Genomic DNA, 72,089 nt, shown 5'->3' on the forward strand with positions numbered 1-72,089 from the left:
CAATATGTATGTAGAAATTTTTTCCTATTTTCGTTGCCCCTTTTGGCGTTAAATTCAACAATCAACATGTGTTTAGTAAAGTTTTATTTTTTCACTTTACTTTGCTGTTACTTTTGATTCACTACTATGTAATGCTTTATTATACTTTTTGTATATGATTCTTTCTTATTTGATTAGATAAACTATAATTTATATAAATTCTTTAAACTAACTATTGACCGTTCCATCCATCAAATATTAGAAGATAATTTTTATAAACCAGTCATATTCAAAATTTTTTATTTATGAAGATTACCCTACCATAACCTTATATATATTTATTATAGATGTATGTTCTTTGTGTAGTTGATAATTTTAGTTAGTAAACATTTATTAGATGTTTGAATGTTTAGTTTTACATGTCCAAACAACCTATGTCTCATCACAATATATCTTCTTTTTTACTGCGATATTTTCTGCTGTTATCTATCATCACTTTTATTTTTCAAAGTAGTTAGCTTCATTAAATATTATATATTTTAATATATAGCTTTCTTTAGCCTGTTAATGGTGCAAAGGTCTTCATAATGTAACATATGTTCATTATGAAAAAGAGACATTTGACAAAATTGCATGGATGATTAAAATATGAGCTATACTCATGTTTTTCTTCCCTTTCCTATTCTTAGCTACTTTGCATTACTAGCCACCATCTTTGTCTAATTAGAGTTTTGTTTATATTTTTCTTTACCTGAAAAATCATTCAAGAATATCACAGTCAATCAAATACATGAGTGTTTTCATGATCAAATTGCTTTTATGTAATTAATTTTAATTGTTGCTTCTAGGAGGCTTTTTGCTCAAGTTTTTGTAGTTTTCTTATTACGATGATTTATAAATATTTGTCTCAGTAGCACAAATCATTTCCAAGCCAAGTAAAGTTATTTTACTTTAAACATATGGATGCTTTTTCTTTTCTATTTTCTTTCAATGAACTCCCTCCTAATTGATGTTTATGTCTTTTCTATATTTCGTAGAGACTGATAAGAGTAGATTTCTTCCCGCTGATTTTGAAGACGATAGGACTTTTTTACTTTGTAGTTGATCCGAAGGAGGTTGTTTTTTTTTTAGTTATACTTGATGTTATGTTGATGTAGTTCTTATAGATTTTATTTATTTTAGTGGTTATTGAAATACTCACTGGATATCCTTTATTCAATTATTGTGTGTCATGTAGGTTCAACCTGAGTTTCCATCTATATTCTACAAGAGATATAAGCACCAATTTTTTGGGAGGGTTTTTTCATTGACCTAAATGAGAATTTGGTTGAGTTGATATTAGAATTATGTGAGTCTACTGGATATATTCTCTTTGGCTTTGATAATTTGGTAAAGTTGTATGGTTTGGATAATGGTGGCTGGCTTAAGATGATCTATGTAGGTGAGAATATATTCATAATCACCAAGGTTAAAGATGTTAACATGGTTAGGAAGCCACTTCCTTTTCCATTCCAGAAGTGTTTTCTTGATCCTATGTTCTATCCTCTTTTCAATACCATAAGCATTGATCATTCTCTTGAGGTTTTAACATTACAACCAAATCCTAATGTTGTGATTGATATCTCATCTGATTCTAGCTTTAACTCTGATGTCTTACCTATTGAGAAATTCTCTAATGGTTGTGTCATGTCACAGCCTAATATTTTGAGCTCTTTCCCATCTCATTGTACTAATCATAGTGGGATTGATACAAATCTTATGTCTTTGAATGATATAATGAACAATTATCTTCATCCACAGCAGCAATCATATTCTCAGGATCCAATAATTCATGGTTACCCTCAGATGAAATATTCTTGTGTTCAGCATCCAATAAATTCTCTATTCCCACTACAATATGGTGATCCTTTAGGTTTTAGTTTCAGTTCATTTGTTAACATGAATCATAATATTCCAAACCCCTAATAGTTGTTTGCAGAAAATTAATCATTGTTACATATCTAGCCCCTTTAAGCAGTCAGATAGCATCTCCATGAAGCCTTCTCCTGAAGTCATTAGTTGCCACAAGCAACTTTTCTCCAATCAGCTTGATATTTTGTCTTTGGTAGTTTTTTATACTTTATTTATTAGAATTTTATATTATTTAGTTTTTTATTTAACTTTATTGACATTTTTTTCCTTTATCATGTAGCTCATCCCTTCAAGATTTGCAGAAAAAGCTTTTCCTAGAAGGCGTCGTTCTGTCTTGGTTGTGTTTCAGAATGGACATTCATACAGAATGGGTTTAAGATGGGGTAAAGCTAAGAAGGCTTAGCTCTATTTGATAAGGGGATGGAAGGATTTTGCCATTATACATGGTTTCAAGAATGGCACCATGTTAAAGTTTTTTGTTAGTTCTTTAGACGAGTCTATAATGCATGAGAAGATTATTGAAGAATAAATAGTCAATATTTTGGCTTATTTAAGTTTGTTTATTTTTGAATTTTTCAGTTCAATTGCTTTAATTTAAGTGTATTAGTTCAATCTCCAGTTTGTTATGAATCCTGTATCAATTTACTTTTCTTATTGTTTTCTGTTTCTAATTTAGGTTTATGATATTTAGTGTTATGTTAAGTTTGTATTAATTTTTTATTTTAGTCAGTGTTCTTAAATCTGTTTCATGTGTTGGCATTATGTTTTCAGTTGTGCAATATGAGTTGCTTTATGTTTAATCAAATTCAAAATTACTACACCAGTTTTTAGGCTTTTTTTCCACCAAATTGATATTATCTGCTCTTTATTAACATTGCCTAATGTTCTTATTTTATTATGTTTAGATTATTTTTTAAGAGAAAATTTTTTTACTCGTGCTCTTTAACATTGAACCAATTGCATATGATATATTATCAGAAGTATTCCTTTCAGTTCTTTTAAATGTTTTTTAATAATTTTTTCTTGCTATTTAACAATTTAGTGACTTTAACATTGAACTAGTTGCATATGAGATATTATCAGAAGTATTCCTTTTAGTTCTTTTAAAGGTTTTAATTTTTAATAATTTATTCTTGCTATTTAACAATTTAGTGAGTTTGTTCGGTGTTCTTTCATTATAATGCATTATTATATGTCCTATGCTATTTAAAATTTGTTAATGTTTGTAGTTTCTTTAATTCGAATTGAATTGCCATTGTTAAGCTTTTCAATATTTGAATTGAGATTTAATAATTTTTTTTATTTTGTTCGAATATCATAATTTAATATGTAATCCATTTTGTTTGATGCAATGACTACGTTAGTTTTCATATAGTCATTCTTCATTAGTGTATCACATCTCAACTTTATCTAATGGTTTATTCTGTTCAGTATTTGTTCTAATGATTTCTTTCCATTATGAAATTATATTGAAAAAAAATTAAACTTGCATAGCAGGTTTTTTGAACAATTCCATAAATCATTGCAGATTCTGTAACATTTAATTCTTATACAATTATTATAATAGAAAGTATGAATAGAACATAAGCAGGTCTTTCTATTTATTGATTGTCTTCTCCATTTATTTAAATTCATTTATCTTAAAAAAAAATTATTTTTTCAATATAATTGTAATCATTGACCTGATATTACCCTTTATGGTGGACATCCCACCGTTTCAGATCAGAATGTATTTGCACTGCTCTATGCTAATCATGATATTTTTCTGCTCTTAAACTAACCAATCCAGATTTTGAACAGCACTAGGTTCTGAACTTAACTTATTGTATTCCTGCTGAAAAGCAGACAATCCACCAGTGGTTTTATTGAGTGCATTAAAGGAAAATATATTCTTGACTTTTAATCAATATAACACAACATTTTTGAAATCCATTAACAAGTTTAAAGCTGTCAATTCAGCATAATCATAATATCTAATAGGTAGGAAAGTGTAGAATATGCAGTGTCATGTACTCAACCTATTAAACTATTATAATATTTATTTATATTATCAGAGTTCTTTTTTTTTAGATAAAACCTTTTGTGTCTCATAAATTTCCAACAGTTGATTACTTTTTCTTAAGGTCTACAAATCAATTTTAGTTTGTTACAATTTAATATGTAACACTTTAAATGAACTTCCTCCAACTTACATTAAGTTATTCTTGAATGCATAATTTACTTATTGTTATCTTCATTGCTATTTTTTTACTTCATTTATTGTTCTGCATCAAGTATTCATCCTAACTACATTAGTCAGTTTCTTTCTTGATTGCATAGTCTATCAATGGCTAACACCAATATTTCACATATCAAAGATATGTAGGCTAGAGTATTCTACCTAAATATTGATCCCTTTTCGGTAGGTGGATTTTCTTTAATGACATGTTTCAATATTTTAGTTCTATGTATATATTAGTTATATCTATCATTAATACTTATCCTCTTTGTTGTTTACTCTTTCTTTATTGTGTTTGTTCTTTTGTAGTCACTGCATGGTATTCCACCTCTCTTTTATAGGAAGTACAATGACTTCTTTGGGGATATCATATTGCTATTTGATGAGAACGACAATCAAATTGAGTTGTGTATTATTAGAGGAGAATCAATTGCATATATTATTGATGGGATGCATAATATTATTGAATTATATGGTATTAAAAGGGGCGGTTCTTTGAAAATTGAATATATTACCCAAAAGTTCTTTTATGCTCTTAGGGTGAGGGATGACTTAGCCTTAAGAATGTTACCACTGAAATGTAGTTACAATTTTTCTTTGTATGTTATTGTATCTCGAAAGGTGAAAAAGTTCTTATTTTTTATGACGAAGAACAAGTTTTTAGGCAGAATGTTATAGTTGCTCAGAAGAGAAAAAAAATCTGACAAGGATGGTAGTTCTTCTCAAGTGGCAACTCCCTTTAAGGATAATGTATTGGAGCAGAACACACATTATATGCATGATCCGAATCATTCAAGTAACATTGGTAGCACTATGAAGCAAGCTTTTGAGTTCACTCCACTCTGCACTAATGATCCAGCTCATTATATGCATGATCCGAATCATTTAAGTAACATTGGTAGCACTATGAAGCAAGCTTTTGAGTTCACTCCACTATGCACTAATGATCCAGTTCATTCTATTGAGTCTTTGATTCCAATCAAATTTCATAATTTTTTTCCCAAAGATTCTAATGATCTAATGATCAGGTTGTTTATCTCCCTAACCATCCTATATCTCATGCTACATTGAACCGCCCTACATTTTTTGAGTTTCTCCCAAATCTCCAGCAATCTTAGTCGTTCTTTGTACAATTTGTTGCTGTACTTGATGTCAACGATATCTGTTCTGCATCACTGGTAAGTTTGCATGCATTTTGTATATCAATATTTTTTTTATCTCACTAAACAAGTTTTTTGGTTAACATGTATTATTCTTTTCATCAGGCTTTACCTTCTAATTTTACAAAGAATGCATTTCCTTCTCAATTTGATTATGTACATTTACTTCAGAAGGGTGGATATGCTGACAATATGGTGCTAAGATGGTTTAAGGAGAAGGCTTATTATGAAGTTTTAATGACAAGGGCTTGGCGTGCATTTGTTAGGAACAACTTACCTAGTATAGGTAGTGAAGTTAGGTTCATTATATCACCAGGGGATGAGAGAGTAATTTATGCAGAGATTTTAAAAAATTAAAATAGTAATAAGCATTAAGTCTTCTATTTAATTCCTAGATAGGTCTGTTGTATTTATGTATGGTTTGCTGTATTTAGTTTATGCACAAGTTTTTTGTTTTGATTAGATATGCAAGTACCATGTTAAGATGTTCATGGTACCTTAGTATCTAAAGATTGCTTTATTTTGTTATAATCTACGACAGCTATTTATCTCAACTTATGAATCCACCAGTTTAGTATTTATGCTCATCTTCAGTATTTTATGAGTTAAGATTGTGTAATTTATATCTTTTTTATGATTAGTTTAGCTTTGAATCATCAGGTCCAGCTTGCCCAAAAATAATAGTATTTAATTAAAAATATTTTAATTGCATATTTCCTTTGATAATTTGTTCTCTTAATTTAGTTAATAAAGCTGTGTCTTTCTTAATTTTTTTTTATGAAACCACACCTTAATTTGTTTTCGGGTTCCTAATATAATTCCTTATTTTGGTTGTATTTAAGTAATAAATAACTGCTACCATTTTTACTATGTGTCATACTTTGCAACTGCATAGCTTTAATATTCCTATATATCTTACTTCTCCTTTTTAATAATAGTTTATTCAATTTGTATTTAAAGTTAATTCCAATACTTTAAGCACTGGGTTAATCACATTTATGTTCATTGTATTAACGAAGCCATCATGGCTATACTTTTTTATTTCTATGCACTAATGATTAGGTGTGTGTTTGGATTTAAGTTTGCAAATGAGAGTTTGTATAAAATTGATTTTACAAACTTTATTTTGATAAAAAGTATGTTAGTGTTAACGTGATTTATATTTGATAATTTTATATCAAAATGGATTATAATAAAATGAATGTTGTTTGGATTACATTATTCAAAATTACGTTTAGACAAATTATTAAAAAAGACATGCATCACTACAAAAATAATCACTTTTAGCGGCTATTTATTTTACTTTTAGCGGCAATAAAAATAGCCGCTAATACATTTACTGGCAATTAGACATTAGTCATCTTATGCTTCGCCGCTAAAAGGTTTTAGTGGCCATTATAACATTTGCCGGTAAAGACCATTTTAATGGCCGCAAAAAGTATATAACTTTTAGGGACAATTTTCTTGGCAATTTATATGGCCACTAAAAGTAATTCTAAGATGGAAACATTGTTCACTTTTAGTTGCCATTACTATTGCCGCTAAAATCCATTTTACCGGCAATTTATATGGCCACTAAAAAAATTCTAAAATTATACTATTATTCACTTTTAGCTGTCATTACTATTGCTGCTAAAATCTTAAAGTTTTTTTTAGTTATGTTATACTCATTTTTTTAGAAGCAACAAATTATTATTATTATTATTATTATTATTATTATTATTATTATTATTATTATTATTATGGATAATATAAAAATGCTGAAATTAATTACTACAAAATGAGATATTTCATTAAATTCAAAATATTGATTCACAAATTTCTCTTGAAAAGTAATAAATCATGTTACAAATCTAAACAACAAAAAATCCTACAAGCCTATAACTATATTACATCAATGTAGCAATACAAGTGTTAGCAATGATCTAAAGTTGCACCTTGAAAAGTTGCCTAACTTTCATTTTTAGCAATTGATATAAGAATTTAAAAGTTGCCTAACTTTCATTTTTAGCCTAGATTTATTACTGCTATGATTAGAAGCTGATGTCTTTCCCATTCCTGTAACAACATCAAATATTGTTGGAAGATCAGTTATTATAGTAAATAGTCTCTTCCTGCATGTAAAATGAGAGCTGGATATTACTTAAACATGACCAAAAGGATAGCATCGCAAATCAATTACAAACTTGAGAGGGTACATGAAAACAAACTAAAGCATATTAGAAAACTTGGGGGGAAAATAAGCATCATGCAAATAGTATTAGGACTCATGACATCAAAAAACATTGAATACAATTAGAAAGTATATGTTTTGTTTGCTACAAAAAAAAGGAATGAATCTGATTGGTGATTAATTAAACTTATAAATTTGAACTTTCTGACGCTCAAAGATTATAGAGATAAAACCAAAAGGTTCTGGTAATGAAACTATGAAACAGAAAGTAGCTCAACTGACTATGATACCAACAATAATGGACAAAGTAATGAATTTATATTCTAATTAAACATTTAGTTACTGGTTACTAGTTGCAGCCATCAACATGGTCAACTCTACAAAAGCTAACTAAAGTGCATCATGTGCTATGGTTTTCTTAAGTTGCACTGCCTACTTCTGCTGTCTTTTACTATATAGACATGCGCCTCTTTTATGTCTAATTATTTCTTACAATTTAATTTTTGTTTACTTATTCCAAGAGCAAATAAAGCCAACTCTATAAATCTATTTACTTATATAAGAAAACAGTTATACATTTGTAAGGTAATTATTTACAATGATTATGAGAAATAATAAAAAAATATTTGAGGGAATTTGAATTAATTAAATTAATTAATGTGGTGAAGCTAATGTGTGTATACCTATAATTTTGAAGCATGGAAAGCTGGCTGAGATTATAAATATTATTTCTCTCTCCAATTTCTATTAGAAGCCTATGATGATTAGCCATTACTACTGTCATATATATACACACACATAATCAAATTCATTAGGTTTGCAATTAAGCACAAATATAACCATAATTACTCATTGATAATCTTGCAAAGAGTAATTAAAAATTAAACTAAATATTTTATATATATGTACCTTGATGATTTGTGTCCTCTACCTTCTTGCTCCTATACATTTGAAAAAAAAAAAAGAAATAGATAGATGGAAATAAAAGAAATTAACCAAATTAAAAGATTCAAATTCAGGTTGTGATAACAATTATGTAACTTCATATATATACCTGTAAATGACTCTTGACATGAGCAATACTTAAACCTTTGATATTCATCAATTGAAGAACCAATTTTGGTGTTGCTCCTATATATATACACATCCCAAATAAGCAAACATTATTTAAAAAAAAAGAAGCAAATATATGTAATAATAACATACAAATTAACTAAACTATGGAGTTAATTAATCATTACCCGAGCAAGATTAAACAAAATTGGAAAAGAAAATAGATCTATGTTAATGGAATAAAGTAACTTACTCTCTTGTCCTCCAAGTCTTTGAACAGCATGAACAAATCAAAGATGAAGATTAAGGTTCCAACGCATGAAAGTAAGCATCAGAGAAGGCACAGGTAATACATTTGACCCAAGCATATGCTGACCTGTTTCTCCCAAATATCTCCACTCCTTTCTCTAGCAGTCCTTTTTCAAGAGCTTTCCAAGGCACTTTCACTTTGGCTGCATTTTATTCGTCTTTTAGCAAAAGACTTCTTCCTAGATAAAGAACCACCTGAACATTTCTCTTCAACATCAACCTGGGCAGAAGAGGTAGCATTGAAAAACCTTCCTGATTTAAGTACCTAAAATAATTCAAGAACCTTAAGTAAACTATTTCAGAAAATTCTTCAGACAAATCAAAAGCAAAGACTGTATACCGATTTAAAACAATTCAGCCCACATGGTTCATTTTCAGTATCAAGAGGGTTCCAGAGGTTGCTTCTCAGCCTATTAAATTTATTGAGTCAAGAAATATGCAAGAAAATTCATGAAGATAATAACCTATCAATAAAACTTACGGGGAAGACAAGATCCTAGGAACATCCATGTAACCGGCAATCGAAAACCTGAAAAGGTGAAAATTGACATTAGGGCTGCTGGTGAGATATAAAGAGAAAAAGAAAATGAAGGCTATTCAGTACCCCCCATGGGATAAAAGGCTTACAAGACAGCGTCGGCAAAAAAGATTGTCAAAGGAGTCAAGAGCTGCTTCAAGATCTTTTTCCAGAAAAGACTTTTCACTTTGAGAAATATCTTTGGTATCCCCATTCTTGGAATCCCTAGCAGCATTGTCTTCGTTACTAAGAGTTTCATATCTGGCATGTATAAGACGTTTGATGGTGATTCATATCTCTGTAAAGCCAGCACAAAGAAAATGGGAAACGGCTGGACAAATGCTTACACTACGACCAGTTTTCATAATAATAATCTAGAAGGAGATGAAGTGTAAATACAATAGGGACAATACCAATGAATGACAAAAATAAACCTTAATTTCACTAGTATTTCTAGAAAAGTATTGAGCCAATGAGTCCAGAACAGTATCAGATAAACCCAATTCTCTAACGGTCATCCTGTAAAATTAAACCGCATAATATGAAATCCACAAAACTATTTCTCATGCACAAAAGAAAAATGAAAAGGTAAAGAAAATAGAAACTCATAATAGATGTGATGCATGGAAATGATAACTTTGAAAAAAGAGCACAAAGTCACTTCGAATTTTAGGTCATTTGATGTCATCAACATTAAGATAGAATATTCCAAAGATGACGGATGCTATTGAATTTTCTGTTTACAGTTAAAGAGATCAAGCCATAGTCACAGTTTATCAGACTATCAGAATTTCAAGCACATTAAAGCATCATTCCAAATGCTTGTTACCTATCCAAATCAAATAGGAACCAGTGCAGAACCAATGACACTAATTTGCATACCAACATTACAATACATTGAAACAGAAATCAGTCAAAACTCAAAGTAGAACTAAAAACTAAATAAATAGATCTTTATAATAGCAGAGTATGTTTTTTAAATACCCAGAAGATCTTCAAAAAAATTTTGAACTGAGATCAAGAATGAATTGACATAATAGAGAGTTTCAAACCATATAATAAAAGAGAATTGACATAATCAAACAGAAATTAGACTTACAAGTAACCGAAAACGTAATTAATCAAGCAGGGCTGGTGAAACAAACATTAATCGAAGAAAGATGAGTCTTGAAACCAATGTCATCGCCGCTGCTACCGAAGGAGAAAGACGTGCGTGATGCTGCTGGTGTTGTCTCGTCAGAGCCTACTTCACATGGCGGCCATGGAGAGCAAGCTGAGTGACGGCGACAACAACACCAAAATCCTGCAAAATTTTAGAATTAACAAAAATATAAAATGAAAAACAAAAATCTAAAAAATAAAGGAAGAATATCTACCGGCGGTGCAACCGGTGGCGGTGCAAGCGGCGGAGGTATGGTGTTGTGAAGGTGAGAGATCGGCAATGCCAGAGCAGAAAAGATAAATGACGAATGTAGCGACAAACCTCGTTTGCAAAGAAGGCGTTGCTACCAGATCTGGAGATGCGTTGGTGGAGGAGGCGCCTTGGCTTGATCTGAACTGCGGTGGCGAGGGTGGCAGCGCCGACTATGGCGGGCTTCCGCAGTGAGCTTAAGATCTCTCTAAATCTCTTTCTCTTAATCTCTTACACTACAAATTTGTTTTTTATATTTATTAATGGTAATAATGATAATTGTTAATATAGTATAATTTTAGTAATTTTAATAAGAATAATACTGGCTATAATACTATGGCCACTAAAATTTTTCATTAAAAAAAGCTTTTTTTTTTATATATTTAGTAGTGGCAATTATGACAATTTCCATTATAATATATAGTAACAATGGCAAATATATAATTGCCGTAAAAACATAACTTAAATTAAAGAATTAGTGACTATTATATTATTGCCACTAAAAATTTGTCGCTAAAACATATTTTTCTTGTAGTGTATTTATATCATTCAAAACTATATTATTTTAACACTATTTGATTATAATTTCTTTTGAAAAGAATTTAAATTTATGTATTAAAATTTAGTAATCTTTCGGTTATAATTTTTTAGTACTCTTCTTTAGTACTCTTTTTGTATTTAATTATATCTTTTTAATAGAATTTATATTATAAAAATTAACAATAGTAAATAAAATATATACTAATTTAATAACACAGTAAAAAATATACAAAGTCAAATAAAAAATAAGGTTCTATATATAAAAAAATATGTATTAATAAAAATGACTAAAAAAATTATATGAATAATGAGTACTAAAAATTATATTAAAATAATACAATAATATACATCAGTGGACATAAAAAAAAGACTCTAAAAAAATATTCATACTGTTAACAAGAAAAATAAATAAAAATTGATAAAAAAAATTTAACAAAGAATATTAACAATAATATTAAAAAATATTTATTTATAAAGCATAGCCATGAGAAAAAAGAGTTTTATTTGCTCTTATTTAATTTAACTTCATTAGCAAATACTCTGTTGCTTAGGCCGATGCAACGTCCTCATATTGGTGTTATTTTACTTCTTATTTTAATGAAATGATACACCATATATCTCTTTTTTTTAGCTCTATAGTCCAATAACATGTGTATTTTTCTTTTATTCACGTATCTTATGATTGTTGTTGATTTTAAGATTTTCAATTTATCATCTTCTTTAGTTGTCTTCCTGCTTAACTTTCCCAACTATATTGATATATAATGTTGAAGCTAGTTAAATTTATAATTCATAAGAGTTATCTGTATTAATTTACTTCTTCATGCATAAATCTACATTCAATCTCATTAGGAATGGAAGAAGGAGATTACCAGATATCACCAAAGGTTGCAAAGGCAAATAGAATTCTTATAAGAAGGTAGAAGAGGAGTTCAAATGTGGTATTTCAAGGTTATATAATCTACATCGTATGAAATGTATCACAAAACTGCATAGTAATTTGATATTTTATATATTGTCCAAATAATATATCCATTGAATGCTATTTTTTTAATGTATAGAAGTTTTAGATAGAGGTATGTTACCATTCAAGAGACCTTCTGTCAATAGAAATGGATCTATAATGTCCCAAAATGAAAATATTCTACAAATGAGTAATGTATGTGCCAATGCATCAAGTTCAAATTTTCAAAATGCAACAACATCTCATGGTCTTGTGGTTTCTGATCAATACTATAGAACACCACTATCTGATATATCTAATGGTCAGCCTCTTTAAACTTCCATTTAAGTGATTTTTAATTAAGGTCTCATTTTATTTTAGATCAAGTTTTTAATGCATTTAATTTTTATTACCTTTTTACATGTATACATTTTGCTAGCTCAACAAATTTATCTATCGAACAAGAGATCTGATGTTCAAGTTCATGAAAAGGAGAATACTATGTTGGACCAGATTGTTGTTTCTAATGATAGAGAAAAGACGAAGCTTATTTCAAAACCATCTAGCAGTGATCCAGTTTCAGAGATATGTTGTTTTAAATCTTCCTCTAAATTTAATTATGGAACCAATGCAGAACCATGTTATAGGTATTTTTATTAAATCTGGTTTGTTTTTTTCTTAGTTCTTTTATGCTTTTACTGCCACGTTCTTTTTTAAATTTGTATTTTTTTTTCTTGCATTTCATTCACAACGCTATTGATTTATGATTCATGTTTCTATTCATGCTTTAATTTAATAGGAACAAGCGTCCGTTGAACCCCTCGAGAGAAACTTTGAACTCTGTTGTGCGTAGTACAAGCAACATGTAAGATCCATAAATTTTTAAAAGTTATTAATAAATTATTATGATGTATTATATTTATTTAAGACTACAGTTTAGATATTTTTATATAAAAATTGAATAAACTCTTATTTATTACTTAGAATTTTCATAATTGAAAAATAATGAGCAATTCATATGCCTTAATTTTAATATGTAGATTTTAACCTTATTTTATAAACAAAGGAGGATTAATTTACTTATCTCTAATTTTTACTAAATTGGTATTTAACCGAAAATTATTTAAAGATTATTAATTAGAAGATATTTTTAAAGATAAATACTTTATATTTAATTTGATTCTTATTATTATCCTACTTTTTATTTATTTTATAAAATTACATTACTATACCTAAAATTTTAATAAAAATATCTAACCTAATCCTAATTCTATCTAAACCTAATTTTACCCTAATTATACAATTCCTAAACCTAACCTAATCTAAACACACACACCTTTCAGAAAGGGAAAATAAGGAACGGGGAAACAAGAAAGGAAGGGAAAGGGGGTGAAGAAGAGAGAAAGAGAAGCGGACAGGGAGAAGAAGAGGAGAGTGGGGGAGGAACGGCGTCGGCGAGGAGCCCACGGTTGCCGCCGTCGCGTCGCCGAAGGAATCGAAGCCGCGAAGAGAGAGAGAGAGAGAGCTCAGGAGAGAGAGGAGTGTCATCATCGTCGTCACGGTTGCAGGCGTGAAGACCGCCGCCGTCGCCGCGCCTTGCCCAGTCGCCGTTGAGATGGCTGAGCGCGAGGTGGAAGTAGCTTTCGTCGTCACCAAGCCGTCACCACCGCCAGAACCGCAACGAGAGGAGACGCGTGTCTGACCCGTCGCCGCCGGCCCGCCTAGCCCGAGCCTTGTCGTCGTCGTCATCCTTGTCAGATCCACCGCCTCTGAAGCTTCTGGCCACACCTTTACCGCCGGAGAACGCCGCCGCCGCCACCGGAATCCGCCACTAAAGCCTAGGTCTGCTTGGTTATGCAGTCACCGCCGCACCTTGTTGTCGTTGTCAGAGCCGCCACCGCCAAATTCTTGCTATTGCCACCGTTGTTCTAACTGCTGTCGTCGTCACTAAAAGTGGCCACTGGGGCTACTCGAAAACCCTGTTGTTGCTGCTTCATTATTTTATTGTAAGCTATCTCTATTTCCAATTCCATTGAATTCATTTCCATTTCCGATTCCATTGAATTTGAACTCTCTATTTTGTTGCAACCTTGATTATCGCTGTGAGGATTACTAATGTCGCTGTTACTGGAGTATCATTGGAATTGACGTTGCTCTTGTCCTGATTAATGCTGCTCCCTTCCCGTAATTCTTTTGGTAAGATTAGTTTTGTTCTACAACCAACATTCTGATTATTGCTCCTTTGATGATGTGCTCTATTTTATCCTTGCATTTGCTTCAACTTCTATTGAATTTCCTCCCAAAGTTGCTGTTGCTGCTACTAGAGTTATGGGTGATGCCGCCCCATCCTTCTGTTTTTCCATAACTGTAGTGAATTCCTAACTAAAATCCTTATTGTTAGTGTTGTTATATGCTTGTTGAGGGTTTTGGGTATTCACGTTTCAGGGTTAAACCATTGTAACTATAGAGTCGTGTTTGATGGTGTTGTTGCGGAGAGTTTTCAGTGTAGCTAATGCCACTGCCGTTGTTTCATTCTCTTAGTACAGTAAGTGTTTCTGTCTTGAAACCCTCGCGTTAGTATTCAATTATATGTTTCTGAGTTTTACGCGACTTTAATGTCTCAGGGTCGAGTTTTGTTGTGAAGGGTGCTTTTTGGGCTATACGGCTGCGGGAAATAGTCGGAGTCAATGCTGTTCGATTTCGGAATGAGGAAAAAGGAATTCTCCAACGCGTTTGGTTAGTGGTTTTGCGAGGTAGGGGCGTTTTTATTAAAACTCATTTTTCTTTTTAAGAGTTGTTATAAATTGATATTTAGGCAAGTAAATATTTTTGGTGATTATGGAGTCTTATGGGTTGAACTGAACTGCCTTGAATGAATGTGATTGCTTACTTGTCTGTGGCTAGTTCTGGATATTGAGTTGATATTGAGATAGTGAATAAAAGATTAATTTGAAATTCTGATTCGAATGTTTATTAAGTATAATTTGAGAATTGAAAAAGGATTTGATGTTAGAATTAGTTTGACTTCGGAAAACGATTTGAGATTTGTGAATGACTTGGGTTTGAAAATGATGAAAAGTGTTTGAGAAAATGTTAGTTGACTTTGTTGGAAATGAATTGGAATCTGGAAAGGGTTATAATGTTGGAAATGAGCTTGATTTGTAGAAAAATGAATTTAAATTGAAAATAGTTTGAGATATTAAAATTGTTCTGATTTTGAAATTGAGTTGAAAGGAGTTTGAGAAATGGTTTTGTTGGGACCCAGAAAGGGTGGCAAAGTCCGAGTTTTAGAGGAGATGCTGTCAAAATTTTATAAGATTGGAAGTTTCATTTGAAGTAACTATTTAAAAAGATTTGTTTTTAAACATTATATGTTTTGAGATTTATAATGAACGGGATGGAAAGAAGGATGATGAGGATTGATGAGGATTTTCCTTGAAATATGGTTTTTGAATGAATTTGGAAATGAGATTTGGATTGACGAATGATTATGATGTTGAGAATGTTGAAATATGATCTTTGAATTATTTATATGGCTTATGAATTTGAAATATCTGAGATACGAGGTTCCCTGGATTAAGTGCCGTGGCTTGCCACCACGTGTACCAGGTTGAAAACTCGATACTCTGTTGACCCTACGACGTAAGTGTGACCGGGCACTATATAAATTCCCGGGAATGTTACCCCCATTGAGCAATATTGATTATTTGAGAAAAAGCTATGCATAGACTCTTGGGGATGCACGTCGGGGGACAGTCTAAGGACAATTCAGACTTGTCGGGTTGGCTGGATAACCGACAGATGAGCCTCATCAGCCATAGGACAGGCATGCATCATATGCATTTGTATGCTTTGCTTGGGTTTGATCTTGTTTTGGTTTGCCTAATTGCTAAACTGTTCTTAACTGCTACTTGAACTACTTGCTGTAACTGCTACCTAAACCTGTGTTTTCCTTGTCTGTCTTGCTTGTGTTTGTCCTGGCGTGCTACATTTCAGAATGAACTTTGGTACTGAATGATTGTGTTGTTTGATTGCGTGGTTGGGTTTCTGAATGGGTTTTTCTTATAAGAAAGGAAATGTTTGGATTTCTGAAAGATTAAACATCATTTCTTTGAAAAAGGTTTTGAATAATTATCTATTCGTTTTTTAAAAGATTCATAAGGCAATGATAATCACTGAGCTTAAAAACAGTTTTCTTATTAAATATCTTCTTATGACAACTTTGAAACTCCGTGGTGAGACCATGTGGTTAGGTTCTCACCCCCTACAGCTTTATCGTTTCAGGAATCGGATGATGCATTATGAAGAGTTATGCTGGGTTTGATTTATACGTTGTATTAATTAGATTATTTTCTTCCCTCACCTTTGTTATTTCAAGTTTTGTAAGAGGGATAGGAGTTGTATGTTTTCTATGTGTATTATATTATGAGATATTATGTAAGGAGTATAGTCTATGAATCTATGCCTGCATGTGCTTTTCTTAAGATGAAGTATTTATTTCCGGTTTTCAAAGAAATCAGCGATACGGTTTCGAGTCACAGGCTCCTATTTTAATATTTAGTATATAAAGTAGTCGTAATACTTCTTGCTATCAGAGTGGCGCAGCCGGAAGCGTGACATTCTGGTAGTGAGGGTGTTACATTATGGTATCAGAGCAGTTCATCCTAATTAGAGCCTTGGGGATGGACTGTCCATGCTTCATTGCATTCTCTAAGTGTCTGTTATGTTGTAGGTCTTGTCCAAGTAACAAGAATTAGAATCTTATGCACATGACTGCCTATTAATTAATACTGTTAGCTTACCGTTGCATATCTGTTGATGTTAAGTCTGGCCAACTTAATGTTGATGGCTTATGTGAACAGGAAGTTAATAGGTTATTATAGGCGAATTGGAATTAATAAGAAATAGATAACGCTTACCGCCCGGCTTGGGAACGTTTGCAGTTAATTCTCGAGGATATTCTTTTATGTGTTTTAAAAATTCTATTGATGACTTGTAACATGTTCTTCCATAGTGTGCCTTGAAAATCTTTACTTGAGATTTCTTTTTGAAAAGTATTTGATTATTTTTCAACCTTATCTCTTGTTGAAATGCATTCTCATTTAATCCTAACTGTCTATGTTTACTTAAATTCTTTGGAGGATTTGTTTTTTGTCATGTCTTGTGAATTCTGTTCAAGTTCTTTGATTTAAATTTCTTTCTCAAAATGTGAGTGAGTTTCCTTCCTTACATCTCTCAATCTTCTTAAATATCTTTATGAGATTATGATTTAAAAAAAAAAACTTGGAATTTTAGTTTTAATTTTTTTTTAAAAGAGATTTTCGATTTTTTTTAAGAAGAAATTTCAACTCAATCTTTTACCTATAATCATTTTTTAAATTTTGATAAAGGTATTTTGAATTTGACATGTCTTTATTTATATGTATTTTTGAAACTATACCTCAAATTTTCTTTTTCAAACAGAATTTGAAATTTCTTTCAATTTTACCGTAATTTCTCTATATATTCCTAATTGATTAAATGCTTGAGTACCTTTTGAGATTTTTAAAGAATTATTTTTGGTTCTTAGTCCAATTAGACTCTATCTTTCAAATTTCACATATTTTGTCTTTACCTTAGAAATAGTTTTGGCAAAAAAAAAAAAAAAACAAAATAATTTGATTTCCTAACAACCTCGCTTTGTTTTTATGTAAATTCTTAATTGATTATGTAAAGTACCTTTCAAGGTTGTCGAGAAAACATTTCATCCTTAGTCTAACTGATTTTCATTTTCACAAATTTTGCATAATTTAGTTCGACTTGAATTTGTTTTAACATGACACAATATTTACGTTTTAATGATTCTCTTGAATTTTGTAAAGCAATTACCCTCTTTTCTATAGTTCCTATTTGAGTTCTTTGAAATAAAAATTATTTTTCATTTGCATTTTGATTCTCCCTTCCGACATACTTTATGACTTTTAACCATTCTTATTTGTTGGTCATTTCAATCATTCCTTCATATTTTTATGAACCTTGTACTCCTCTGATTTGGTTTTAGTTTATTTTGATCTAATTTACTACTACCCTTCTCTTGTACCTCTTAGAGTTCCTAAATTAAATATTTCTTGTCATGATGCGAAATGACTCTTTCCAAAACGTTTTCTCGTGCCTGTACATCATTGCTTAGTTGCAATCTTACACCTCCTTCCAAATTTATGAGAAACATAATTTTGTCGCTTATTCTTCTCTTCCTGCGAATTGTATCTCTTTGAACGTACTTGTATTTATCTCAGTGTCACACGTGGTCTTTAAAGGTGAAAACTGATGTGTTAGCTTTTTAGGGAATGACTGATAGAAGAGAAAGTTTAAGTTTTCAGTAGCTCGATTGAAAGCTTGTTCGATGTTTTATGCCTAGTTGATCTTGTTTGAACTCCCTTGATTTAAGATCTGGTTTGATTTCTTTTTAAATACATCTTAATATTCTTGAATATTCTTTATGTGATGGCAATTTCGTTTTGATATGAACTTTTAAAACAAGTTTTGGATTCTCCTCTTAAGAAAGTTAAATCAATTTTTCTCGCTTGAATTACATCCATAGTTATTCTTTAAATTGACAAAGTTATTTTGGAATTGGCATGCACTGTTTTAAATAAAGTTTTGAAATCGACTTATAAGCAAATTTTTACTTCGGAATTCTTTTCTAAATAAAGTTTCACTTCTTCCTCTTCCATATTTGCTATAATTTTTATACACGCTTGATTGAATATAAACTTTGAGAATTTTTAAACAAACGTTTGATTTTTTTTATAACCTTGCACGATTTCACTATATACATTTATTTGACTAAATACCTAAATATCAATTAAGACTTTCGGAAAATTATTTTGGCCTTAACCCAATTGACTTTTTCTTTTCAAACCTCACCTATTTTGTGTGAATTATTTTAACAAAAGGCAATTTGATTTCCTTCCGAGCTTTATACCTACTTTTGGTTAAGTGGTGCACCTAATTATTTTTCTCAAATATTTGAAGGAATATTTTTGTTCTTAGCCAAATCGGTATTTATTTTGTTTTAAAACTCTACATAACCTATTTCAACATGGAATTGTATTAACGTAAAGCCACAAATATACTTTTGTTATTTCTTTTACAAAGTGTTTGATGCGCACCTTCCCTTTAAAAATGTGAAATAGTTTTTAAAATATTTTTCATTCTCTGTGAATAATTCATTTGAAGATATTCTTAATTCTACTCGCGACTTATGAACTTTGTCTTTGATCTTAGACATTCTTTTTCTATAAATCTCAAATTTTTTTGACTCGACTTAATTTTGCTTCAAACTACTGCATTACTTTTTCATTTGTTATTCCTATCGGGTTTTGTTAATTCGGGAATCACTCTTGAGATTACCAAACTAATTTTCTGTCTGACACTCTTCATTTCTTATGCATTCCTGATTACTTGTGATTTCAACAATCCTTTCAAACCCTGGTGGATTTTGTCGCTTGTCTTTTTCCAATGTCTTGTATTCTTTTGAATAAACTCGAGAATTGCCTTAGAATCATGTATAACTTTTAAGGGTAGCAAATGAAACTTTAAAAATGCTGTTTATAAACATGAAAGATGGATTGGTAAGTATGCAACGTTATGAGGAGTATAGCAGTTTGTATCTCGTAAAAGTTTGCGGATGTTAGGATTGTGACGGGTTATGGAGTTGTGAAATGATTGATGGAATTGGGGAACTGAAGTTTTGAAATGGGTAAGAGATCTGTGAGCGAGCGTTATACCCGTTGTTTTATACCAGCCTGTTTTGTGGCCCTTTTTGCCACACTAGCTACTGTTTTGTTTTGTGAACACCTATCTTAAGTTGCACCCTATTTTGTTCCTCCAAACTTTTGTAAAGTTTTGAACAATTATATATGCATAATAAGATTTCATACTTTTCTATAAAGTGTTTAAAAAGTAGAGTGCAAAGATTATATATTACCTTATATATTACTTTAATTTTCAAGGACGAAAATTTTTATAAGTGGGGTAGGATGTAAGATCCATAAATTTTTAAAAGTTATTAATAAATTATTATGATGTATTATATTTATTTAAGACTACAGTTTAGATATTTTTATATAAAAATTGAATAAACTCTTATTTATTACTTAGAATTTTCATAATTGAAAAATAATGAGCAATTCATATGCCTTAATTTTAATATGTAGATTTTAACCTTATTTTATAAACAAAGGAGGATTAATTTACTTATCTCTAATTTTCACTAAATTGGTATTTAACCGAAAATTATTTAAAGATTATTAATTAGAAGATATTTTTAAAGATAAATACTTTATATTTAATTTGATTCTTATTATTATCCTACCTTTTATTTATTTTATAAAATTACATTACTATACCTAAAATTTTAATAAAAATATCTAACCTAATCCTAATTCTATCTAAACCTAATTTTACCCTAATTATACAATTCCTAAACCTAACCTAATCTAAACACACACACCTTTCAGAAAGGAAAATAAGGAACGGGGAAACAAGAAAGGAAGGGAAAGGGGGTGAAGAAGAGAGAAAGAGAAGCGGACAGGGAGAAGAAGAGGAGAGTGGGGGAGGAACAGCGTCGGCGAGGAGCCCACGGTTGCCGCCGTCGCGTCGCCGAAGGAATCGAAGCCGCGAAGAGAGAGAGAGAGAGAGAGAGAGAGAGAGAGAGAGAGAGAGAGAGAGAGAGAGAGCTCAGGAGAGAGAGGAGTGTCACCATCGTCGTCACGGTTGCAGGCGTGAAGACCGCCGCCGTCGCCGCGCCTTGCCCAGTCGCCGTTGAGATGGCTGAGCGCGAGGTGGAAGTAGCTTTCGTCGTCACCAAGCCGTCACCACCGCCAGAACCGCAAGGAGAGGAGACGCGTGTCTGACCCGTCGCCGCCGGCCCGCCTAGCCCGAGCCTTGTCGTCGTCGTCATCCTTGTCAGATCCACCGCCTCTGAAGCTTCTGGCCACACCTTTACCGCCGGAGAACGCCGCCGCCGCCACCGGAATCCGCCACTAAAGCCTAGGTCTGCTTGGTTATGCAGTCACCGCCGCACCTTGTTGTCGTTGTCAGAGCCGCCACCGCCAAATTCTTGCTATTGCCACCGTTGTTCTAACTGCTGTCGTCGTCACTAAAAGTGGCCACTGGGGCTGCTCGAAAACCCTGTTGTTGCTGCTTCATTATTTTATTGTAAGCTATCTCTATTTCCAATTCCATTGAATTCATTTCCATTTCCGATTCCATTGAATTTGAACTCTCTATTTTGTTGCAACCTTGATTATCGCTGTGAGGATTACTAATGTCGCTGTTACTGGAGTATCATTGGAATTGACGTTGCTCTTGTCCTGATTAATGCTGCTCCCTTCCCGTAATTCTTTTGGTAAGATTAGTTTTGTTCTACAACCAACATTCTGATTATTGCTCCTTTGATGATGTGTTCTATTTTATCCTTGCATTTGCTTCAACTTCTATTGAATTTCCTCCCAAAGTTGCTGTTGCTGCTACTAGAGTTATGGGTGATGCCGCCCCATCCTTCTGTTTTTCCATAACTGTAGTGAATTCCTAACTAAAATCCTTATTGTTAGTGTTGTTATATGCTTGTTGAGGGTTTTGGGTATTCACGTTTCAGGGTTAAACCATTGTAACTATAGAGTCGTGTTTGATGGTGTTGTTGCGGAGAGTTTTCAGTGTAGCTAATGCCACTGCCGTTGTTTCATTCTCTTAGTACAGTAAGTGTTTCTGTCTTGAAACCCTCGCGTTAGTATTCAATTATATGTTTCTGAGTTTTACGCGACTTTAATGTCTCAGGGTCGAGTTTTGTTGTGAAGGGTGCTTTTTGGGCTATACGGCTGCGGGAAATAGTCGGAGTCAATGCTGTTCGATTTCGGAATGAGGAAAAAGGAATTCTCCAACGCGTTTGGTTAGTGGTTTTGCGAGGTAGGGGCGTTTTTATTAAAACTCATTTTTCTTTTTAAGAGTTGTTATAAATTGATATTTAGGCAAGTAAATATTTTTGGTGATTATGGAGTCTTATGGGTTGAACTGAACTGCCTTGAATGAATGTGATTGCTTACTTGTCTGTGGCTAGTTCTGGATATTGAGTTGATATTGAGATAGTGAATAAAAGATTAATTTGAAATTCTGATTCGAATGTTTATTAAGTATAATTTGAGAATTGAAAAAGGATTTGATGTTAGAATTAGTTTGACTTCGGAAAACGATTTGAGATTTGTGAATGACTTGGGTTTGAAAATGATGAAAAGTGTTTGAGAAAATGTTAGTTGACTTTGTTGGAAATGAATTGGAATCTGGAAAGGGTTATAATGTTGGAAATGAGCTTGATTTGTAGAAAAATGAATTTAAATTGAAAATGGTTTGAGATATTAAAATTGTTCTGATTTTGAAATTGAGTTGAAAGGAGTTTGAGAAATGGTTTTGTTGGGACCCAGAAAGGGTGGCAAAGTCCGAGTTTTAGAGGAGATGCTGTCAAAATTTTATAAGATTGGAAGTTTCATTTGAAGTAACTATTTAAAAAGATTTGTTTTTAAACATTATATGTTTTGAGATTTATAATGAACGGGATGGAAAGAAGGATGATGAGGATTGATGAGGATTTTCCTTGAAATATGGTTTTTGAATGAATTTGGAAATGAGATTTGGATTGACGAATGATTATGATGTTGAGAATGTTGAAATATGATCTTTGAATTATTTATATGGCTTATGAATTTGAAATATCTGAGATACGAGGTTCCCTGGATTAAGTGCCGTGGCTTGCCACCACGTGTACCAGGTTGAAAACTCGATACTCTGTTGACCCTACGACGTAAGTGTGACCGGGCACTATATAAATTCCCGGGAATGTTACCCCCATTGAGCAATATTGATTATTTGAGAAAAAGCTATGCATAGACTCTTGGGGATGCACGTCGGGGGACAGTCTAAGGACAATTCAGACTTGTCGGGTTGGCTGGATAACCGACAGATGAGCCTCATCAGCCATAGGACAGGCATGCATCATATGCATTTGTATGCTTTGCTTGGGTTTGATCTTGTTTTGGTTTGCCTAATTGCTAAACTGTTCTTAACTGCTACTTGAACTACTTGCTGTAACTGCTACCTAAACCTGTGTTTTCCTTGTCTGTCTTGCTTGTGTTTGTCCTGGCGTGCTACATTTCAGAATGAACTTTGGTACTGAATGATTGTGTTGTTTGATTGCGTGGTTGGGTTTCTGAATGGGTTTTTCTTATAAGAAAGGAAATGTTTGGATTTCTGAAAGATTAAACATCATTTCTTTGAAAAAGGTTTTGAACAATTATCTATTGGTTTTTTAAAAGATTCATAAGGCAATGATAATCACTGAGCTTAAAAATAGTTTTCTTATTAAATATCTTCTTATGACAACTTTGAAACTCCGTGGTGAGACCATGTGGTTAGGTTCTCACCCCCCTACAGCTTTATCGTTTCAGGAATCGGATGATGCATTATGAAGAGTAATGCTGGGTTTGATTTATACGTTGTATTAATTAGATTATTTTCTTCCCTCACCTTTGTTATTTCAAGTTTTGTAAGAGGGATAGGAGTGGTATGTTTTCTATGTGTATTATATTATGAGATATTATGTAAGGAGTATAGTCTATGAATCTATGCCTGCATGTGCTTTTCTTAAGATGAAGTATTTATTTCCGGTTTTCAAAGAAATCAGCGATACGGTTTCGAGTCACAGGCTCCTATTTTAATATTTAGTATATAAAGTAGTCGTAATACTTCTTGCTATCAGAGTGGCGCAGCCGGAAGCGTGACATTCTGGTAGTGAGGGTGTTACACAACATGTTTAATGAATTTCAATTAAATATTCATCATTCATCATCTAATTCAGTGGATATTTCTTCTATTCAAGAATATTCTAACGGTGAAGAATATGAAGGTTATACATTGTTTTTCTTTATTTTTTTATTTACATATATGGTATTTCTTTTTGGACATTTTACATATTAGTGAAAATTCTTTTTTTTTTCATATGCAGTAATTGATGGTTATGATGATATTGCCTTAGATGAGGATTTCGCCACAGAATCAGAAGAGATAGTGTCAATGGTAAGTGATGGTTTCATTAGTGGCATTTATTATTGTATTATATGTTTCAATTTAATTTTGTTCTTATATAGTTTAATCTATCTACCTATTTATTTGACAAATCATTTTTACCAACATTTTGAGCATGATGTTGTTGCCGTGCATGAGGAAGGTATGAAGATTAACCCTTAGAATTTTTTAACAGTTATGCGTGGCACGTATTACATTTTTTTTGTATTAATTTGTATTTTTTTTTTGTGAAATTTCTATTCTATGTTGGTATAGAATACTGGGATACTAGTGATCCTATTTATACATGTGTATTTTGCAATACCAATATGTGGGATAAAGAGAGGCTTAGTAGGACTAATGGCCATGCTAGACCGTATTTTGGTCTGTGTTGTATGGATGGAAATGTTGAATTGCCTGTTCTAAAGTTAGCACCTAAGATTTTACAAGATTTTCACTTTAAGGATGATGACATGTCACGATACTTTAAGAAGAACATTCGATTATTTAACTCTATGTTTTCGTTCACATCTATGGTTGGTAGAATAAACAACAACATAAATAATGGAACTGCACCACTTACACTCTTACTAAGTGGTCAGAATAACCATTGCGTCGGGAGTTTACTCCCTTCAGTGAATAATAGCCCAAAGTTTGCACAGCTATATATTTATGATACAGATAATGAAGTAGAAAATTGAATTAATGTTGTTCGGTAAGTTTGCTTTTTCATTTTATTTTAAATTAAAATTTGGAGGCTTACGCCACAAACATTTTTGTTTTGGTTCGTTGTTAATTTTTTATCTTTGTTGAAATATTTTTTAAACAAGCAATCTAATTCTAGCAATGGTCTTGAAAGGGTCATTGTTGCTGAGCGAAAGAGTATGCTTGATCTCCACAATCCCTTGGCCAGTACATTTCGATATGCTCGAGAACGGTTTAAAGAATGCAATTCCCCTGACATAAGAATAAAGTTGATTAGGAGAAGAGATACTTGATGCGTGAGCATCTTTCCTATCTTTTCCTAGTGAATTTGCATTTAATTTGATTGAGTTTAATCAAGAATTAATTATCTTTCAGCCACTATGGATGCTACTTTGAGTCTTGTGCAATTCTGTTTATTTTAGGTAGCATTTGGTTGGATTTGATAGAGTTTCTGCAGAAAAAGAGAAGAAGGTCATATAGGACAGGAATAGCTTAGAGGATGGAGAGGAAGCTTGCACAAATGGAAGGAGCACAAGAATTAAAGGAGATGACCAGCGAGGAGCGACGCGTGCGCGTACCTGACGCGTACGTGTGACACGCGAAGAAGACGATCGACGCGTACGCGTGACTGACGCGTACGCGTGACATGCGCCACTTGCAGAAAACGCAGAAAACGCTGATTGCTAAAATTAATTCTGATTTAAACTTTAATTTTTATAAATAGGAAAAGATATTATATTAGTTTTAGAAAAATAGACTTTAAATTAATTAAGATTAGATATAAAAGAGAAAAGAAACTTCTCTTCCAATGATTCCATTCCACCTCAGCCCAATTTACAGTTTACCAGAATCCTAGTTTTCACTCTTTTCCATGAGCAACTAAACCTCCACTGTTAAGGTTAGGAGCTCTGTCTATTTGTATGGATTGATTATATTGTTTTTCTATTTTAATTCATATACTGATTTATAATTTAAGAATTATTTTCGTTCTTTATCTTATGAATTTGGGTGGAACGGAAGTATAACCCTCCTTCTAATTGAGTTCTTGTATGACTTGGAAAAGCTCTTTACTTGAACAACAGCTTGAAAACAACTTCTCCTAAATTCTAATTATCTGGACATAACGGGATACGTGACATATAATCCTCTTATATTTGGATAATTAGGATTTTTGTGGCATAATAACTAGAATAAAACTTCACCCCCTAATTGGAATTAATTGACCAAGGAATTGGCGGTTGATGAAAATTAGAGGAGACTAGAAAGGTCTAAGGAATTAGGGTCTAGTCACATATAGTTTGCCATGAATTAAATCTTGCATGATTAAAATAAATTAAAAAGAAAAGTCAATCTGGAAAATAGATAACTTTGAAGCCTTAACTGTTTTTCCATATATTATTCTCATCAATTTACTGCTTGCTGTTTTAATTTCTAAATTACTGCTTAATTCTTTTGAAAACCAAAACACTCTTTTCTGTTTGTCTGACTAAGTTAATCACTCAACCATTGTTGCCTGATCCATCAATCCTCGTGGGATCGACCCTCACTCACCTGAGGTATTACTTGGTACGACCCGGTGCACTTGCCAGTTAGTTTGTGGTTATAAATTCTGCACCAATACTGATGGCAGGCGTTATAATCTGCCAACTGCATCTGAGGTTGCGGTAATAGTCATTGGTGATATTGATGAGTCCTGTTTGGATAGGGATATAATAATTGAGTCACGCTCTAGCCAGCTTAAAAGAATTGATGTTTTTCATTCGCAGTACCTTGCATTGCAGTATCCTTTACTGTTTTCGTATGCGGAAGAAGGATACAGAATTGGAATTGAAACTTCCAATCAATATAATACTAATGGTTCGAAGAAGAGAAAAATTATCAGCATGAGGGAGTTTTTTTCATATCGGCTACAAATGCGGTTTCCCGGTTCTCCTATTTTGTTGCATTCTAGTAGACTGTTTCAACAATTCTTGGTGGATGCATATACGATGGTTGAGGCCGAACGATTGAACTTTATAAGATTTAACCAACCAAAGTTAAGTGTTGAAAGGTATAAAGTCCTTCATGAGTCTTTGGTAAGTGGACAAGCTGATGCTGTTGCAACTGACCAGCGTATTATAACAATTACTAGCAATTCTGATGCATTTGGTAAGCTGATGCATTTGCTATTTGCAAGTATGCCGGATATCCTAACTTTTTTATAACAATTACTAGCAATCTTGAATGGGATGAGGTCAAGATATTGCTTTGTGGGACAGGATTATCACCTCAAGATCGTCCTGATGTTGTTTCAAGGACATTCAAAATCAAGCTTAATAATCTAATCAGCGAATTTAAAAGTGGCATTCCTTTTGGAAAAATTGTTGGATGTAAGTATATTTTATCTTTTATATGTTTTGGTTATTCATTGGGTAATATTCATGCTTCTTGAATCTGTAATATATTTTTCATATTTCTGTAGATGTTTGCACTGTTGAATTTCAGAATAGGGGATTACCTCATGCACACATATTGTTATTCATGCATCCAACAAACAAGCCAAAGTCTCCATCAGATATTGACAGGTTTATTTCTGCTGAGATACCTGATAGGCTCCATAGACCAAGGTTATATGCTGCCGTAGAGAGATTCATGGTTCATGGGCCTTGTGGTCGACATAACAAAAATAGTCCGTGCATGGTAGATGGTCATTGTTCAAAATATTTTCCTAAGAAATTTAGGTCACGTACTGTTATTGATGAAGCTAGATTTCCAAAGTACAAGAGACCAGACAATGGTCGCACGATAACTAAGAGGAATGTTACCATTGATAATTCCTTTATTGTTCCATACAATCTGTATTTATTGTTGACATATGGCTGTTATATAAATGTTGAGCAAACATGCCAAACTTCTGCCATCAAGTATTTATTTAAATATATGCACAAGGGTAATGATCGAGTAACTGCTTCTTTCTATCAGTCTTCTGCTGACCATTGACTGGACAGGTTGTGGATAAGATACAAAATTATTATGATTGCCGTTATATATCATCATGTGAGGTAGATTGGAGGATATTTGGTTATGATATTCAGATAAAGGAACCTGTAGTTATTAAGTTACCCTTTCGCCTTCCTGAAGAGCATGCTGTTATCTTTAGAGATAATGACAATATTCAAGATGTTCTCAATCGAGTAGATGGCAAGTTGACAAAATTATTAGCATGGTTCCTTGCTAATAGTTTATATCCTTTCTTCAGGTCGTTGACTTATAGTGAGTTCCCTAACAAGTTTGTATGGAAGGATGATGTTTGTATGTGGGTGCCACGAAATTAAGGCTTTTCTATTGGTCGATTGACTCACGTCCCGCGGGGAAATGGAGAAGATTATTACTTGAGACTTTTGCTTAACATACAGAAAGGATGCACGAGTTTTGTTAACCTTAGAAATGTTCATGATGTTGTCTATAATACATTCAAGGAAGCATGTTATGCACTAGGAATTCTCTAAGATGACAAGGAAATTGTTAATGCTATATTGGAAGCAAGTTCATGGGCATCAGGATCTTATATTCGTGACCTCTTTGTTATTCTTCTTCTATCAAATAACATTTCTCGTTCTGAATTTGTTTGGCAGTCATGTTACCAGCAATTATCTGAAGACATCCTATATATTCATAGAAGAAATCACCGCTGTGAAGGTTGTTGTCATATTTCTCTCACTAAAAAGTGCATAATTATTTTTATGCTCTTGCATTTCTTATTTCATTTTAAGTAACGTCCATTACTTAGTTGTTTTATTTGTTGTTCTTAGAGCTACAATTATCAGATGAGCAAATATTGAATTTGACATTGGTTAAGATTGAGGAAAGACTACAAGAAAATGGAAGATCTCTTAGAGAATTCTCTACACTGTCGTATCCCGATATGCAAAACATTGATGGTGTTGTTGATCGATTCTTAATGGATGAGATGAATTTTGATAGGGAATTTCTACATGAGGAGTTTAAGGATTCTTTGAAATCTATGACTCACGAACAGAGGAATGCATATGATTGGATATTGAATGCTGTCTCCATGGACCTTGGTGGATTTTACTTTGTTTATGGTTACGGTGGTACTGGGAAGACTTTCCTTTATCGCACGTTATCTGCATCATTAAGGTGTAACGGCAAAATTGTGCTAAATGTTGCATCAAGTGGTATTGCTTCACTATTACTCCCTAATGGACGTACTGCTCATTCTAGATTCAAGATTCCACTAAACATAAATGAGGATTTGGTTTGTAACATTAAGCAAGGTTCTTCCCTTGCTAGGCTTTTTGTTAGAGCCAATTTGATTATATAGGATGAAGCTTCGATGCTTAACAAACACTGTTACAAGGCTTTAAACAAGTCATTGAAGGATATTCTTAGATTTGAGAAATCCTACAAACCTGACATGCCATTTGGAAGAAAGGTTATTGTCCTAGGTGGTGACTTTAGGCAGATCCTTCCAGTCATACCTATGGGATCACGATAGGATATTGTGCAGTCTTCTATTAATTCATCATATCTATGAGATTATTGTAATGTAGTAAAGCTAAACAGGAATCTGCGTTTATCTTCTTCATCATGTTCTCAAGACAATTGCGAAATTATGGATTTTGCTAATTGGCTTATTCATATTGGAGATGGATTGGCTGGTGATTCTATAGATGGTGAGTCTGAAGTTTTGATCTCGGATGAGATTCTCATTGGTGATACTGACACTGGTTTTGAAGAGTTGATACAGTTTGTCTATTCCATGTTGATATATAACTTGACTAACACAGATTATTTCAAGGAACGATCGATTCTTGCTCCCACTCTAGAAGTTGTTAACGAGGTGAATAACAGTATAATGAGTCTTTTACCTGGCAATCAAAGGGTTTATCTTAGTTCTGACTCTTTGTGTGTTGAAGAAGGTAACATGGAGTCTCAGTTAGACACCTTTTCACCTAAGGTGTTGAACGCTATTAATTGTTTAGGATTACCTAATCACAAATATGCCTAAAAGAAGGTGTACCAGTCATGTTGCTAAGGAATATTGACTAATCCAATGGTTTGTGTAGTGGTACCAGCTTGCAGGTATGTCGTTTAGGTAATCATGTAATTGAGTGCATTGTATTGACTGGAGACAAAGAAGGTAGAGTTGTGCTTATTCCACGCATGAACATGATACCAAACAATGACAGTATGACATTCTGCCTTTTAGATTCCAAAGGAGGCAGTTTCTGTTAATTGTATATTTTGCAATGACCATAAACAAGTCATAGGGTCAAACACTGGGCGTGGTTGGGTTGTATTACCAAAATCCGTATTTACTCACTGCCAACTCTATGTTGCTCTATTTAGAGTAAAATCAAAGAAATGTCTTAGAGTTCTAATTCAGAACAATGGTTCCATGCCTAGGGGTAGTTTGTATTTAGGGAAGTTGTTAACAATGTAACTTGAATGGTATATCATATTCTGGTTGCTTCATGCAACGATTTTAGTGAAAAGTGCTATATTTGATGTTGTAAAATAATTCGCATCCCTCTATATTGTTTTCTTCTTCAGCTTCTTTTGTTGATTTCTTTTCGTGCGTAGCATGGGTCCTTTCCTAGTTATTAATTCAAAAGGTTATTATTTTCACATTTGTTTTAACTTAAAATCAAAAGTATCCTAATTTTTTTATTTTTAAAAAAAAAACTTATTCAAGAAACAATATCATTTATTTATGACTAATTTTTATTATTAATTAATTAATGACTATACTTAAGTCATGTAATACAAAAAATAAGAAAGAGTTAAAAATAAATAATTAAAAGACCGAGGACATAAAAAAAAAAATCGTTGTTATATACACAAAAGAAATATCATGCTACTCTTACCAATTACCAAACACAAACTAACATGTCAAAAAATTAAAAAATGTTCTGAAACAATAAAAAAATGTTTTATTTAGACACAAATTTTATTATTATTAGATTAAAGAAAAGTATAGGGAGACCATGAGAATACTAAATAATGTGTATAATAAAGTAGAAAAAAAATTAAAATCATAAATCAAATTATAAATTAATTATTTTTAATTTCAAATTTTAAAATTTGAAAAATAAGAATTTACAATTAATTAAACCAAATCACAATTGGCACAATTACTCCCAATATTATGTTAACCTCCCATTCTCCATTTGTGATATTCGGTCCGCAAAATTACCCTGGCGCCGCTGCACTTCCCCACGGTCCGGTCCGACACCGCCCATCCTCCCGCCGACGCCGCCCAGCCTCTCTGCGTTCTGCTTGCGCGCCGTAGCAATGGGAGATCACGCCGCAACAACCCTGTGCGTCCTCGTTACCGCTGCCTACTCGTCGCCGGCCGTGCAGGCCCCACTACAGGCCGCCTCCCGTCGCGCCGTTCGAGACGCACGTTATCCCCGTCGCCTGTCCTCTCTGTCGTGCCGTTGTTGCTGCTGTGCCACACCTCATCGACGCCGCGCTTCCTCCCATCAATTTGACTCCTCCTCCTCTTCCATCTAAGGCCGCTGCACGTTCGGGTTGGAAGCCCACGGAGTAGATTCGCAACCTCGCCTAGCCGAAGTTGTCATTGCGTGGCTGCTCCATCGCCGGATCTCCTCCCCTACCTCCATGCATCGCCGTTGACTCTCTCTACCCCGCAAATGTGGTGGATGTTCAATTCACTAGGTATGTAGATGGTTATTTTAATTCTTAATTGGATGGTTATTTTGTTCGATTCAGTTTAAGTATATACAATTAACAAATGTTGGATGGTCATTTCACTAGGTAGCCGGATGATTATTTTAATAACTACGTGGATGGTTGTTTGATGATGATCCCGCGACGGTGATGGGCAAGTGGGCTACAGGGGTGGACGATGATGGCCGGTGAGAGAGCTTCTAACGCCGGAGAGGTGGGATAATTGATGAGGGTGGGGTGACAGACGGTTTGGGGGAAAGAGGGTATTTGGGTGAATTCCTTTGGTAAATTAGAATTTGAATGATTAGTTTTTTGAAATAACTGTTTGGATTTTTTAACTTAGGTAATTTAAAGAGTTTTCTTATTTTTTTTTTTCTTGTATTGGGCCAAATTCAGAACCCATTATTTACATTATTTAGATTTCTCATTTGTCTTCCTAGCAGAATGGTACTAGAAATGGTTAGATTAAACGCTAGATCAACCTTTTCTTAATGTTGAGAAATGAATAAACTTGGATGCACAATGAACAAAAATTAGATAAACAGAAGTTATGTCTTAGTAAATAGAACATCAAGGTCATTGTTTAAATTTTCTATTCTTTCCTGAAACCTAATCAAATATAATTTTTTTTTTTTTCTAAGAAGACCTCTTCCTTAGGTATACTAAGTCGTTATTCCCTAATTTGAAATGCAAACTATCTGTATTGCCATGCTACTCTGAGTTAACATTTGTTTGTTCAATAAATAGAACAATGCAAAAATAATTCTTTATTCTATAAGAATAGGTGAAAATAATATAGAAATACACTATTCATTCTAAAGTGGGGAGGTTCCAGAAAAAGAAGTGCACTACAACTATACCCTATTTGAAATGAAGGAAGAATCTTCAATTGAAATCCTTAAGTCTCTTTTTGAGCACTTCCATTGATTTCTTTTTAGCAGTTTGCTTTGTATTTTTGTTTGAAAGGCTTCCAAAGATACCATCTGCAGAATCCTTGAATTTGTCACAAATGGTAGACACCTTCTTATAATCAAGTGCATAGTAGTTTTTCTCCCTTATCACAGGATTCATGAAGTTCTCAGGTTGACTACTTGAGAGAAGATTAATCAATTGCTTTGACTCTACCAAGCAATCTCTAAAACTACTTGCTTTGTACATTCCTTCTAACCCTGAAGAGTAGAACCTCTCATCTGCAAAATTCTCCAGCAACTTGAGATCAACGCCGATATTCATCACAGACGTCGCATTAAACCTTTTAACGCTATCGCTAAGGAAAGCAGAGATAATGGTATTGTTAATATGCTCAAGCGCACCGATCCCAACTTTGTACATGGCATCCAAAGGCAGAACTTGTTGCGCCGTCGACATAAGAGAATCAAGGTACAAGATCAATTCACTTATGTATTCATTTCCATTCTGCTTTGTCTCCTCTGTAGTCCATAAAGTAACACTTTCTGTAAGATTCATATACTCGTCTATTTTCGCATTTACCAAACCGAGTAAAGTAATGTAGGTCGCGTCTCTAGAAGTCTGCAGTACTGCTTTCGCAGATAAAGTCATTTGAGACTTGTCAATAAAACGGAGTGGGATGCCACTTTGTTGCGCCGCATTCTTAAGGAAAAAATCACAAGCTCTTTCCAGACTAGTAAAGTTAGCAGCTATCTGCATGGCATGGGAAACACTGATATTGCTGCTATTGATTGTATTGAGTAATGTTTCATTTATTACTTCAATCAGAAAGTTGTTCAAGTACCTGATCACGACATCAAAGAAATAATCGCGCGCACCATAAGACAAATAATCAACACAACTTTTGATGAAGGATTTCACAATTTGACACATCTCGGGTACCATGGAGGAGAATGGTGCAACATAGGGGAAAGCAGGCATGATGTCTGTAGTTTGGAGACCAAATGACAAAACATTACTCTCATAATCACTTTCCTTTTTTATCACCATCAGCTCATATGTATCATGATTCAGAGCCTCAATTGTTTGTTCTCTGCATTCAGCCATAAGAAGCAGATGAAATTTGTCGCGATTGTTATCAACCACATCAAGAAGAGATTCTATATCATAACCATATTGCAGGAGAGACCACGAAAGAAGAGTGACGTATTCCTTAACCTTGAGATGGTTGGTGGCAGATTTCATTTGGGAAAATTGGGCATTTAACAGCAAAGTCAATCTAGTTATAGCAGTTTCCCACATGTTATCGACTTGATCGGGGACCAGAAGTCCCCCACCGGTCCTAAGGACCCTATCCTCCACTATGAAGTACCCAACAATCTGAGCCAAAAACGTTTGGTATGATTCAACAAAAGATTGTGACGAAGATATCTCCAAATCCGATTTCAATTGTGCCGATCTATTCGTGAAGTAGTATACATGAAACTGCTCAAGAATCCCCAAACAACCATAAATGTGACAAGCACGGTAAAGAGGCGTGAGGTCAAACTTCATGGCAGAATCTTCATCATCTTCGTCAACATCCAAAGTGTAAACTCTCTCCTCAACCCCCACAACATTTTGATCCTCTGCCTTTCTCTGCCTCTCCATCAGTTCCTCATCTCTCTGACGATCTGAAACCGCACGGCTGATTGCTGTTTGTCCAATGTTTTTACAAGAACTCCGTATGTGGACCATCCATTCGTTAACCTGACTGTTTACTCTCTTCTCAATGTGCCATTTAATGATAGGAATTCTTTTCTCTATAACCAGTTTGAGAGCCCTAGCAGGAATGTTCTTCATGTAACTCCTCTGAATCAAATCCAGAGTTTTAATTGCAGGATAAAATTGCCCGTCTGTGATATGATTATTGCACTTGACACAAAGCTCCAACACTTCTATACAGTTCTTTGACATTATTATAGCCTCTGTCACGTTCTGCTTGATCGAATAGGATTCAAAAAGCTCCTCAAGGTTGACAAGAAGGTTGGTACCAACCTGCTGCAACTTGAAATTGCCACTTTGGAGATCGCTTTTGAGCTCTTCAGCATCCACCAACACACCACGAAGTTCGTCAACAGCCTTGATGAATTCTTCATAGTGTGTCTTGCACATGTCTTCTATTTCTGCTTCTTTCTTCTTCACCACATAATTCAGTTGGCGAAGGAGGCCCTCCGGCCTCCCCATTTCGAAGGCATGCCGGACAAGAGGACTAATATCATCTCCATTGGCAACCATTGTTGCCAAAACCAAGTCCTCTCCTTCATCACCAATCTCCGCATTAGCTTTCGTTTTTGTTTTTGTAGCCATTGTCACACTTAAATCAATTCCTTGAAACCTGGAAACACACTACTTGTTAGAACCTATGCTGGACAAATACATATATGAGTATTAAATATAATACAGAACAACATGTAAATATGGGAATTTTATTAAAAAGAACAATTACAAATTTAATAAGTTTAAGACAACAATATTTTATGCATATACACAAACATACTGACATACAGTATACATATACACATGTTACATATACAAGTATTTACATATAGTACGCATTAATAAGTGTTACTAAACACCAAATAAAGGTTTTAACAACTCAGAAGAGTTAGTTACTGGCATAATATCAATGCCTTTAATTGGTCAACAAACAGAAAATCAATATTTTCTTTCCATATTAAAACTTACACCAAGCAAGGCTCTAGAAGTGTTATAAATCACACATCCTCATTCTTTAACATGCAAAACATATTATCAACAGTGCAATGTCCCATGTTAAGAAGGAACAAAACCAAACAAAAAATATCTAATCAGAGATGGCCACAAAAGAAAATAAGAAAACGATTTTTCATTTTTATGGGAGCCCATGAAAGAAGAGAATGCGTACGGAAATGGGTCAGCGACGAAATCTCAGAAGGAACGACGCAGAAAGCACGAAGCTGGTGAAATGACAAAATCCGCCATGGATGTCCGTGGCAAGAATTCGGTGGCAAAAAGGGGAGCTTTTCATGATTGATCACATGGGAATTTTCTTCTTCGTGAAGATAGATTCTGAGGGTTCAGATTTTCTTCTGTTGGTGATTTCTCTCAGTCTCGTCAGGTGGACAAAAATGCCGAAACAGAGAGAGGCTATTTTCGCGGTTTTGGTGCAAAACAAATGAACAAGGCAACTGAGCCTCATTTCACCGAGGTCCTTTATTTACCATACTATAATTCTCTTATTTTTTTCAGAATAAATCTTTCCTCATAGTAAATTATTGGACCCAAAAGAAAATAGGATTATCTATATGCTTATATGCTGATTAATTATACTTGACAGCGATATCAAATTACCTATAATTAACTAGTATAATGATTTGTGTTTTTTGGATAATGGCAGCTTAAAATGGCATTATTGGTAAGTGAAAATACAATAGAATAATTAATATTTTCTCCTCCGCAAAGACAATGTGACACTTATTCATTACAAATAAATCCATCTCCACAAAATCAATTTTTTGAGTAAATGTCCTTTTCTTTGGTAAGGAATTGCATGGTCTTTCATAAAAATAGACAAAGACTAGATTAGATCTTTACTTGTTTCGAAAATATTCATCACGTGATTTTAAGTGATGATTTTAAGCTAGGCAAAAAATTTATCAAGAGAAATACTAGAGGGCCAGCAACTTTTGTAATTTGTAGCCATCAAATAGTCATCAATAATAGTTTTAATGGTGTGAGATTGGTGTGAGATTTCATCTAATAATTCACTTATCTTTGCTTATATGCTGGCCAGAATTTAAAAAAATTGCTGCCCCTAAACTTTTTCATTTATCAAATTATTTTGGATTGATTCTTTCGAGGCAATGTTTTTATGATTCATTTTCTTTCATTCTTTTAGTGGATGTTTTGACCTTTGGGGAATCTACAAATCTTTGAAATCCATATTACTCTAGGCCTCTTGGACGTGAATGCTTTCACGAAGCATGTCAATTCATTGGCATACCGTGTGAGCCATCTAAACTACTCACTTCATGCTTAATCTGCCATGCTTTTATGAAGAGTTTCTTGTCTTTTGTATTGGCTCGGTTCTAAAGATAAGTGGATAAAGAGTTAGGTTAAAATGGAGGGAAAGAAAATGATGGGACTGAGAATGAACAAGGACGAGTGAACAAGGGAAATTAAATATCTCAATAAACAACACTAATAAAATATCACAATTCGCAACTGTAAATAATAGTTTTGTACCAAGAGTTTATTATAGCTTACTCAGATAAAAATAGAATACATGTTATATAGATCTTGCAAGATCCATAAAGTAGTATCTGATTCACAGAGCAATGTCTACAGAACCAAATTATTTTAGGCAACAGTTACTGAGCCGGTTTTTCGGCATCCCAGAAAGTAGTCTTCTTCCCAGTCTTGGAAACAGTTTGCAGAACTTTTTCCGGTTCAACGTTTCCTTTCACTACCACCTTCTGTTCCTTCAAGTCAACGTCATATGATTCCACACCTGCAAATATCAGCAGTATTATTATAGTTCGAATTTGCAAGACGAAAATATGTCCGTCAATATACGCACTCACTATTGCCTTGTATATCGAGACAACATAGACCTGTCCTCCATTAAATGGAGTGTGAGATCTACACGAGATGAGCACCACACCCCATCTAATGGTGGAAAGATGTATGTTGCATCAGTGCACGAGGCTATATGAATACATAAAACATTTCGCATATAAAATTATCTTTGCAACCACTTCAAACAATATTAAGATTCCGTCTCAGCTCAGTTGCTTCTGTCATGTTCGTTTTATCATGGAATAAAAAAAATGGAGAAATTAATTGGCTTTAAGGACTTGATTATTTCCTTCGATCCACACCCGCAAATACAAGCATGCAGCATTAAATGATTATAGCCAATTTCGAAAATACATATCATATTGGATATCTAAATTAGAAACCACCAGACTCAAAACAAAAGTATTTAGGTGAAGATACGCAAAGATACCTTCTCCCTTAATAGACAAAACACCCTAAATAATTAGGTATAGTGAACTCGCAATCTCCGAGAACTTCAAAATTAAAGAGATTCCAAATGTAATAGAGCAAGAAGTTTCCATAACAACAAATTAAGAGTAAAAATTGGAAACAAGAATATTATAACTAAAGTAGTAAAATTTGGTATGTTAGAGAAGTTAATAGTAATATAGTATATTGTTGCATATGGTTTCTTTGATGACAGGACCCAGTCCAACAAGCAAGAGAAACAACTTTTAAGATAGAAGAGCATTCATAAGAGTTCCCCTTCTAACATAACAAACGACCCTCAATATTCTACTAACCTCATGTCACAACGCCGTATACCACACAGAACATAGCACTGAAGCAAGTTACAAACAAAAAGGAAGGAAATAACGATCAGGAAGGAAGTTTCAGAAACAGAACAGCTCACCCAGATTGGAAACCGTATCATGATTGATTGAAATTGACAAATAAGCAAAGAGCTACTAACTAAAGTGGCTACAGTAAGACATTAAATCATTAAACAACTAAACCACTTTTCAAGTTTGCATGTTGGAATGATAATATCGGTTAGCAAAGAAGAACTGCATTAATTAGTTAAGATCATGGTCATCTGAAAACAATATAATGACATTTTGAATCCAAGGGGTGAAATTTACCATCCAATTTCCCCAAAACCCTCTTCACTGCTCCAACACATCCTTCACATGTCATACCAACTTTGAGGACCACGGTCTACAATTCATAAGGTGAAAATATTCAGAGTTACATTAGGCAAAAAGAAAGTAATATCTTCAAATCTTTAAACAAAAGAACCAAACATTACTTCGAACAAAAAAAAATTACAGAAATCAATTCTAAAAGGATGTGGAGAGCAAAACCAAGGAATCAGGCAAAGTCATAAACAACAAACAACAATTATTGACCATCGAGAATCATGACAGCAAATTACAATCATCTTCTGTTTATCATTACTGTTGAACGTGAATAACAGTGACAATCTCGTGTACGGTGTATCTAACATGTATTAAATGCGAAGATTTTAGAGTTTGACATGAACAAAAGGAATTAACCATGCAGATTCATATCTAGACACTGCAAACTTATAAGAGCTTTTAATAAAAGTTTATTGCAATTGCAAAACAATTTTGAGATCACCATCAGATAGATCCTCTATGACCTGTATACCTTGTAAAACCTCACAAAAACTGTACAATAAAAAAATCCTAAACACTCTAAAACAAACAAGGAAGGACCAATCATTGTTTCACATGTTTCAGCTATTCTAGAGTATACCAAGAATCATAAAAACAGCCTAATCCTCTTGGCAGCTGAACAAGTCAAAATACTAAAATATTTGAGAAGCAAAGAAATTGAATAGATGAACATACATGTAGCAATGATCAGAACATAATTCATCTGCAAACCCATTAGAATTAACAGAAATCCATACATGTTACTACAAGTTCAAATTTTTTTACTTCCAAAATTAGGGTTTTTATCCGTTCCAAACAACTTGATCAACAAATCGGCAAATCAAAACAAGTAAACAAGCCAATCCAAAAGTAAATAAACAAAGCTGTAGGGAGAGGTGCACCTGAGACATGGCTGCGATTCTGGATAGATTGAAAAAAAAAGGTGAAGAAAAGAGAAACGAAATAATAGAAAGAAGATATGATGATTATGAATGACGAATTATGTAACTTATTTTTTATAGGCGGTGAAAGTCAAACTGAACAGAAGCGGAGAGATGGGGATGACGGATAGAGAAAGGGAAGGGTCGAAAAAGTGCAACCGTTTAGGTTGTTGGGCCAGTTCACACCAAGAAGATTGTGTTATTATCTTACGTCATCTTTCTTTAGTTTTTTATTTTTTTTTTCATATCTTTAAAAGAAATATAATTAAAAAATCTATCTTATTCTTTTTTTAATTATCGTTTTAATTATTAAAATTTAAAAATCATGTTTCTTTTCATGTTAAGTTGTCTTTACTCAACAAAATTATATAATTATATATAAGACTTTTAAAACAACAATAATTAGTTAAACAATAAATACAAGAAATTAATTTTTAAAATTTAGTATTAGAATTTAAAATTTTAAATTAATCGTGTTACTGTAAAAATAATTATTACCAAATTAGTTATTTATATAAAATATATGTTAATATATAAAATATATTAAAAAAATAAAATAGCACATATATTTATAAAATATATTAAGGTTAATTTAGTTATTTTTTTGTGTATACATAATATTTTTATTTAAATTTTAAAATTAAAAATTATTTAACATTAATTAAAAATTCATCCAAAATTTAATTCTTTGTTAAAATTAAATATTTGACTGATAGATCAATATTGCATATGCTTAGAAAGATTTGTTTATAGTTCAGTTTTTTTATAAACTAAATTAAAATTACAGAAAATTATTTTAAATAATTTATAAATTGCATAAACTATTTTTCTACAATTAGTTTATCAGTTTATAATATGGGGTATTAGTTTAAACTGATTTATATAAAAAAAATAAAGTTTTAATATATAAAATATTGGTTTTAAGTAGTTTACATACAATGATAACGGCCAAATTTTAAAAAAGTGATCCAAAATTTATCAAATTAAATAAATAAATAAATAAAATAAACTAAAAAAAGTAAAAAGTATATATTTTATTAATGTACTCATTCTTTCTTCATAATAAATAACTCAAATTATAAGTATTTATTTTATCTTCTAAATATATTTTGTCTATTGTTTTGTTTTTCTCTTATGCAATAGTACAAGATAAATTTTCAAAAATTATAACAAATATATTTTTATGTATGTTATCTTATATATATATAAGAGCGATTTAAGAAAATAGACACTAACTAAAAAGACAAATTTTGTTAGATTTTATACCAAACTAAAACTAAAAAAAACTAGTTTCTAATACATCGGTTTTTAATTTTTTATATAGGCGGTGAAAGTCAAACTGAACAGATTAACAGAAACAACGTAGAGAGAAAGGGAAGGGTCGAACAAGCACAACCGTTTAGGTTGTTGTGCCAGCTCACACCAAGAAAATTTTGCTATCGTCTTACGTCACCTTTGTTTTGTTTTTTTTCACGTTTTCAAAAGAAATATAATTAGATATCTTATTCTTTTCTAGTTATTCAAATTTAAAAAACATATTTCTAAGGACAAAAAACGCTAATAAGCCAACATCACTTCATATTTACGTATATCAGCTAAAATGAAAATCGTTTCAGTAATAAGTCAAACTGTATTTTAATGTAATTCGAATCAGGCTGGTTCAAACTGCATTTAGCTTAAATCGAACCAGGGCAGTTCGAATTACCAAGAAAGAGTTGAACATAATTCGAACCAAGGTGGTTCGAACTTCACTTGCTCATAATTCGAACCAGCCTTGTTCGAATTATCCATGTAAATGCGAACCAAGTAATTCGAACCACCCTGGTTCGAATTACTCAATATTTGGCTCCAATAGTAATTCGAACCAACCTGGTTCGAATTACTCATTATTTGGCTATATAAGGAGTTCGAATCAGTCTCATTCGAACTATTGTTACTCTTCCCTACTCCACCAAATCCCAGAGAAAACGACCCAGGTTCGATCCGACAAAGACCTGAACGGAATACTCAGCCGATGGGGGACGATCCGGCAAGGTTATATCGGTTGGACGGAGTTGCTCATATAGCCGGGGTCATCAACGACGAGGTTAGTACAATAAAAACTTCATGCTAGCGGTTTATCTGAGTTAGTGGTTTTGCATGCGGTTTTAGTGGCGGTTTATGTTAGCGGTTAATCGTAGTGGTATTGCTAGTGGTTTAGTAGAGAGGTTTTGCATGCAAGTTAGATGGTGGTTTAGTTGGTGGTTTATGTTAGTGGTTTATGTTACCTGTTTTATGTTACCTGTTTTATGTTAGTGGATTATTCTGGTTGTTTTATGTTGGTGGTTTAGTAGGTGGTTTTTGTTAGTTGGTTTTAGTTAGTGGTTTATGTTAGTTGTTTTATGTTAGCTGTTTTATGTTAGTGGTTTACGTTAGTTGTTTTATGTTAGTGGTTTAGGTTGGTTGTTTTATGTTGGTGGTTTATGTTAGTCATTTTATGTTAGTGGTTTATGTTAGTCATTTTATGTTAGTGGTTTGTGTTAGTTGTTTTATGTTAGCTGTTTTATATTAATGGTTTAAGTTTAACTGTTTCATGTTAGTGGTTTAGTTGTGTGGTTTATGGTAGTTGTTTTGCATGTGGTTCTCGTTAATGGAATTTTATGCGGTTTTATTTTGGTATGATTTTTTGTTGATAATTTATCGTCTGGGGTATTTTTGTCATTGGTTGTGAAGCTGGTTCTAACAATGTGGTGCATGTAATGCGCAGCCACAGCGATGCATCAGGAGCATGAGGCGGCAGCAGGGCATGCGACTCGATGACAGATACGTTCCTTACTTGCAGATGGCCGGATTATACCATCTTGCCAGGCTGAACGACAGATGGTTCCGGTTAGATGAGGCCCTTGTTAGTGCCTTTGTCGAGCGATGGCGTCCAGAGACGTACACGTTTCATATGCCGTTCAGAGAGTGCACGATCACACTTCAGGACGTGGCGTACCAGTTGGGTTTGCCAGTGGACGGGCGTTACGTGAGTGGCTACCTATCAGAATTCCAGATATACATCCAGGGTGGCCGTCCAGCTTGGGTGTGGTTTCAGGAGTTGCTTGGAGTGATTCCTCCTCCCAGCCAGGTTCAGAAGTACGCAGTAAACTGCAGCTGGTTCCAGGAGACTTTTGGAGAGTGCCCCGAGGGAGCCGATGACGAGACTGTGCGGAGATATGCCCGTGCGTACATCATGATGTTGTTGGGTACGCAGCTGTTTGCCGACAAGAGCGGCAACTGCATTCACATCAGATGGATTCCCTACGTAGCCAGGCTTGAGGAGATGGGTACCTACAGTTGGGGGTCTGCAGCACTGGCATGGTTGTACCGGTGCATGTGCCGAGTGGCGAACAGACATGTGGTCAAGTTAGCGGGCCCACTATAGCTACTTCAGTCTTGGATCTTCTGGCGATTTCCTCGGTTTAGGCCTAAAGGGTATGAGACGTTCAGCTGGCCATTGGCCTCGAGGTACTCTATTTAGCATTCTGTACTTCAATTTAATATACATAGTTCCATGTTCATTAATACTCTATTAAAAATCTCTCAGACATTTAATTAGCCATATGACCCATGTGAGATGCAGGTGGTCAGGTTATAACCCTTCCGCTAGCGAGAAGGGTCCTAGAGTACAGATGTGGAGGCTGAGGATAGACAGGTTACAGGACACGGAGGTGAGAACGCAACTTACTAAGATGCCTTAATTAACCACACTTTATGAATTGCGTCCATGAGTTGCCATGACAATGTTGACTTTCTCTATGCAGTTTATCTGGATGCCGTATAGCAGCCCCGACGTACTTCAGGTTGTGCATCCAGAGGCTTTGGAGCCTCGACATATGGTGTTGTGGCGGTCTGTGACGTCACTGATATACTTTGCCGTCATAGAGTGGCATCATGTCGATAGGGTTCTTCCACAGTTCGGCGGGGTCCAGCCCCGACCGCATCTCGCCCTGAACATCGACTTTCTGATGTCGAAGGACGGCAGAGGCGGCAATCGATGGTTCCCGTACCACTTGCAGCAATGGCATCTCCATTAGGAGTCCCGTGCGGAGACCGTGCTGAGGTTTGATGTTGTTGCTGACCCTGGACCGTCGCATGAGTACCTGGAGTGGTGGAGTCAGCATGGGAAGAGATTCTTGTCTCCGGAGATGTTCTTGGGGGATCCGAGAGCCGTTCCTATTCCGGTTGCTGCGTCACAGAGGGGTGCTGGGCGAGTTCCTGACATGGATCGTGTTGAGGACGTGCCAGACAGGCGTCGGGTTGAGAGGAGAGCTCGTGTGGGGACACGACGGAGCCAGCGAGATTGGAGGTGGCTTGATCAGGCTATGGAGGAGGATGAGGATGCCAGTCCCGCTGGAGGCGGACAACGAGACCAGGGAGCGAGACGCAGAGGGTGTGCTGCGGGGGACGACCATGATGACGATCAGCATGGGCCCGTTGGCGGGGATGGTGCAGGAGCTGTTGCAGTTGCTGGTGTTAGTGGCCATGGTGGTGGACAGGGTGGTGAGTGGTATGGGTCAGGTATGGGTGACGGGGCTGATACTGGTGACGCTGGACTTGGGTCAGGGCCTCTTGGAGATTACTTCGTTGGTGTACCCGCCCATGACCAGACTCTGCAGGAGAGTACCCCATGGGTTAGTCTGGGATCACAGTGGGCAGACTTCCTTGCCTCAGATACGCTTGATGCAGACTTTGGGGGTTCACACTTTCTAGACAAGATTACTGCCATCATGCAGGAGGACGTGTCGGCCCGCAGGCGTGGTCAGACCTCCGGCACACAGGCACCTTTAGATGTTGATCTAAACGAGCCTCCTACGACATCAGTTGCTGACCATTTTGCTTTGGGAGGTACCCCACCATCTTCCTACACTGCTGCATCAGTTTCTGTTGCCGGTCCGTCTGCGGCACCGGTTCATCCTACGCCACCGGCAACAGCCTGCCCCGGATGATGAGGAGGATGAGATCGAGGACGAGGAGCCGCTTATCCGCAGAGGTCATAGGACACGGGTACCCCGTCGGTGCTTTATGGGCTCACATCTGTTTAGATGATTCATGTTTAGTGTATGTTGGATCTTCGAGTTCATTCATGTATGATAGACGTGTGTACTTTTGTTGTTATTTTAGGAGTAAACACCCAACCCGGTCCCTGTCCATTTCTAATAAGGACAACGCGATCCCTCACCAAAAAACTAACCCATGCCGGTCCCTGTCTATGCAAAAAATCACTCATCGCGCCCTCTCCCGTTTATCCCCCGTCCATAGTTGACGGAAAAAGCTGATGTGTCACTTACCGACGCTGATCTGGCAGTTAGGCCAAAGTTAAGTGCCAAGGTGGATAAGTGGAAATGGACAGGGGTCGATTTGTCCCCCTGTCACATTAAAAAACGGCGTCGTTGCTAGGTTAATAAGAAGCAAACGTCTCCTTCATCATTTCATAACCCCCTAAGCCCTAACTCAAATTTACAGAATAACCAAAACCCCTCAACCTTCTTCGCGCGATAGGACAGAGAGTGGTGAAAGTAGCAATTGTTGGTGCTGACAAGGGTGCTGACAAGGCCGCACTCGGAGGACTCCTCTAACGCCGCAGTTGACGGAGTGACTGACGTCGTGCAGTGGAGGCAGCTTGAGTCGGCATTCAGGTTAGTAATGATTCTAGGCATCAAAAACATCATTCTAATCCAATATCTGTTCTTAAATTGCATGTGGGTGTCTTAGTGTTCAGTAGGTTGAAATGGGTTGTCTGATTGTTTATTATTGTAAATGTTGTGATACTGAATGGATTTTGAAGTTATTAGTTAATTTGTTAAATTATTCATGTTAATTGTCAGTATTTTAGATGATTGGCACAGTGATGTTAAACTGTCATGAATTGGATTTTGATTAGTAAAAATAATTTCCAGATGGATGAGCTTGAAGTAATTCCTGTTTTTCATCATGGAGGAATTTTTAAGAGGAATGCACAGGGCAAATTAGAATATGTTGATGGAAAAGTCAAGAAGTGGCCACCTTTAGATATTGATTTGGTAAACTTCTTTGATTTTGAAACGTTACTGAAGGAGTTGGGTTATAGGGAGTACAAGACTATGTTTTGGTTTGATTGCATGGCACCTGATTTGGAATCTGGCTTACATGTAATGAGGGGTGATACTAAGATAAATGACATGAGGTCTAACAAGATTAAAAACAAGGGGACAAACGAGATTCATATCTACTTTGATCACCCGGTTAGTGTGCCAGAAGTTGTGGATGAGGAGATGCAAGCTGAGGAGATTATTATGAGTGACTCATCTTCCTCAGGTGATGGGTATGAAACAACTGAGGACGAGCCATATAAGCCACCTCCTCCAGAATATGAAGAGACTCATAGCAGTGACGATAGTGAGGTACAGAAAAGGAAGGAGAGACTGAAGAAAAAGAAGAAGAAAATGGTGTCACCAAGGAAGAGAGCTCAGGGTCCAGCTGGGGAGGTGAAGGATGGACCAGATGGTGAGGTTAAGTCTGGCCCAAATAGGGATTTAAGCAAGGATGGCCCAACAAAAAATAGGGATAAGCCTGGACCAAGTAAAGGTGGTCCATGTTATTCTCCAAAGACAGCCAAGAAACGGGCTTCCAAGAGGTATTCTGGTAGGAGGAGGAAACATATTCTGAGGGATGGAAAAACTGGGGCAGAAGGTGCAGTAGTTGATGGGCCTGAAGTAGGTGGTGGTGTGGAGGCTAGACATGGACTGGCTGGGGATACAATGGCATCAAGTTCTGATATTGTTGGGGAAGAGCTAGACTCAGATTATGAAAATCCTTATGAATATGAGAGTGAAGCATTTAACAGTCCGGTGTCTGACGATGATGAAAACAGGACTGCATTTGATGCTTTCAATGAGGAGACAGAATATGGGGAAGTTGAATTTAAGGTGGGGCAAACATTTATCACAATGGAAAGTTTTAAGAATGCACTAAAGGACTACTTTGTGTATGAAGGGAAGGATGTGATGTATCTAAAGAATGAAAAGAAGAGGGTGAGGGCTGCATGTGCAGGAGAGAATTGTCCTTGGTTGATTCTAACCTCTTGGAACAGTGCTGGGGGTGTTATCAGGTGAAGACACTGGTTAATGAGCACAACTGTGCTAGAGATTTTGGCAGTAATCTAGCTAGCAGAGAGTGGGTGACATCAAAGTTGGTGAAAAGGATACTGACTCAGCCTGATTTAAAGCCTAAACAGGCAAGGGATTATATGATTGAGGAGTACAATGTACATCTTAGTGAGAAAATGATAAGCAGGGGACTGAAGGTTGCCAGAGAGGTAGTTATAGGCAACGAACAAGCTCAGTATGGAAAGTTTCGTGACTATCTGATGGAACTACACAGGAGTAATCCAGGGAGCACAGCTATGATTGATGTCATACCTCAGCCAGAGTCGCTGCCACTGTTCGACAAATTGTATATAAGTTTGGATGCATGTAAAAGGGGTTTTATAGTTGGGTGCAGGCCTCTAATCGGGTTGGATGGGTGCTTTCTCAAAGGTTACTATGGTGGACAGCTATTATCTGCAGTGGGGCAAGATGCCAACAACCACTTTTTTGTAATTGCGTATGCTGTGGTTCCGAACGAATGCAAAGACACTTGGGGCTGGTTTTTGTCAGTATTGAAGCAGGATCTGGGGGATTTCACTGAGTTGGGACTGAATTTTATCTCCGATCAACAAAAGGTCAGCTCTAAACCCTGCTAATTAGTTACTTGTGTTGAATAATTATGTATGATCTACGCTCTGATTTGGTTGGTAATCTCTATTTCATTGAGATAAAATTTTTTTATTTTTCATTTATTAGTTGAAAAATTAATTCTTATGAGAGACTTTTTGCATGTTTGTTTATTCTTCTGTGATTTGAAAGTTGTAGAAGTAGTTAGGTGATATGTTAAAATAGAATATTACATTTTCACAAACTTTGCTGCATTACTTAGTTGTGGAAAAAGAAAGTTATGGGTATGTTTGTTGCTAATTATCAAAAAATTGTTTTGACAACTTGATTTCAGAAACTGGAAATAATTTTATTTAGAAGCTACTCTTATTTTTTTGGTGAAAAGGTTAATTGATTTTTTTTTTTAATCTATACAATTATTATTGGCCTTTGCAATTCGTTAGCATGGTCTAAAGGGGTTCACACCAGAATTTTTTCTTAAACAGATTTGATTGTGTATTAAATTTAGGACACCACTGTGATAGATAAGAATATGGTGATTGGTTGGTTTGTCTTCAGTTTCTACATGTGATAAGTCTCTGAGAAGACCTCAATGAAATCAAATGAAACCTTAAAAAATTTACAATATGATACATGTGTCATGAAAACGGAGTGAAACTGCTTGGCTATATCTACATGAATGGTTCAATTAAGAATTTGAGTGATTATGAGATTTGTTCTTCCTGGCCATGTGACTAAAATGGAACCATCATTATAAAACATTACTGTGACATTTTAATTGGATTTACAGTTATTTATTATCATAAATTTTATTAAACATGTATCAATAGCTAACTGCAACAAACAGCCTATTTCTTAGTTTTAATGATTAGCTAAGTATTTCTTGTTATCATTTATACTGATAAGGGAGAAGTCATGCATCACTTGCCAAATAGGTTTATTATTATATTACTATGGTTACATGTTCTTGCAAAATTTAGCTATCATGAGATGCTGTGCCTTTATTCATCTCTTTACTCCTTGCCAAATAGGTTTATTATTATATTACTATGGTTATATTACTTTGGTCAAGAGCCAAGTTTGGAGTATATCACCCCGCAAATTTAGAAGTAGTAAACCAGATAAAATGTACTGAAATTTTTGTTTGAAAGATGGCACTCTGTGAAGTCCTAAATGGCACTCTGTGTCCTGTCATATGGATTTAGATGTTTTATTAGCATTCATTGAGATAAAACTTTTTTATTTTTCAGTTTATTAGTTGATGAATTAATTTTTATGTACTTTGAAGCCATTTTAGTTAGTCTCTTTCAAAGTAGAGTCATGACTCATTAAATAGCATACACCATTGCCTTTTGAGTGGCTTCAAATAAGTAAAAGAAAAAATGATCTCAAAACATTTTTAGCGCTTAAGCAATACAATAGTCCAAAGTGATATATATCATTTTATGAAACAGATTGATATGACAATTTTTAGATTTCAAATGAAATGAATGAAGCATTAGAAATTTAATATTTTCCATCATTGCTAATTAGAATTTTCTAATTATATCATGTCCTTGGACTGATACAGGGGTTAGCATTGGCTTTGAAGGAGATATTTCCGAGAGCTCACCATAGGAATTGTGTACTACATATTTGGAAGAACTTCATCAAGCACTTCAAAGATGAAGAGACAAAGCAATTGGTTTGGGAATGTGCAAGGTGCACCACACACACTGAATTAGCTGCTGCGATGGAGAAGTTAAAGCGAGTAAGCGCACCAGCATGGGAGTATATGCAAAAATTTGATCCGGCTGTGTGGTGTAAGGCGTACTTTATTCATGGGCCGAAAGTGGACAACATAACTAATAATATGTGTGAAGTATGGAATGCAAAGATTGTGGAGCATAGGGAAAAGCCTATTCTAAGCATGTGTGAAGGGCTGCGGTGCTACATAATGAGAAAGATGGCAACGCACAAGAAGAAGTTGGAGGCTCACATTGGACCACTTGCACCAGTCCAACATAAGAAGTTGGATCAATTTATCAAGCCTAAGAGTCATAAATGGAGAGCTATATGGGCTGGTGATTCGAAAAGAGTCCTCTTTGAGGTTCATTCTCAAAACCATAAAGTGGGTGTGAATCTTCACAAGAGGACATGTACATGCAATGTATGGCAGTTGACTGGTAAGTCTGGTTATATAGTCATTGGATAATTATTTAGTTGTTATAATTTTTGGTTTATCATTATATTTTCATTGGATTTTTCTGATTCTACATCAATTCGTTATTGTACATAGGAATGCCTTGTAGACATGCCGTTGCAGCACTAGCTAAAATGGGTCTTAAGGCTGAGGATTTCGTGCATAAGTGGCTAACTATGGAAGTCATCAGAGCAACTTATTCACATTGTATTAAACCAGTCAACAGTGAAGAGTACTGGACACCTACTAATGCACCAAGGCCAATGCCTCCCACTATCAAGAGAGCTGCTCATAGACCTAAGATGAAGAGAAGAGCCGATCTAGTTGAGAGAGAGATGAGCACCACCAAGGCGAAGAAGACATTTGTTGTTACTTGCTCTAAGTGTGGCCAAACAGGCCATTACTACAAGACATGTCCGAATGCAGCACAAGATCCCAACTGGAAGCCTATGACTAAAAAGGAGAGACGAGCACAGAAGAAGACAACAACTCACAAATCATCAACTGATCCAACAACAAGCACTGATCCAGCAACAAACACTGCTCCAGCCACAAATACTGATCAGGTACAATGTGTTAGCTTTAAGAATTGACTTGTTATAAACAATAACTTTTTTACTCTATGTTTGAGAATTGAGGTACAATGGCTGTGTTATGTACTGATTAGGTTTATATGTTGCTTGGTTGAGTATGGCTATGTTATGTACTGATTAGGTTTATTTGTTGCTTGCTTGAGAAATGCTGTGTTATGTACTGATTAGGTTTAAATGTTGCTTGATTGAGAATGGCTGTGTTATGTACAATGGATGTGTTTGAGAATTGCCTTTTGTTGCTTGCTTTCTATAATAAATTGAATTTTGTCACAGAGCAAAGCCAGAAAAGCTAAGAAGAAACTACCCAAAAATCAGAGAGAAGAAATTTCAGTTTCGCAATCTGCACCACCAGCTGAGGAGGTAATTTTTTTCCTATTGTTTAAAAAAACAAAACCTGTTTCATCCAACAAATTATTAAATCTCAATCCCTTAAAGTTTTCATTCATATAGCTGCTAAACATACATTGTTACAGGCTGCAGGAAAAAACTCCAATGACAACCTTCCACCCATACCAGCACCGGGACCAACCTTATGGTTCAAATCTCAACCTTCCCAAGCCCCAAACTTGATGCCTCACAGCTCACAGCTCCAATCAAATGACTCAATAGCTGGGAAGACTACTCCAGGAACCAGTCATGATGCGATTTCTGAAGAGACGATGGCAGCTGCAACTTCAACTACAGCATCACGACTTCTAAAATTTGTGCCAACACCCGGCTACCGGCCTCCTGGACTTAGGCCTCCTAAGCAGGGGTGACACTTGTAATAGAAATTTAGATTTGTGATACTGAGATATGTGATACTGTTATTTTGGTATTTTGATACTTTAGTTTGAAGGATACAATTATGTCAGCAAATGTTTTGCTGTTATTTTGGTATTTTGGTATTTACAAATGTCTAAGTTTTGATTAGGGTCATTTTGCCTCTGCAATGATATTATCACTGTGAACATATGAGTTACATCTTTCTTGACAATATGAATATAATAGTACTTTTTGCTATGCTTTACAAGGTTTACTTCAATCTATGTTACATGCACAAATATTTGCTTCTCTAATTTGCATTAAGATCAGGGAACTAACTTTAAACACTCATCATAATAATTCATCTTCATATAACTTACATCCAAAATGTTTACATTTTCAATCTCATCTTGCCACACAGTTCTTAGATACCCTAAAGTAATTCATTAGGTTGCATACATAGTTGTCCTAAATAAATAGGCAACCAGAACCCCAATTAAAAATGCAAAAATACTACAACCTAACCCCAAGCATCTACTTTCACCCATTTTTTTCCTGCTCTTTCCCAATTGATTTTCTAATTCAATCAACCTCATTTCTAACTCTTCCACTTTGTCATCCACCGCATCACTAAGGCCTTCAAATCGCTGCTGGTTCTTCTGCAATACCCCTTTTGATGTTGTCTTCGAAAAATGCTCATTAAAGGAAGAGACATAATCATCTAGCCATACAAAAAATGAGCAACATCCTTCTGCAGTCTACATATAGACAGATACAAAAAGGTTAAAACCATGAACAGACCTGGAACTAAATATATAATTTTTGTACATTCAACACAAAATTTTACATGAACATACCTTGAATTTAGGGCACCGTAAGAATAACCTATTCGGATTACTTTTGGTCCCAGACATGAACAGAACAACATCAGACCCGCAATAGCATTTTGGGGAGACCCATCTCTTCTTCCTTCTACCTACAATACTCTCATTAGAGTTCATGCTATAACTCCAACTATCACCATCTCGCAGGTTGGAGGATGCACAACGTTCTCCACTTCCAACCATGGTCCCCTAGGGTTTCTTCTTTAGACTATGAATACTTTGTGCAGAGGTTGGGAAATGAAATGATGAAGGAGACATTTGCTTCTTATTAACCTAGCAACGACGCCGTTTTTTAATGTGACAGGGGGACAAATCGACCCCTGTCCATTTCCACTTATCCACCTTGGCACTTAACTTTGGCCTAACTGCCAAATCAGCGCCGGTAAGTGACACATCAGCTTTTTCCGTCAACTATGGACGGGGGATAAATGGGAGGGGGCGTGATGAGTGATTTTTTGCATAGACAGGGACCGGCGTGGGTTAGTTTTTTGGTGAGGGATCGCGTTGTCCTTATTAGTAATGGACAGGGACCAGGTTGGGTGTTTACTCTTATTTTAGCCATGTTTACTTTTATTGTTACTTCATCATATTGTACTTTGGAAATGGGTGTTAGTTCATTCATGTACTTTTGTTGTTATTTTAGCCATGTTTACTTTAACATGTAGATTTCTTTTTTTAGCCTTTCCATTTGGGGGACTTGTAGTTATACGCAAACCGAAACATAGCATATTCATTAGTTAACACAGCATGCACAATACAACGCAGAATGATCAACAAATTAAATGAGTGCACAATTACAACATCGAACAATGAAACTTAAATAAAATAACTACCAACACTAAGAACATGGCTACTAATGGCCCCCTCCGAACTGTGGGCAACTCCGACGTGTGTGTCCAAGTTGGCGACATAGGCCACATCTTTTTGGCCGGTTCAGATCTGCCTCGTCCATATTTATCCGTATCCTAGTGGACCTCGGACGACCCTTTCTCGCATGCCTCTTGTCAGGGTCCGGTATAACAGTGGGCCCGTCGTATGGTGGCCAGAAACCCTGCGGAATCGGAGGGGTGAAATCCATCCGATACACACTGAATACCAAACTAATCCGATACACGCTGTGAACATAAGCGGTTTAGGTAACCCGTGAGTAGGCACAACATGCTAGTGCATGCTGACACGGGAAATGAAGCACCTGGAACTCTGTCAGACCAGCAGTCCCTTTCGCATCTCTAGCTCTGAATCCAACAGAGTGCCCAGAAACCCCCTCCTGCCTCATGGCATCCAGGTCCAAAGAGGAAAAATGTGGTGGATACTGCTGTGTGCCAGAACTAGAACCACCGACCACCAATGCAGGCTCAGTCGCTCCAATATCATCGCCGCTGTCATCCTCAATCATATCTGCCTCGACGTCATCCTCTTCTGCATCACCCAACAATCCGTCTCCGACGCCAACCGGTGGAACGCCCTGTAAAGCATTCGGCAGAATATCAAATGATCCTACCTCGTCGCCTACGCTGTCATTGAGATCAACATCAAAAGACGGGGAGGCGACAGGTTGGACCGCTGGCTCGTACACAAGAACGGAGGAAGAAGCAACGGCAGGCCTGGAACTGGAACCGGCTGTCGTGGCTACAGTGGTGGTATTCCGGTTCGAACCTCCTGAGCTGGATACCACATCAACCAGCTTTGCCAACAATTCTGGTGTCCTCACCTCCGAAAACTGCCGCCGACAAAGAAACATGACTTTCAAGTCCTCATCACTACCAATCGTGAAACAATCATACTTCACGGTATCCTGGAGGACCGTGATTGGAATGCGATAGAAAAACTTCTTAACCCGCTTCGCACCTTCCAGACCAAGTTTTATCAACACAGATCTAACAAGGTCATCATAGCTCGTCGTTAGACTTACGACAATACAAAGAGGATCCTTATCTGTGAACTTCACACCGGAACGAGTTTTCCTTTTAATGGATCCTCTGTGGTAAACCAAAACAACAAAACTCTCCTCACTAGCCATCTTACACCCTCTAATGAGAGCAACTCACGTTTACAACCATATATATACTGCTCTGTCTCCCACTAAATCGAACCAGCCTTCATCGAATTAGGGATTGTGTAATTCGAACCAGCCTGGTTCGAATTACTTGATGCAGCTTCTCTCTCTATAATTCGAACCAGCCTGGTTCGAATTACTAGCGTTGCTAGTTCGAACCAACCTTGTTCGATTTACTTGAACCAGCTTCTCTCTCTGTAATTCGAACTGCTTTGGTTCGAATTATTCATGAATGCAGTTTGAACCACTATGGTTCGAATTATATTAATATATGCTTTGGCTCATTACTGAAACGATTTTGATTTTGGCTTATTTACGTAAATTCGGCCTGGCATTGGCTTATTATGGTTTTTTACCCTATTTCTAAGCTTCATGTTAATTTATCTTTACTCAACAAAATTATATAATAATATATAAGACTTTTAAAACAATAATAATTAGTTAAAGAATAAATATAAGAAATCAATTTTTAAAATTTAAAATTTAGTACTAGAATTTAAAATTTAAAATTAATTATATTATTATATAAAAAAATTTATTAACAAATCAGTTATTTATATAAAATATATGTTAATTTATAAAATATATTAAAAAAATAAAATAGCACGTGTATTTATAAAATATATTATGGTTAATTTAATTATTGTTCTTCGTATATACATAATATTTTTATTTAAATTTTCAAATCTAAAATTAAAAAATTAATTAACGTTAATTAAAAAATCGTCCAAAATTTAATTCTTAGTTAAAATTAAATATTTTTACTAATAGATCAATACTACATATGTTTAGAAAGATTTGTTTATAGTTCAATTTTTTTATAAACTAAATTAAAACTATAACTATTAGAGAATAATTAGAATCAATTTAGATCAATTAGTAGGATGTTTTATTTTTATAAATTAAATAAATACTAAAATTACCAAAATAAATATTTTTATGAGTATTTATCGTTTTAAATAATCCTGTTGTGTAAACGAGATATGGTAAGTATGTTAGAGACGTGTATATCTCGTTTATAGTATCGGAGGGTCTCGGGATTGTCTGTCTGGGACATCTGGCGAACACGATCCCGTAGCCACACAAGCTTCAGCGTGAATGACTCCTTCCTCTGAGCCGCCTGCTGTGCTGCCACGGGAGGCCTGCGCGCCGAGTAGCTGCTCCACCAACGCCCACGTCTCCGTATCGTACCATCTACCAAAGTTACGGAGGCACCCCCCACGGGGTTACCGTGGGCGCGTAGGCCCAGGTGGTACGCCACATCCTGCAGGGTGATAGTGACCTCACCCCACGGGAGATGAAACGTGTGCGTCTCTGGACGCCATCACTCCACCAGTGTTGAAATCAGGGAGTTGTTAAAAGTAAAATTCCTGAGTGGCACAGTGTTGTCGAATTCGGCCTCGACCAAATACGGAACGATGGCGTCCGATGGAGGTAAAGTATGGCTCACTCGCTGGGGCAGTAGCAGGCGAGGCCTTTGATTAATTACAAAAAAAAAATAATGTTTACAATATGTAGAATTAATTATAACTTATAATTTTTTTTAACATTTAAAACGTTTAATTTTACCTTTGATAATATTTATCTCCCAAAAATTTCAAGATCAATTATTTTTATTATTAATTTTACTACAAATTAAATAACATAATACAACATAATAAAGTCCTATATTTCTTATAAAATAAAAATAGAAAACTTTAATAACATAAACAATTCTAAATTAAGTCTACAAATAACATTTATGTCATACGAACCTAACACAAGCAGATAGAGTTCTAAATTAAGTCTACAAGCCTAACTCTTAACTCATACACCAACGTTCCAGATATACATGACTATCCTAACAATGCCAAAATCATTAAAATTAACAACCATAACGAAACTAACCTCGAAGTCGGCCGTCCCAGCGTAATGTGTCGTCTCATTCAGCCTGTTTATGTCCCAATCATTCCCCACTTGGCGCGCCATCATTGCTCGGGTCAAAAGTATAGTCAGAGAGGGTTAAAAAAGAGGAAAAGGATGTCGAGAAAGTGAAACTGGGGCCCAGAAGTCAGCTGTAAACGACTTTTATATATATGAGCGTACTGGCCATATCTCATTTACAGTGTAAACGAAATGGCATTACACGTATCTCGTTTACACTGCAAACGAGATATACATGTGTCACGCTAACGTGTCATATCTCGTTTACAGTGTGAACGAGATATGGCAGGGGAATTTATTTCGGTAATTTCTCTAAAAAATATTTTCGAAAATATTACATTTATTTTATTTATAAAAATAAAAAATCCTCAATTAGTATCATTTATATTTATATAGACTATCTGTATATTAATTATAGAATTGTATGTTTTTATTATTTTGATTCTTCTAACACCTATATATACTCCTATGTATTGTACCTTTGAGACACACGCAATAATATACCATCCTTTCTCCAGTTTTATCTCTCGTTTCTAACATGGTATCAAGAACATATGTTTTTTTTTTGAAGAAAATTCGTTCATAGTCCCTTTGCTTTTTTCTCTTTTGCTAGTGCTCTTTGCCTTCGTTTTTCGATCTTTTTCTGACGCTTTGGTTCGTCATTGCCACTACCATCATGTTTGTCTCTTCATCAAGATTCCAATGCCTCCAGACTCACCGTCTTCCACCGCCGGACGCGCTCTCACGCGCCGCCTGAAGATCGGTATCCGATCAGGTTCTCCTAATCTCCAAACGCTTCAGCATCCGTTGGATCTTGGTGACGTTCGCACGGTCTAAGAGCTTTCACGTGTTACGCCGCAAAGCCTCCCAGCAACCCGCGCGTGACTCGGTCCGACCCGCTAGTTGACCCGCGTTCCATCACCAGCGTGTCTTCTTCATCCACTCAGACGTCACCACGTGTCATCCATCTGCTGGCATGGTTGTTGATGTGGCGCTGACGTGGCAGACAGTGGGACCCTCCCTAAGATTTTTTGTGAGCTCTTTTCAATTTTGTAGTCTGTTTCTCGTTTTTGCCCCCTAATTTGTAGTTTTTCTCTCCTCTCTTTGATCTTTGTCTCTACTAGTATGGAAAAGTCAGATATTTTTGCTGTCACAGATAGAAAGGGTAAATTCTGTTGAAACTGTAACCGTTTTGGGCACCTATTCTCAAACTGTCCTTTTGATAAATGTCACAAATGTCAACAGAAAGGTCACATTAGGTACAATTGTCCACAAGCGTTTTGCCATTACTGCATATTTTCAGGACATTTTATTACTGCCTGTCCTACTCGCCCACCACGTCTTGGTCACCTCGAGTATCATTCTCATCCCAGTTTCTCCAAGAATATGTCTGCTTCTACTGTTGCTACTACTACTGAATCTACCACCTCTTCTCTTCTCAACCCGTCTTCTGTCTCTCTCTTTGATATTGTGTCTCTTCTTAAGCACCTTCTCTCGCTTTCTAGTAATACTCCTGCTGATTTTTCGACTCCTCCAGATAATTCTAAATGGTGTTTTAACTCTGATTGCTTTAATCACATCACTCCTTTGCGTAATCTTTTCTCGTCTTTGCCTACCATTACAAATGCACCTTCTGTCAATACTACTAATAGTTCCCTCTTGCACGCAACACACAAGGGTTCTATCTCTCAGTCAACTCTTAATCTCATTGATACTTATTATATTTCAAAATTGAACTTCAATCTTATTTCTGTTGGCCAACTTGTTGATCTCGGTTTTGATGTCACTTTTTTCCTTTCTGGTTGTCGTGTATAGGATCGTCGGACAGGACAAATTATCGGGATTGGACATATGGTCGGAAGGTTGTTTGAACTCGAGAATCTTCATATTCCCCCGGTGCTAAATCTCTGTGCTGCTTCTTCTCTATCTACCATTCTTTTGTGGCATCACCGTCTTGCCCACAGCTCCTTAGGAAAATTGCGTCCTCTCGTGTCTCAGGGTATTTTGGGTTAGGTTAAAAATGAGTCTTTTTATTGCATTTTGATACAAGCCAAACGTCGGTTCGAAATTTCTTCTCAATAAAAGAACCGCTTCGTTGCAAGTATAGTTCCAAACCAACAATTAACCCACATCAGAGTTTAATTTGTTTGTCACGAGTGCAAACCAATGAAAACTAAGAGTATTAGATCTCGGGTCATCTCTTAAAGGAATTGCAGTGAGGTGTGCGTATTATCAGTTATGAGATTCACGGGATTTGCAGATAAGAAGACAATAATCTAAATAAAAATAAAATAAAGAAAACAATTAAAGATAACAAATACTAAAGTGGCATTCATGGTAAGGATTGAGAATCAAGGTTTTCTACCCTAGTCATTAATCATAACACAATAATTATCAAGAGTTAAGCCTATTACGTTATCTCCGTATTGAGATAAAGTCAAATAGACCTAGTTAATCCCAATCCGTAAGTAGCATCAATGGAAACAAGATTAACTAACAACTCTAGATTACCAACATAAGTTGGGTATTAATGACTCAAGATTACCAAGTTTTTCTTTCCAAGCTAAGAATGCTAAAAAATCTACTCTAAAACTAAGTCAAGCATTTTATCAAACACTTGGTGTGTATAAAAAGAAAAGCATATTAAATTGTAATAATAATAAAATCTAAAGCTACTAAATACAAGAAAATAACAATAACAACTTAATTAAGCAACAATAAATATAGAAACATCAATTTGCATTAAAGGAATCAAATTTGACAAGAGTTCATAAACATAAATGTGATATAAAAGGGAAATTAACAATGTAAACTAAGAGAACAAAGATGTAAGAATAAGAAATTACAAGAAAAACTAAATCAAGACAAGATTAAAACATAAATCTAAGATGAAATTAACCTAAATCTATCCTAATTCTAGAGAGAAGAAGGAGCTTTTCTCTCTAGAAAATGCCTAAAACATGGTTCCTAAGCTACAATAATTGCTCCCCCCTTTGTTCCTTCTTGAATTTGGCCTCAAATACTTTAGAAATGAGTTAGATTTGGATTTGAAGGAGTCCAGAAATTGCCAGCCACGTTTTCTTTAAATGAGTCACGTGTTTCGTGTCACGCGTACGTGCAATCGGCAGATTTTTAAAACTTTATTTCTTCATGAATTCTCTATTTTTACATATTTTTTCTTCATTTTTTCAATCCAATCTTTGCCTTTTAACCCTGAAATCACTTAACAAATACATCAAGACATCAAATGGAATTAAAAGAAATTAAATTTAGCAATTTAAGAGCCTAAAAAGCATATTTTTAATCTTAAGCACAATCTAGGAGAAATTCACAAAATTATGCTATTTCATTGAATAAATATGAGATTAGTTGATAAAATTCACTAAATTCAACACAAGATAAACCTTCAAATTATGGTTTATCAACCTCCCCACACTTAAACAATAGCATGTCCTCATGCTAAACTCAAGAAAGACAAGAAAGGAGTATCAACATTTATTCAATGTAAAGTTTGTAAACTATCTAAATGCAACCTATCTACATGCATGCAACTACTTGGTCAAAATAAATCAATTCCCAAGAATACATATATGAACATAAGAGTTAAAGCAATCACACCCAAGTCAAATCCAACAATTCATTAGAGTTCTAGAAAAGAATTTATAAACTTGCAAGATAAGAGATGATCATAGGTGGAAACATAGAATTAAGCAATAGAACCCCTCACCGGATGTGTATATGCTCTAATCGCTCAAGTGTTTAGGGTTAATTCACTCAATTCTCTTCTAATCTGGTTTTCTAAGATTTGTTTTTCATCTAACAATCAACAGTTATTCAATACATGCATACAAATATCATGAAGACTTTTCACAAGGTTGTAATCTGGCTAAGGTCAAGTTAAATGGTCAAGTGGACTAAAATTTGAATTTTTTATTAGCTTAAACTCTCACCTAACACATATAACAACCTATACAATTTAAATGCAAACCTAACTACCCATTATTCACTTTTTCACATACGCATGCATTCTTTTTTTAACTATAACACATATGCATTGTTATTAATATTTTTCTTGGGGCATTTTGTCCCATTTTTATTGCTTTTCTTTTTCTCTCTTTTTTTTTCTTTTTCTCTCTTTTTTTTGTTTTTTTATTTTCCTTCTTTTTATATTATTTTTTTCCATTCTTTTTTTTTTCAATAATATAATATATACAAAAAGTTTAATGCATGTGGTTTAACATTCAATGCATGAGTATGTGCCCAACTTCCTAGATTTTTAATAAAAATTCAAAAATACATTTTTATCTCAACCAATATTCCCAAACTTCTCACACCTAGCCTAAGCTAATCAAAGATCTAAATTAAGGACATTTATTTTTTTTCACTTAGGGATAGTGATGTGCTAAAATTAAGAACAAAAGGAATTAAACAAGCTCAAAATTGGTTAACAAAGGTGGATAAAAGGGTAAGGCATTTGGGTAAGTAAGCTCAAATGAAATAAAGGCCTCAATCATATAAATGCATTTATACACAAAATAATGGATATAATGAATCAAACAAGTCAAATATTACAATCATAGAGAGAGAATAACACATAAGAAGGAAAATAGTGGTTATATGATGCAACCACACAATTAGGCTCAAAACTCATAAGCTTATATGTTTTTAGCTCAAAAACATGTTCCACAATATATAATTCAAGCAAGTTTCAATGAAAAAGCTTAACTCAAATCAATTTGGAATGCCCTATATATAAAATCTTTGGAAAATTTTATTATTTTGACTAAGTTATTATATATATGAAAACCAAGAAAATGCAACTAAAACTTCTAAAAGACATGGTAATAACAGAAGAATTAAAATGTGAAAGTGTTGGGATTAGAATTTTTCACCCAAGATTGGTCGATCGGTCGGACGACCTCCTCACACTTAAAAGTTTGCACCGTCCTCGGTGCATTCAAAGATGAGCAAGGGGGTACAACGACTACACGGATCGCCACCTTCAGCTGGTGGATCATCCGGCTACTGCAAGTTCTTTCTTCTGCTTTTCTTTTTGCTTATGGAGACTCATCCTGAGAATATGAAATAGAATATAGTAAGATGAGTGAATTTGAAGATAAGAAAGCATAGAGTGTTGGAATAAAGTGATGATCACTAAAATGAAGTGAGTGAATTAGTGTGTGACATTGATGAAAATAAGTGTGTGAATTCTAAGTTGTGCGCAGTTTAGAACACCCAGTAGCATTGAAAGCTATGCCATAATTACCCAAAAGAAGTATACACTTCACTCATTCTAGTGTGCTTTAGATACTTTAAAAGAAACTTGTAGGTTAAGATAAACAAACAAGTAATAAAAGGGCATAAAAGTACTCAAGCAAGAATCAAGCATTTGTGAAATAGATAATGAATGGCCATTGGTTGATGTGCAAGAGAATTCAATGAACCAAAGAACATATGGAACTCACACATCAATCAATACCACACTTGCAATTTGGTTTCACATCACCTAATTGACATAAAGTGGGAAACATGGGTGCTATGCAACTTAGGAAAAGAGAGATATAAGGTGAAATCAATCACATAGCAAGCATGGTCTATATAGCTTGAAAAGAGCAAAGAGATGTCCCTAGGTGAGCTTACAATCCAATTTCATAATTCCACAATATCGATGCACAAACTTGGTGATGTAAATAAAAGTCAATATAATCAAGCATCACTTAACAACAAATGCATCAAATAGAACTAAATTGCCTAATGATATATAATAAAATCAAATCACATGGTGACTAAAACATGCAATTCAAAAATTTTAGAAAGCTTTGAAGACAATTTTAGAAGTACTTGGTATGCACTAGTATCAAACAAGCAAAACTCAATACCAAGCAACAAATTACAACCTCAATTATAGTCCAACAATGAATATTCAGCAGTAAAAAATAGCTAATCAGATTAATAATCCGGCACTTTTCACCAAAATCTAACCTATACTAACAACCTAGTCTACTAAAATAGAAAATTAAACTAACTAATTAACAAATGGAGATGGTGGTAGATGCTGAATGGTGGTGATGGATGATGGTTGAAGGAGGGAAAGAAGAGTCAGAGAGAGAAAAGAAGATAAAAAATGGAACGAAGAGAAGAAAAGAAAAGTATGTGAAGTGGGGAGTCACGCGTACGCAGAATATCATGCGTACGCGTGACATGGGAAAATGAGGATCTGCACGTACGCATGGGGCATGCGTATGCGTGACATGAAGTCGTGCCCATTACACAGTTCCCGCATGGTCCCGACACAACTCTCTGTCCAGGCCATGCAGTAGCACAGTTCCAGCATAGCAAACGCATTATCAAAGTTGACGGTGCGACACGTACGTGTGGGCCACGCGTACGCGTGACCTTTCTCTCTCTCTCTCTCTCCCTTTCTCTCTCTCTTTTGAACATATTAAGCTTCTTGAGCACCTAACAAGCTACCAAAACAATACCAAACATTATCAAGCAAGCTAAACTACAACTTAAAACTAAATATGTAACACCCCGTTACCCTAAGCCTTACCTCGCGCCGTAAAGCAAGGGATAACAAGGTGTCACGACAGTTCTAAGGCTCATATAATATATATATATATATATATATATATATATATATATATATATATATATATATATATATATATATATATATATATATATATTACTAGAAGCCCGATGAAAGAATAAAAGCTCAAGGTCACGTAAAGCGGAAATACCAAACGCGAAGCGTCCACATACAATAACTAAATGCGTAAGCACAAACAGGACAAGACATAATACATATAAACCTTGTAGATAGCTCCAGGATACACAAGACAATAATTATAGTAAACAAGATATATATAAATATAAAATACAAATGAGGACTAATCACAGCCTGCGGCGTTTAGGCTGAATAGTCAAACTGAAATTCAAAGAGTTTTTTGAAGTTTAAAATAGCTTATACAACTTACCTCTCAAATCAAGCTTCTAAGGCAACAAAGTTAAATATACAAAAGGTGAGAGAATACTACGACCAAAGTAAAACAGAAATAAATAAGGAAAGAATCATACTCCGCTCTGTTACTATGTCCGCAATTTCACCGAGGTGAATTACGACCTGCATCTGAAAAACAATAACAAAGTATGGAATGAGAACCGGAGGTTCTCAGTATCGTAACAATGCCCAATAATGTAAGATGTAAGGTTTCGAGACGCCAAGGCAATCCTAAAACTTCACACCAAACAGATATTCAAGCTTAACATAAATAAATAAATTAAACCATAAACCATCAGCATGGTTATCTAAACTTAGGGGATTTCTAACTAAAACTAGTCACCACTGTCCCACAGTCTTCACCAACCTACCCTCTATGCGATCCCATCACTAGCGCCTACCTAACCTCCTCAGCACCAGACAAACATTGATAATGCAAGCAAGGAAAACACAGGTATTATTCATATATATAACAAGTAATTCAAGAAGCAAGTAGGCATATTATACAATTATGCAAACCCAAGTAATCAAAGCAAACAAGCACATAAGAGATGCATATGATGAATGCCTGTCCTATTGGCTCGTGATATCACTTGTCGGTCTGTAAATGCCAACCCGACACATCCTTCTAGATGTAGCCTTTTCTGTCACGCCAGAGATATAGTGCCCTGCACACTCATGCAGCAGCAAATCTAATACGCCAGAGATATAGTGCCCTACACACTCATGCAGTAGGGAGTCTATTACACCAGGAATATAGGCCCCGCACACTTCATGTAGCAGAGAAGGAAACAACAACAACCACTCATGCAACAGAGAAATCTGCTACGCCAGGGATATAGGCCATGCACACTCTTAACATCAACAAATCATGCAGCAGAGAAATCTGCTACGCCGAAGATATAGGCTCCGCACACTTTCAATAACAACTAGTCATGCAGCAGAAAAATCTGCTACGCTGGGGATATAGGCCTCGCACACTTTCAACATTCATCAAGATCATCATTCCTTGTTGAGTCCTCGACTCATCACAACCATCATCAATTCATAATTTCCATTCCGAACTCATTAGTTCATCAGTTTCTCAATTTGTTGTCAGTATTCACCAAGTGCACTACTCTTCCTTCTCTCTCAACCAAACTCATCCTTAATACACCAGAAACATAAACTTCCGTTCTCTAACTTTTCAAAGTAATACCCAAATAAATCCACCCAAGACCTTCTCTATGGTTAACATCCAAAACAAGCCAAAAAGTCTTAAATAGGTGTCACAGAAGTTTACAAGCTTGTTAGGAAAGTGAAACAGTTAAAAACAAGATTTTAGTTGAAAAACAGGGCATGTGCGTACGCACAAGGGAGGTTAAGTACCCGACATGGTTAGCGAATGTGGTACTGGTAAAAAAGCAAAATGGGAAGTGGAGGATGTGTGTCGATTATACCGACCTCAACGAAGCGTGTCCTAAGGACCGATATCCCTTGCCCAACATTGATTTTTTGGTGGATTCTTCCTCAGGATACCAGTACCTATCATTCATGGATGCGTACTCGGGATATAATCAAATCTTGATGTATAAGTCGGACCAGGAAAAGACATCGTTCATCACACCCAGAGTAAACTACTGCTACGTGGTCATGCCTTTTGGATTAAAGAATGCAGGGGCCATATATCAAAGGCTGATGAACCAGATGTTCGCACCCCATCTCGGAAGCTTAATGGAAGTCTGTGTGGATGATATATTAGTAAAAACCAAGGATGAGACCTGCCTTTTAGTCGACCTCTCACAAGTCTTTAACACCATAAGAAGACATGGGATGAGACTAAATCCCACCAAATGTACTTTCGCAGTGGAGGCGGGAAAATTTCTGGGTATTATGCTCACACAAAGGGGGATTGAGGCTAACCCTGACAAGTGTAGAGCTATCTTAGAGATGAAAAGCCTGACATGCGTCAAAGAAGTCCAACAATTGAACGGCCGACTTGCAGCACTGTTCAGATTTCTGGTAGGATCGGCCTTAAGGTATTTGCACTTTTTTCTCTACTAAGAAAAAGGTGCCAATTTGAATGGACCCTGAGTGTGAAGAAGATTTCTAAGAATTCAAGAAGTTCTTGAGCCAGCCACCAGTCCTTACCCGGCCTAAGGCAGGAGATGACCTCGTACTATACCTAGCTGTCGCTAAGAAAGCAGTAGCATCAGCCTTAGTTCGAGAAGATGAGGTCAGACAGCATCCAGTTTATTTCACCAGCAAAGTCTTACAAGGACCCGAATTAAGGTATCAAAAGATACAAAAATTCACACACGCCTTAATTCTGGCGTCCAGAAGACTCCGACCTTACTTTCAGGCTCACACTATAAGAGTCCGAACAAACCAGCCCATGAAGCAAATCCTTCAAAAAATAGACATTACAGGTCGTATGGTTCAATGGGTTATAGAGCTATCCGAATTCGACTTGAAATATGAAACTCGGACAACAATTAAAGCCCAATGCCTTACCGACTTCCTAGCAGAATACACAGGCGACAAAAGCGAAGCCTCTACAACTTGGAGCCTTTATGTGGATGGATCCTCTAATAAAGTCGGGACCAGCGCTGGTATAATCTTAGTGAATGAAGAGGGGACTCAAATAGAAGTCTCCTTGAAGTTCTAATTCGCTGCTTCCAACAACCAAACTGAATATGAGGCCTTAATAGCAAGGTTGAAACTCGCCAAAGAAGTCGGTGTGACCAAGGTAATAGTCTTCAGTGACTCCTAAGTAGTAACTTCTCAGATCAATGGAGAGTACCAGGCAAAGGATCCCAATATGAAAAGGTACTTGGAGAAAATACTCGAGCATCTTAGGCAATTTCAGGAGACCGAGGTTAAGCACATAACTTGGGAACTCAACAGCAGAGTCGATGCCTTCTCCAAGTTAGCAAGTACCAAGCCTGGAGAAAACAACAGAAGTTTGAAACAAGAGACTCTCCAGGAGCCCTCGGTTACGAAGACGGATAACAAATTGGACGTTCTACCTGTTTGTGGCTTAAATCTTGGATGGATGACCCCTATAGTCGAGTATTTGAAATTCGACATCCTCCCCGAGGATCAGAAGGAAGCCAAGAAACTTCTGAAGGAAGCACAAAACTACACTTTGGCACAAAACGTCCTTTATAAAAGAAGGATATCTACACCATTGTTAAAATACGTTCTGACTTTTAAGATAGAGGAAGTCTTAGAAGAAGTGCACAACGGTATTTGTAGGAATCACCTCATAGCAAGGTCTTTAGCTAGGAAGGTGATCCGAGCTGGGTTCTTCTGGCCGACTTTACAAAAGGACGCCATCGACTTCGTGAAAAAGGTGCTAACCCTGTCAGATGCATGCGAACTTCCACGTCGCTCACCCCGAAGAGCTCATTAGCGTGACCTCTCCCTGGTCTTTTGCGAAATGGGGATTGGACCTACTCAGACCTTTTTCCCAAGCTCCTGGGCAGGTCAAATACCTGATTGTGTGAATGGATTATTTCACCAAGTGGATAGAAGTAGAGCTGCTGGCCACCATCACAACTCAAAGAAGTCGGAGGTTCCTGTACAAGAATATCATTACCCGATTTGGAGTCCCTCACTCCATTACTACAGATAATGACACACGGTTCACCGACAGAATATTCAGAAATTTGGTGGCCAGCATGAAGATCAAGCATCAATTCACATCAGTAGAGCATCCTCAAGCCAATGGGTAGGCCGAAGCTGCCAATAAAGTCATATTGGCAGGGTTAAGAGAGAGGTTGCAGGAGGCGAAGGGAACTTGGGTTGAGAGCTCCCTCAGGTACTATGGGCTAATAGAACAACACCTCACTCCATGACTGGAGAAACACCCTTCCGACTTGCATATGGAATAGAAGCCATGATCCCAGTAGAGATAAATGAGCAAAGTCCACTGGTGAAATTTTATGATCAATTCGGAAATGTTCAAACCCAAAAAGAAGAACTCGAACTACTTCCAGAAGTCCGAGAGCAAGCACAAATAAGACAAGTAGCGTTAAAGCAAAGGATGGCATGTAGATACAATCAAAAAGTCATTCAAAGAAGCTTCGCCACAAATGACTTAGTCCTGATACGAAATGACATCGGAGTGAACAAGTCGAGTGAAGGAAAACTTGCTGCGACTGGAAAGGACCTTTCAAGATAACTGAAGTCTTGGGAAAAAGTTACTACAAGGTATCTGACCTGAATGGAACTGAGCTCCCCAGGTCATGGCATGCTTGCAATTTAAAGAGAATTATATCTAGAAGCGTGCTCCGTTCTCTGATGTACTCTTTTTCCGACTTCACGGTTTTTTTCTAAGAAGGGTTTTCCTAAAGGGGGTTTTAACGAGGCATCAAAGCGGGGCAAGGGGCATGAATTTTATACCCTTAGTAGCCAAAGCATCTTTGTAAAGTCATGTTTCACTAACGATAATATTTCCTTTTCTCAAGTTCCATTATTATTTCTACGACACACATTAACTTAAGCTCGAAAAAACGCAAAAATCTGTTGCCCGACCTATGTGGTCGGCAAGATGAAGCGACGAGGTATAAGTCGGTGTAAAGAGGGTATAAAAGACGATCATATAAAACTCGTGAGTAAACGACTTACAAGTCGATAAATGCCCGAGCAAATCAAAATGCATCACAAAAATAGCCTAAGTTATGAAAACGATTCAATAACAAAACAAATTGAACGTTCGTGCTAAGTAATGGAAGAGCTCACTTCTTCAAGTCTTAAAGATCTAAGATACTCAACGAAGGCTGGCGTCAAAAGCCTCACAAATAGTTTAAATAGAAGATATATCAGTTTTTATAAGATTAATAACATCCTAAAAATAAAGGATAAAATGTTAAAAGGCTTCGTGAAAAGCCTCATCAACAGCCACCAAAATAGCTCAACAATAGCTGAAAGATCTTTTTAAAACACCTGCAAGCCAAAGAATAGTTGAAAAATCCTATGAAAAAGGATCAGCATTCATAGTAAAAGTTGTTAAAGATCCCTTCCAAAGGGTCAGAGTCAGAAATAAACAAACCAACAACATTCAACGCATACATAAAAGTGTTCATAAAAAAGGGTCCCACAAGTCGGGCCTTAATAAAAAAAATTAAACAGGGCCAATACGAGGGTTTTGATCATCAACTGAAGAAGAAGTCGGATCAGCAGCAGTAGTTGGAGGGGTCGGGAGAATCTCTTCGGAAGGAACAACCTCAGGCAGACTTGAAGAACTCGGAGGGACTTCTAAAGAGGTGGCGGCTTCTTGGGGAAGAGACTCCACCAAGCGTTGCCCAGCAGTTTTTAGCTCTGAGTCGGTAGAAGGCTGAGGAGAAAAGACTATCTCCCCATCAATTACGACTTTATCAGGATGAAGGGGAGACAAGTCAAGGTCAGGAGCAATAACTCGAACCTGGTCCTTCAACACTCTAAACACCTCCTCCGTCCCTTCCACAACCGATTCCTCCAAATCTATGTAACTCTCCCTAAGTTGCTCTATTTGTCTCTTTAGCTCCAGATTCTCCCTAAAAACCTAGCATAATTTTCTTGAGAATTCTTCAGCAACCCCTTAGCTAAAGCACAGGAAGCGGCAGACTCCCTCTCCCTATCCCGAGCTTTGGAAAGCTCATCCTCCAAACTTACTTTTTCCTTTTTCAGCCCCTTCTTACCCTCCCTAAGAGTGGCCACCTCAGCCTGAAGGGCCTCCAAAGAATGCTGTGTAGCATTTAGAGGAGCCTTTTCAAATTCCTTAAGGAGGGCAGAGCATACTATAGCAATCTGGATCCCCCCTTGAATTAAGACTTTAAGGTGATTTTTGATAGAAGCATCGTCCATAGCAATAAAGCTATGAGGAAGAACGTGCTTGATGAATCCATATTTTACGATAATTTTTTGTTAGGATTGAGAGGATTTCATCATATAAACCTACACTTATTCTATTAAATAGCATGCTTTTGAGCTTTCCTCCTAAATTATGCTTGATTATGAAAACATGCTCTTTTGTGCTTAATTTAGTCAATTTTATTCCATTTACCTTTTATTCGATACCTTGATGTTGTTTGTGAGTGATTTCAGATGTATAAGGTAGGAATGACTTGGTGAGAATGAGAGAGGAGCATGCAAGGAGGAGGAAGCATGAAGAAACAAAGGAGAAGAGCAAAGCGATGTGTGCGTGCGCACAGCCCCTTGTGCGTACGCACAGGCAGCAAAGCAGAGCCAAGTGTGCGAGCTCATAGCATCTTGTGCGTCGCACGATCATTCAAAGTATCGCGAAGTATGCGTGTGCACAGCCTCTTGTGCATACGCACACCCTGAGATTTCGGCCGAGTGTGCATGCGCACACGTCTGTGCGTACGCACAAGTACCCGCGCATGCCTTCATTAAAAACACACGTGACTCGCATTTTGAGGGGCTTGGAGGCCCAATTCTGAAGCCAAAAGCTCATATTGCAAAGGGCAAACATTGGAGAAGGATAGCATATCATTAGTATAGTTTTTAGATAGTAGTAGGAGGCTTTAGGTTTTAGTTTCTCTTTAAGTTTTCTCTCGACACCATTAGGGTTTATATTAGGGTTTTACATTTCAAGTGCCATTTCCATTTTTGATCTTGGATTTTGCTAGTCTCCATTGTAAGTATCTCTTAATTACTACTCTTTTTAGTTACAATTTTGATACTCTTTCTTGTAGTTAAAGTCATAGTGTTAATATATATACTTTTTACAATTTTGATCTCTTATTGATGATTTTGATGATTGATGATTATTATATGCTTGTTTGAGTTAGTATTGTTGATTTTGATTAATTGTTGCTCATAGTTTCAAGTATTTTCTCAATTTTTCCATGTTTAGTGTTTATGCCCACCAACTGTTTGTGGAAATGTCAATTTTGATTATGGGCTAAATTTCCACCTCTTGGCTTGGAGAAATGAGCAATTGGGTTCCTAGAGTTGGAATGTCCAACATTTAGTGATAATTCTTGGATTGTTAATTATTCTTGTTTCCACTAACACTAACTTGTTGCTAAGGCAATTAGCAAGTGAGTTAGGATTTGTGGATTAAGAACAACTATGCTTACTTGACTTACTCTTCGATGTAAGAGTTCACTAAATGAGATTAATCCATCACAATTGTTATAGTTGTGGTTGCAACAAGGAAGGGAATCCCTAGCTCATCCCAAACCAAGACTCCATTTATGCTTTGAATCACACACACACATACATACATCAATCACTTTTATATCTTACTTGTTCATATTACATAGCTAGTTCTTTAATTCCTTTATTAGTTCATTACTTGCAATTTTGAGTGTTCTTTCATTCCTTTAATTCTTTATCTCTTCATTGAAAATATCTTTCGCCTTCACAACCGAAATTGCGCACTCATTGACCACTAGTCCTTGGGAGACGACCCGAGAATTAAAACTCTCGGAATTAAATTGGTTTGAATAGTGACAATTTGTGTTCTTCTAAACTTTGATCGATGGTCAATTGTTGGGTTTGGACTGTACTTGCAACGGAAGGAATTCTAATTTGAGAAAAATTCCAAACCCACTTTGAGCCATCATCAAGTGCCTATCACAAAATTTCACCCCATCGAACCCAGCATCAATACTAACGATGCTGGATTTCGAAGTCTTCCTCTTTTTAAAGGTCGGCTCCGAGAAGGGAGGAACTGGAGGTAGGGATGGTGAAAATCCCCAACGGGGCGGGTACCGCAGGATTTATCCGCCGGGGGCAGATACGAGGGGAATTTTGTATCCGCAGGGACGGGGGACGGGGACCCGTTTATTATACAGGGCGGAGGCGGGGATAGAGGTCCTTGCCCCGTGGGACCTGTATAATCCCCATATATATAAAAAGACAATAATACCCCTTCAATATAGTTGAAAATTCCAAAATTTCAACCCTAGCCGTTACTCACACTCGTTCACCCTCTCCTTTCCACTCCTCTACCACTACCACTCACCATTGCCGTCCGCCATCTCCTACCCCCTCACTGCCGCCAACATGAAGCTCCTACCCTCTTCTCGCGCGTCTGAGTCTCACTAGTCATCCCATTCGCATTCGCAACATCGTCGTCACATCTGACCAGCGAGGAGAACATCGCCGTCTCTGCCTGACCCAGTCGAGGAGAGCATCTTCGTCGCCGCATGACCCAGCCGAGGCAACAGCGCCAGCGTTGCTACAGAGCTCCTTCGCCAACCTTCGCATCTTCGCCTCTTCGCCTCTTCTCGTCTTCACATTTTTGCCTCTTCGCCTTGTCGCTGATCTTCACCGTCAGCTCGGCTGCTCTTCCTCCCGGTAAGTTTTGTGAACTACCATTTAAATTTATTCAGTTGTGGTTTTAGGGTTCATCTATCATATGATCTCTGTAATTTTAATTTGCTTTGCAAAGTTAGTACTGATTTATTTTAATTTGCTTTGAAGAATTTGTTAATTTTATTTTGCTTTGAAGAACTTGTTCTGATTTATCTTAATTTGATTTGAAGAACTTGTTAATTTTAATTTGCTTTGAAGAAATTGTTCTGATTTATCTTAATTTGTTTTGAAGAACTTGTTAATTTGATTTTGCTTTGAAGAACTTATTCTAATTTATCTTAATTTGCTTTGAAAAACTTGTTAATGTTAATTTATTTTGAAGAACTAGTTAATTTGCTTTGAAGAACTTGTTCTGATTTATTTTAATATGCTTTGAACAACTTGTTAATTTTAATTTACTTTGAAGAGCTTGTTAATTAATATAGTATTATTTATGACTCTGATTATTCCTCATTTTGATTCTGTTCATTACAATTTATATTTCTGTGATTTATGTGATTTAATTTTTGTGATTTCTTTGAAGTTTTATAAGTCCTATGATTTGTGTTTTTTTGTTTGATGTAGGATTCAAATAAATCAGAATTTAACATCACTACTATCACAGGATAAAAGAAGGCTTGAGAATTATGTTTTAGTAGAGATGTTTGTTGTTTATTGCTCTTTTAAGTATTTGGAGACAATAAAAAATATGTTTGTAATAACAATTGGGAATGATCTTTTTTTTTTCTATTTTTTTTTGTTTTTTTCATTTTTTTCGATGTTTATTATTTTTTATAAAAATCTGTGGATATCCATGGAGACCCCGGTCCCCGGTGGATACAGGGTCCCTGGTGCACGAAATTGTGATCATCAACAATGGTGCCAAAGGACTTGGAGCTCTTAAACATGAATCACACTTTGTCACAATTCCGCACAACTAACCAGCAAGTGCACTGGGTCGTCCAAGTAATACCTTACGTGAGTAAGGGTCGATCCCACGGAGACTGTCAGCTTGAAGCAAGCTATGGTCACCTTGTAAATCTCAGTCAGGCGAATTCAGATGGTGATGGAGAATTGATAATTAAAAGATAAATAAAACATAAAATAAAGATAGAGATACTTATGTAATTCTTTGGTTGGAATTTCAGATAAGCGTATGAAGATGTTTTGTTCCTCCTGAACCTCTACTTTCCTATTGCCTTCTTCCAATCATTCATACTCCTTTCCATGGCAAGCTTTATGTTGGGCATCACCGTTGTCAATGGCTACTTCCCGTCCTCTTAGTGAAAACGTTCCAAATGCGCTGTCACCGCACGGCTAATCATCTTTCGGTTCTCGATCATGTTGGAATAGGATCCATTGATCCTTTTGCGTCTGTCACATGCCCAACAATCGCGAGTT

General features: G+C 35.7%; 4 protein-coding genes and 1 pseudogene across 5 annotated transcripts; 3 read left to right on the top strand and 2 right to left on the bottom strand.

Annotated features, from left to right (window-relative positions):
- The first annotated feature begins 24,055 nt into the window (after positions 1 to 24,055).
- Positions 24,056 to 29,513, top strand: LOC107615951 (uncharacterized). Its single transcript, XM_016317962.1, has 12 exons — positions 24,056 to 24,152; positions 24,252 to 24,322; positions 24,446 to 24,473; positions 24,587 to 24,999; positions 25,141 to 25,247; positions 26,646 to 27,190; positions 27,274 to 27,384; positions 27,477 to 27,955; positions 28,003 to 28,302; positions 28,630 to 28,693; positions 28,807 to 29,273; positions 29,340 to 29,513. The coding sequence occupies exons 1-12, from the start codon at positions 24,056 to 24,058 to the stop codon at positions 29,511 to 29,513; spliced, it is 2,856 nt and encodes a 951-aa protein (XP_016173448.1).
- A 117-nt stretch (positions 29,514 to 29,630) lies between these two features.
- On the top strand, positions 29,631 to 30,253 carry LOC148546630 (uncharacterized). Its single transcript, XM_088499274.1, has 3 exons — positions 29,631 to 29,975; positions 30,085 to 30,100; positions 30,228 to 30,253. Exons 1-3 carry the CDS (start codon positions 29,631 to 29,633, stop codon positions 30,251 to 30,253), a joined length of 387 nt encoding a protein of 128 aa, XP_088355400.1.
- A 2,204-nt stretch (positions 30,254 to 32,457) lies between these two features.
- LOC107615950 (exocyst complex component SEC15A pseudogene) lies at positions 32,458 to 35,827 on the bottom strand (annotated as a pseudogene). The gene is made up of 2 exons (XR_015900015.1): positions 35,547 to 35,827; positions 32,458 to 34,997 (listed from the first exon to the last, which is right to left on the bottom strand). The product of XR_015900015.1 is annotated as an exocyst complex component SEC15A pseudogene (transcript).
- A 979-nt stretch (positions 35,828 to 36,806) lies between these two features.
- Positions 36,807 to 39,486, bottom strand: LOC107618941 (copper transport protein ATX1). Its single transcript, XM_016321134.2, has 3 exons — positions 39,261 to 39,486; positions 38,323 to 38,398; positions 36,807 to 37,151 (listed from the first exon to the last, which is right to left on the bottom strand). The coding sequence occupies exons 1-3, from the start codon at positions 39,267 to 39,269 to the stop codon at positions 37,012 to 37,014; spliced, it is 225 nt and encodes a 74-aa protein (XP_016176620.1). The 5' UTR covers positions 39,270 to 39,486; the 3' UTR covers positions 36,807 to 37,011.
- A 25,713-nt stretch (positions 39,487 to 65,199) lies between these two features.
- On the top strand, positions 65,200 to 65,793 carry LOC148546631 (uncharacterized). The gene has a single exon (XM_088499275.1). The coding sequence runs from the start codon at positions 65,200 to 65,202 to the stop codon at positions 65,791 to 65,793; it is 594 nt and encodes a 197-aa protein (XP_088355401.1).
- The last annotated feature ends 6,296 nt before the right edge of the window (positions 65,794 to 72,089 follow it).

Source organism: Arachis ipaensis, chromosome B9 (genome assembly GCF_059453495.1).
Source record: "Arachis ipaensis isolate K30076 ecotype BB chromosome B9, ASM5945349v1, whole genome shotgun sequence".
Lineage (NCBI taxonomy): Eukaryota > Viridiplantae > Streptophyta > Magnoliopsida > Fabales > Fabaceae > Arachis > Arachis ipaensis.

Coding starts and splice junctions, on each gene's coding strand:
- LOC148546631 (XM_088499275.1), top strand. CDS start 65,200: ATGAAAAGGTACTTGGAGAAAATACTCGAGCATCTTAGGCAATTTCAG.
- LOC107618941 (XM_016321134.2), bottom strand. Junction 37,152..38,322: donor GGTTTTGGGGAAATTGGATG/GTAAATTTCACC, acceptor TGATATTTGCAG/GTGTGGAATCATATGACGTT.
- LOC107615951 (XM_016317962.1), top strand. CDS start 24,056: ATGTTTAATGAATTTCAATTAAATATTCATCATTCATCATCTAATTCA. Junction 24,323..24,445: donor CAGAAGAGATAGTGTCAATG/GTAAGTGATGGT, acceptor CAACATTTTGAG/CATGATGTTGTTGCCGTGCA. Junction 28,303..28,629: donor AGTTTGTATGGAAGGATGAT/GTTTGTATGTGG, acceptor TTTGTTTGGCAG/TCATGTTACCAGCAATTATC.
- LOC148546630 (XM_088499274.1), top strand. CDS start 29,631: ATGGATTTTGCTAATTGGCTTATTCATATTGGAGATGGATTGGCTGGT.